Consider the following 72089-nt stretch of genomic DNA (forward strand, 5'->3'; position numbering starts at 1 on the left):
TTTATAAAATTGGTTAAATCATTGGGGTTTACTTTAGTTTAGAAAATTAAATGGAAAGTAATAATTAAGTATGCTGTTAATGTAAAGCGCCCTAAATATGTCTCTAGCTAATTTTAATATTATATTTAGAAACCTTGTGATATTTCTATACGATGTTTGTTCATAGAAATATGATTACTAAGAATAAAAATATGATTGTTTTTATGAACAGACAGCGTTTTTATGTCTCGAGAATATATTATGAAATTAATTGTAAGATCATTATAAAATAGGAAATATTATTTTAAAGCGATTACATTGAGACACCAACTGGGCACGAATATTTTAAAACATTGACAAAAGGTATAAATCCACGGGCTAGTCATAAAAGCCCAGTGTAACTGTATATCTCAAAATTACATAAATAAATGATGAAAAATAACCCGATTTCGTCTTTCAGGCAAAACAGACATTGCGCCTACTTTACTTTACTATTATTTATTGCCCAGGCTTTACCAGGTCCGTCGCACTCTCGTCGCACAGTCGCGACAGCAATATAATTACACGCGAGCGATAAGGATGGGTAGCTTGGGGTCATTGGACAAAATTCTACGTGCTCACGGACCTGGCTTTAAATGTATCTTCTCAATGTAAAAAGCTGTTGAATAGATTGTAATTAAAGTTAGAAACGTGATATTTTTATTATTCATTATTCTATTAGATCTAATTTTATTACTGTCTTATTGTTTTACAAATGTGTGGTACATAAAATAACAATTTTTGTTCTCCGCCAATATAAATTTTTGGGAATAATATTATGATTATGTAACGGATAATGATAATAGAGTATTATTATCCGTATTGTTATATTGTTAACAGAACATATTCGAAATTTTAAATAACGCTATTTGTACAGTTGACTTCAAAATTAGGCTGAGTTACTGATTTATTGAACAAAAAAATATTTTTCATTGTTTTGTAGCCGATTGTATAGCTGTCAGCTAGTGCACGTGTACATAGCCTAGTTTGCAAAGCATTTAGATTTTGGTTTGCCTGTGCCTTCACGAAGTCAATTTGACGGTAAGCATAGGTGTGAAAGATGATAAATGACTGGTAAAAATATCAAAAATATATCGCTAAATGTTCACTTTTTGTCTAGATTAGGAGATAAATATTAAAACATAGAATTGAAAGTCTTTTTATGACGCCACTTTGAAGTAGACAAACATGAATGTTTCAAATTCTGAATACATGACGTCTCCACTAATATTAGAAGTACAAGAGATAGGATCTCTTAAAACAGTTTTATTCTATGACTTTTGTTTGAATTCTAGAGTTTTGTATGAGACATGAAAAGAGCAACGCATCAAGTAGGTACGAATGGTTGATTATATCTAAAAATACCTAGTACGCTTAATAGGTAGGTAGGAACAAAAATGTACCTAAAATAAAATGTGTGTAATGCTACGGTCTAGGTAAATAGCGTATCAAATGTCTGGGTATCGGAATAGGTGTGGCTGTGCGCTAGTTTTAAATAGGTATAATGGATGCGTTCGCAAAGGGTCTGCAGTAGACATTAAAAGCCAATAAAGCAGTTTTCAGAATTGAAACCTTGTCAATGAGTTATATTTCTACGAATAAACATACTATCGTTCTAGTGATAATGAATGACAAGGCCTAAGTGTAATATTTTTTTCAGACTGACTGTACTTTTACAGTAGGAAATTACTTTTTATAATACTTCTAAAACTTTTTTATTTTACTAAATTAAAGTTGCCATTCTGTTGTGTTGTAATGTCACTGAAATATTATAAATATTTAATATGATAATTAAACAAAAACTGATATGTGAAGTAACTTTGTAGAGTTTACAAGATACTTACTTATGTATTTGATGTTACCGATATTATCGTTACTTAGCCCAGGCGCAGATCACCGACTTTTAGTTGGCCGATAGTTGGGCCCGATTCTAATTTGTATGAGGGATCGGCCGATATCAAATCGGTGTACTTAGTGTACGCACTTTCAAACATGTCCATACTGAGGTGGAATTGTGTAAACCAATCGTAATCATTTGACAGTTCATAACGTACGATAAAGTCAGTATAAACAAAGCGTTTGGCAGAATAATCGTACGTCGTACGTATTAACTGTCAAATGATAACGATTGCTTTACACAATTCCACCTCTGATACAGCCCGACCCAACTATAGGCCGATAAAAGGTCTGTAGTCTGCGGCTAGGCTTATCCATTTGATTTATTAATTATTATACTAACAAATATTTAAAACATCTCTCGCTATACCTCATAACAGATCTATTTTTAGAAATATTTTATAACTATACGAGGGTTTCCATTGTCATCTTCTAGGTGTACATAATAGTCCATTAACTCGATATTTTTATTTAGACGTCGAATTTTTATGAAATTGCAATTTTATTGAATGTGAAATATAATATTGTCGTTTTGAAGGTTTGAAATTTATTTAGAAGAAAAGTTTATACTCAGGATGACTATCATTTTTGAGTATGTTTTGTTCACATAATGTATAATACACAATTATTGATGTAAATAAAATTCAAGCATAGATGGTGGAATGCTTTGGTCTAGTACTTATATAAACCAAAATTATATGTACCATAATGTAAAGGCAGTAAGTACTGAGTGTTGTTTATTAATCTTGTGTAATAGAATTTGTAATAAAATTGAATTAAATTATTTATTTCTTTTATTTAAAATGTTAATTCATGAAGTTGGTGGTGGAAAGAAAAAATAAAATAAGCCGGTGGTCTTTTAAAGTTTTTATTAAAACGAATTTGATATTTCGTCAACAAATATATTTACAAATTAACGTGAATATTAATTAACGCGGTGACTAGATTCATTTTGTATGTCTGAGCACAACCATCAACATTGCCCGTACATTCCCCATAGAGTCCACAGGTTATAAGTTACTGCCTTTGTGTTAAATAAATAAAACTAGCTCGTCGAAAACCTACTGGTTTAGTTCGTTCGTTTATAAATTGAGATAATTATAATGATACCACTTGTAATAAAAAACGATAAGGGGGAATCAACATTCCAAAAGTCGCGAAAAACACAAAAATACATCACAATAATTGAACTCTTAAAAATAATAATATAATTAACATTCAGTAAATAACAATACAATAACAAATCGATTATAATAACATAAAGACTATAAGAATTAATAAGAATACTATTTCCGTATAATAACCTCTAGCAATTGTACTTAAAAATAGTTTTGTAAAAACGAATTACGAAACGGAACGCATCTTTGAGATTGTTTTATTTTTGTTTCGTATCGATGCGGTGTTGTATTTTTGGCGTCATTTTCCGAGGTGGCGTAAAGTTATTGTAAATTTAGAATGTGTCGTACATTCTGTGATGTAGGCCGATGTGGGAGGGTGTTGTGATCCCGGCCTTGCGGGAAGTCATTAACATGTTTTCAGATCGTCTGATGGTCAATGTCGATCCGTTAAGCAGTTCAATCTTGTGAGACGACGACGAATGATGAAGTTTTCGCAAAAAGTTGATAGTTCGACGATTTTGTAAGACGAGTGATGACGCTTTTCAACAATATTTGATATTATCCCCGCTTACCGGATCTGACCATCCTTCCCGAATTATTTGACGCCAAATTGTTTATAAAAAATAGGTGTGTCAGTCAAAAGCTTAGAGTTAGGGTGAGTTAAAGTTCTAACGGGCCGAAGAGGTGTTTCGCGGGAGAGTTGTCGCTGTTGTCGCCCAGGAACTGCGCGAAAAGCTCCTGGTACCTCGACAGCGTCAGACCACCCTTCCTCCTGTCGTCATCCTGGAAAAGACCGTTTATCATTAGTTAATCCTACTAAACGTCTGTCGTGGCAACTATGGAACGGTTTGCTATGTTTTTTACATTACTTAGGTATTAACGGACTGTTCGTCGCGTACTTTTCATTTCCGACAAAAAGGGGTTTTACATATCCCATAAAGATATAATAATATCATAAATCAATCATCTGACCAAGTTACACAACAGAAAGATGAGTCTATTATGAAAAGTTTTTGTAACATCTATTCTCAAATATGAATGAGAATTGTCAAACAGATGATGTCACGCAAAAAACAAAAAAAAACTATAACGTCATCTACATACTCGTATTAATATAGTAGTTATGCAGAGTTTAAAAGAAGTTTATCTAAATTAAAGTTGTAGTAATCACTCGACACCCACCGATTAGCGTAATCTTACAATCTGATATGAAATAGTTACCAACATTTTCCTGTATGAGAGGCGAAATGCGTATTGCAACAATACAGTGACTTGGAAGGATGCCAGGGAGAAAGCTATTAAAGTTTTCTTAATCTTATTGCATAGTTTAACTTCTTACTATGTAACCGTGATTTATATCAAGCATTTATAAAATAACAAGGTAATATGCTTCCTTTGCATATTTTGTATTTTATAACACTGGTTTATTTATGAATGAACATTATTGTTTTGAATGTTTCCGCATCTCAATTAGATAGGTAATAGCTAACAAATATTCATTATTATAATTCATAAGTTTAAATTTTTATTGTTTAATTACTAAGTTATCGATTATTTAAATGCATAATAATTCTGTGGTTGTTTGGAAGAAATTTTGAAACAAAAACTTACATTTTTATCTATCGATTAGAACAAATTTTAGGTAGGTACGTAATTTTACTCATGGTGTCGGTGACCGTCATTGACATAAATCTACATCGAGCGGTTTGCCAAACCCACCTACCCACAATATACAGGGTGGAAACGTTAAGTGATCTCACTCGATTATTTCTTAACTATACAAGATATTAAAAAACTGGTTACTGATCCTGAAAGTGCTTAATGAGCTCTTTCAAACGGTACCAATAATAAGTTACAGAATAAACTGGATCTATCTGAAAATTCAATGTTTCCAGCTTCCATACTAAATGTATGCCAGTTGCCAGACACACAATATTAGAAGTGTAATTTTTTTAATTTAATAATAAATACTTAAAATAAACTCGTAAATTGTATTCTTATTTTAAATTATTAATGAAAAACATTGGTTTTAGGCTTTACTTGCTATAATATTGTCAAGAGATGAGTGTCATCATGACTGTGGTAGTACTAAATGTATGGAAGCTGGAAACATTGAAGTTTCGGATAGATCCAGTTTATTCTGTAACCTATTATTAATACCGTTTGATAGAGCTCATGAAGCACTTTCAGGATCAATAACTAGTTTATTGATATCTTGTATAGTTTAGAAATAATCGAGTGAGATCACTTATCGTTTCCACCCTGTATTCAAGGAATCGCCTGTATGTGTACAAATCGGGGAAAACATGGTCCGGTACGCTTGCATATGACGCGATTTACCATTTATCTACTTATAGTCTAGTTTCACTCTAGTTTATATTGCAATCGTAATTTAGAAGAACTAATATTAATTGTCACTGTACAATAGAAAGACATAGTAATTTATTTTACGAGTGTCACAGAAAAATCTGTGTAATCAATTAATATTATAGCACTTCGAAACAATGATGCCACCACGTTGGGCGCCAAATCCGTGTCGCTTACCATCTCAAATTTTTGGCTCAGAATTCGTATCTCTTTGTTTCTCTTGCTAATAAAAAACATTCTAAGACAGTTAATTGATGTCAGTTATGATTAGCAATTGGGAAGCCAATTTTAATGCATTTGTTCGTGCCAGAAAGGGTCATCATCACTGTAAATAGTTTTTTGTTGTACTCAGCAGTATTAAATTTCTTTTGTTTTTCATATGCGGAACGAGCGAGGATGAGTTTACAACAAGCAGATTAGTATTTATGGAAGATTCTGATCTTGCTTATGAGTTCTTAACACTTATTAACAGGTCCTCAAGAAATGGCAGTGCAAGGACCTCATTTCCACAATGAAAAACAGGACTAAAATGTCGACTTACATTTAGTAGTGTGTCAAACGCGTCGTCTATGACTTTGATGTCCTCAAGAACCATCCTCTGGACGCAGTCGTATCTGTACTCCTCGACGCCGATCACTCCATCGGAGTTTATATCGATCATCCTGAAGTTAGATTCGATGAACGCCTTCATAGCTTGCGGGAACTCTTCGTATTTCCTCCCCACACAGCTGTTTTTGACAGCCTGTTTGAATTCCTCTACTGTGATCATCCCATCCTGAAAAGCAAACGCTGTGAGTTCTAGAACGTTATGGAGGAATTCGATTAAGAGCGTGTGCGGTAGCTGTGTGCCTACTGTTCTACTTATGTGAGTGTGTTATTTTCGTTAAGGTTGCCATTTGTTCTTAAATATAATGAGTTAAACCTTTTTGATAGGGATTTTAGCTGAAAATCATATAGAGACCGTGACTTATTTAATAAATTACGGCGATTAATAATAATGTTTGATTAATGGACGTAATAATTAAAAGAACTGGCAATCTTAACGTGATATTATACTTTAAACAACCAATTGCATTGCTGGTGCCATTGCTATTAATAATAAGCTGCATTTACGACTTGCTTTGAAAAAAGTGTGATGTGTACCTAACAATAAGTGTAAGTTTAAAATGTATTGCCACAAACATTGCAAGAAGTAATGTGAAGATTTTGGAATTTGAATCAAGTGACATAATTGTGGCATTTCATAGTGTTTGTGTGTGTGCTAATTCTTGTTGTTCATTTCGGGTTATCTAAACGGCGATTTCTTCGGCTGCGAACTTTTCTTGGGTAAGTGTGCTATATTTTAGTAATTAAGCAACATCCAATTATTATTTTTGCAAGCATTTTGTGTTTTGCATTTTACTAGTTTGTGTTGAACCCTAATTATATTTACTTTTTAGTTTAAGCCTCTATCTACTATGACAGACAAAACAAAGCCAATACCTACGTGCTATCGTGTAGTCGGATCCAGCTTTGAAATTTTGAATTTAATTATTTTCCCTGTTTTTTATCCCCCTATATACTTACGTAATTTTACTCTATTTTTGTTGGAAAGATGGCTTTCACAGACTCTACTTGGTCAAAAAACTCTAGCTTCATTTATTGAAAGGGTCAATCGCGTGACCAGCGCAACCAGTATCAGTCTACGCAAACCTTACATTTGCTGGATCCGTAATGCCTTCAGCCTCAGAAGCACATACCCAAGCCGGACTTACACCAAAAGCCTACGCAAGCCGGTGCGTGAATTAGTGTGTTGTAACCGACATAGTCCGGAACCTTGTCGAAGTCCGCGAGCTGCGTGATCTCTTCCCACAGACTCAGCATGATGTGCTGGTACTTCTGCAGGCGTGCGGCGCTGCAGTCACCTTTTCCTTCCAGCACGCACGACCGCAGCGCCAGGCACTGGAAGTCGTGGGAGTCTAGGTACCCATTGTTGTCGATGTCTGGAACAGATAAGTAATGTTTTGTTAGCATTATGCCCGTTTTCACCATCAATCCCTTATTTTTAAGTGACCCCTATGGCAATACATAACAGGAATTTTCAGATTTCAGATTTCATAGGGGTCACTCAAAAATTGGTATCCTTCCGTTTGGCCAAATTACTTTTCGCCAAATTTCACTTCGCAAACAACTTATCGCCAAAGTTTCATTTCCCAAATGAACTTTTAGCAACTGTACTTTTCGCAACTAATTCATTTGGTCAAATTATCATTTGGCCAAATTTTACTTGGCAAATGTTTATATAGCAAATGTTTTATGTTGCCAAATATTATATCCCAAATAATTTGTTTGGTCAAATTGACACTTCACATACTTACCCACCGTTACCCACAAATCAAAGCATAAGGCACATGATCATGGTTTTCAGAATAATTTTATGTAAAACATTGCAGAAAATAGTATGGTTGCAAAAAGTAGGTATTGCAGAAAATAGTAGGTTAGGTTAGGTTAGAACAGTGACCCTTAGTGCGCGAAGGCGAGCGAAGCGTGCCGCGGCAGCGGCCGCCGAGCGCTAGAATCACCTCTATTGTTAATGAATCATATGGAAATTTCGATACAAAGATTGAAATAAGGAAAATAATGTATAACAAATTTTATATTAACTACCCACTAAACAAAATAATAACCACAAACTAATTTGTATACCATTCTATGCACCAATCAAATTATTTTGTAAATAGTTTATCGTGAAATATTTTTGCCTAATGAAACATTTGGCAAACCATACTTTGCCAAACAATAATTTGCTAAACAATAATATGCCAAAAAAAACATTTGCGAATTAAAAGTTTGCAATAAGTTGCTTTGCCAAATGAGAATTTGCCAAATGAAAATTTGCGAAACGTTGTTTGCGATGTGATAATTTGGGAAACGTTTTTTGGCCAAACATTAGTAATCCCTCAAAAATTAGGGATTGATGGTGAAAACGGGCATGAACCTAGCGGAGTATTTGCTGGGTGGAATTCGTCTCAATATACCTACATTCAGTGCAGTCAATAAGACTATTGTTGCGTGCTTTTAGCAATTAATCTAACCTACGATTAATAAAAGTTTTAAGGTTAAAAGGGATAAGTAACCCCTTTTAAATATTTCTTCTCTTTCTAATAATTGTACAGGAAGAGTTGTTTTCCTACTATACATATTAGTAGAAAGAAAGAGCTAATCATCCCTATCAGTAAATAGCAGATTTCTAGGATTTGTATTTTTCAAATCTACCTATATCATCGTTCAGACTGACAAGTTGAGCCTCAGTCCCTATCCTGCCTTCCGCATCCAGCAAACTCTAGCAAACTACTTTAGATCGGTCGTCCTATATTTATTATTGGCAACAATTAGCGATTCAAGGACTCATTTGCTTTAACGACCATCAATCTTTGGTCTGGTATGGTTTGCCAACTGTCATTTGTAAAACCTGATGATAAGCTCTAGCTTAGAACTTTTCATAAGCTTTTAGCCACAGATCTATAACTCAAACAAAATTCGCTATATTTACCTATATCTATACTTAAATACTGACCGGCATTCTACCAATAAAATGTTTTAAACAGCTACTTTCTAAGGGTTAAGGAATCTTAAGTATTTAAGGCTTGGTATTTCTGCTAAAGTAGGTATTTCGCGCTGTCAAAATCTGCGCGCGCAATACTTCGCCGAAGACAGCGCGCCAAAGAGCTCTCGCGGCTACACAGTATAGAAATACGCAGTTTGGAAATACGCAGTTGGTTAGGTTAGGTTGACTTCCTTCCGTTCAAGCGTCACACTCACAGCACTTTCTAATACAAATCATATCCAAGTGATACAAATTAAAACAACTTTCAAAATTTTTGGGAATATATTTTAGAATCGAATAAATATAGAATATAACTGCCAAAGTAAACACGGTTCAAAGAGGCGTGGCGTCACCCGACCTTCCGGAAGTTCCGCGCCGGCTAAAAGAATTTCAAGATTACGTCACCCTACCTATCGGTAGATCCTCGGGAGCTTGAGCGATTGGAAAAACATTTTATGATCAGTTACTCGTAGTAGCGATTATTTAGAGCTTGGATAATAAATTATAGTTGTTGCAATTCACAAAGCTTTGCATGTGGTTAATTACATTAATCAGTACACGCATCAATTTTGTTCAGTCTTTTTGTTTATTAATAAATAACAATATCATGCTAAAATTGCATACATATTTGTTTGTATTGGTCTGGGTGTTTTCTTTCCATAATTTATGTATAACGTATGTACGGGGCTCTGTATCGAAAATCACTATGAGCAATAAGCATCACACACGGTTAACTGGAGTGCATTACCGCAGCAAAAAGCTTGCCATCTTAAATGAACGGTATAGTATCGGAGGTTTCGTCAGTACAGTTGCGAACAAAGGTGTTTGTGTAGTGTAGTTGAGTTGAGAGGTCAGATTATTGAAATAATAAAACGAACATTTTATTTTTTAAATACATTTTAAAAATAATTTACATTACAGATAACAATGAAAGGATGACATTGCAAGGTGGTGCCAGTCCAGTCTTAAATCCGTTGATATATGCTGCATCTGCCATGTTTTTGGCTAAAAGATTCTTCTATCTTGCAGTTTAGACTTTTATTACAGACCTCAGACAGTATTTTTGGAAAACTTTTACGCATGGTGGAGGAAGGGACGCTCTAGAGACTCAAGTCTAGAAGGAGTCACATGAACTCCAAGTTTTAAATCCGTTGACATCTGCTGCATCTGCCATCTTTTTGGCTAGAAGATTCTTCTATCTTGCAGCTTAGACCTTTAGCTACAGACCTTAGACAGTATTTTGAAACATTCTTACGCATGGTGGAGGAAGGGACGCTCTAGAGACTCAAGTCTACAAGGAGTCATATGAACGCCAGTTTTAAATCCGTTGACATCTGCTGCATCTGCCATCTTTTTGGTTAGAAGATTCTTCCATCTTGCAGCGTAGACCTTTAGCTACAGACCTTAGACAGTATTTTTGTGAAAATTCTTACGCATGGTGGAGGAAGGGACGCTCTAAACACTCAAGTCTACAAGGAGTCACATGAACTCCAGTTTTAAATCCGTTGACATCTGCTGCATCTGCCATCTTTTTGGCTAGAAGATTCTTCTATCTTGCAGCTTAGACCTTTAGCTACAGACCTTAGACAGTATTTTTGTGAAAATTCTTACGCATGGTGGAGGAAGGGACGCTCTAAACACTCAAGTCTACAAGGAGTCACATGAACTCCAGTTTTAAATCCGTTGACATCTGCTGCATCTGCCATCTTTTTGGCTAGAAGATTCTTCTATCTTACAGCTTAGACCTTTAGCTACAGACCTTAGACAGTATTTTTTATTATTTATTTGTGTCAGTGTGCTCTTCTAAAGAGTGTAAGACGATTGTATGTAGGTACTATTAAAATGTAATTTTAACTCATTGGTTTTGTCTCATATTTGAGGAATGTACTATGTATCATGAGTAGAGTTCGTTTAAAAGGATGCGAACGATTTAAATTTCAATAGGTAGACAAAATTGATAATTTTTAATTATCAAAAATTTAAGCTTTCTCCAGTAACACTGATATTATTATACTGTGACTCATCAAAGTCATCATTGTCAAAAATATTGACAAATCGCGAACTGTCACGGCCAAAAAACTGACACGCGTCCGTCCTCCGTAAGCGCCACCGCGCGACTGATTGAGATTGTCCAAGCCGTCATGGACGATTTTTTCCACATTTTTTAACATAGTAACTAAATAAGACGCAATATAAAAATTTCATCCGTTAAAAGCCCTCAAGTTATTTCTGAACTTTAGTTTAGTAAAAGATTTAGAATCTCAAATCGCTTATTTTAAAAATAAAACCATAAATAGAAAACGAATAGAGGTAACTTTGGGAATTTATTCTATCGAGTCAACTTCATCAAATCGTGTTTCCATCCGTTAATAGCCCTAGAAAATATCCTCAACTATGCCCAATAAAAATCTTAGCCTTTAATTTTACTGTTTAGTACCTCAAAAATGAAAAATGAAAACCTCATTTTCACCATTTTCTCTGCTACCCGGCCTTAAGACGAATTTCTCTAAGACCTGAGAATATATCTAAAAATAGAGCGAAGCACTATATTCCAGCTTCGTTTTGCGGCATGATTTATTCCTACCCGAAAGCAATTCCGCGTCTAAAATAGTACCCACCTATCTACTTCCTAAGACCTTGCAGTTCTCTAGTAATCGCTCAGTAACATTGTCAATCTTCAATCTTAGTCAATGTCGTAATTGTGCGTAAATTGGTCCGTGCCCATTTGGCGTGCTCAGCGTGTAAACAATAGTGTATTAAATTAATACGAGCAGGGTGCCAAGTCGGGTCCTGTCGCAACGGCCAGGGAGAGCCAGACTTTCCGATGACACTGTGAGTTATGCCTGATCGAAAGCCGGTTGCCAATCAGTCTCAATGCCGCGTTTCGGACCACTTCTAAACAGATTTATTTTTTAATTGGATTAATGTGGCTCACTAATGGTTTGGTGTAATTAAAGGTTTCGAAACGCGTGCTGGGGGACCTAGGTAACAGCTAATGTTAGTTCGTCAATATGACATGAGCTGTGGATATAGGTAATCTAGGATACATTTGTGAGATACCAGAGAAATAGACGCAGAAGAAAAACTCACGGAAAATGATTTTGTAGAGACGGAACACATATTAGTTACAATCGGTATCTTATTGGACATGACGAAAGCTTATGACAGAGTTCCCTATGATAAACTACTAGAAAAACTAATGGATTCAGGTATCCGCGGATTGGCATATGATTGGTTCAAATCTTATTTACACAACAGAAAGCAATTAGTACAAATAGAGCATTACGACCATACTACAAATGAAATATCAAAAATTAGATCTGAAGAAAAACAGTTAACTAGTTCAATACCGCAGGGCAGCATATTAGGATGCGCACTTTTTCTCATTTATATTAATGAGCTTCCGAAGCATTTACGTGGAGATTCAATTACACCTATTTTATTTGCCGATGACCTGTCCATACTAATCAAATGCGACAGCGACACTGATCCAAAAACTCTTATCCATAATACACTCCAAAATATCACGAATTGGCTGGAACATCATAATTTGGAAATTAACTTAGGAAAATCAAAACTTGTACAATTTCGATCATACAACAAACCACCCATAGATACAAATATCCACTTTAAAAACACCCAAATAGAAACAGTAGAATCATATAAATTGCTTGGACTTAATGTAGATACGCATCTGAATTGGAAATCCCACATAGAATATATAAAATCCAAACTTTCAAAATTCACCTATGCACTTTACAAAATCTACCAAAGTACAAACTTAAAAACCGCGCTCTCAACTTATTACGCCTACGCCTACTCTTGGCTAAAATATGGAGTTATTCTCTGGGGTAACAGTGTAAATGCAAACGATATATTTATGTTACAAAAAAAATGTGTTAGAATTCTAGCCCGAATTGACAATAGACAAAGCTGCCGACCTTATTTTGTAAAATTTAAATTATTAACATTAGTTTCAATTTATATTAGGGACATATGTATTTTTGTATTCAATAACAAGCATCTTTTCTCACAAATAAAAGAAACGCATAACGTTAATAGCAGACATAAAGATAGGCTATACTTACCACCTTCCAGAATCAAAATGCTCAATTGTAGTCCTTTTTATATGGCAGTAAAAATTTTTAATAAAATACCGAAACACATAAAATTGGAAAATAAATTAAGACCGTTTAGTAATAAACTTCAAGATTATTTGATCTCAAACTGCTTCTACTCACTTGATGAATTTTTTAGTTATCGCGACAATAATAATCTTTGAGATAGATCTGGATGACGTCTGTAATTTACAAATCACATATACCTCTGGGAGGTAGCAATGTAACATTTTTTTAACATCTGTCTTTAATATTTGTACATTGTGAAGTGAATAAAATGAATATGAATATGAATATGAATAGTTAATACTCATAAAGTACCTAATTGTCAAGTTTAATGTTTATTATTTAAATAATGCTGGAGAGTCAACAGAGAGAGAGGAGTTTATGTTATGCTGTAAAGTTTACAAATCGTAGATCATCCCTTCTGCTGCAGGAATGCATGGGTGCTTTCCCTTGCTCGATGCATGAGGAATTTGACGTAAATATTTAGCACAATTTGTCTGCCTAGTTGATTCGTTAATTAAATAATGCCAGTGTACAAAAGGGCAATCAATTAAAGCTACAATCAATCTTGCAAACATGTTGTAGTCACGGCAAATATTCCGCGCTTGTATGCACTTGTCTCTTCTGTCTCCGCGGCATCTGAGGCTATTAATCTTAAAGAGCTCATTTAGTATTTGCATTTATGACTGAAATACGCAGTAGCGTAGTAGTAGAAATGTTATCACAGCATAAAAGTCTACATAGTATAAAATAAAGTAACTTTCCGCGTCCGTCTGGTTTTCCACTATCTCCTAAAACCTAGATACTTTTTACACAAGTTCCTTCCTTCCTTTTCCACTGCTGAGAGTCGACCTTCCCCAAGTTTTTCCTACCAGCGCCTTATTTAGTTATGAATTTAATTTGCATGATAAAAAATAGCCAATTACGGCGTAGGTGGTACTTCCGGTGTCTGGACTCCTTAAAATCGTGGGTAATTTGGAAAGCCAGATTTTATCAGCTACCTCAAAATCAAGGATATCTGGATACTATTGTTAGATGTGTCTAACAAGCTTTTGTCACTGTAATCTTCATCGCATGCATCATAATTCATAAACTAACGTCTTCATAATAAGCTTGTAATATTACATTAGTCAACGCTAGCCAGACAAGCGCTGTGCGTCTGTCACTCGTACACCATAAGCGAATTCGATTTGCTTTGATCTTTAATGTATTTCAAGATCTGAAATGAAACGGTAACTGCTAGTTTTCACGCTAAATAAAATGTTCGGATCGTGACAGCAAAATTGGGTGATCGTTGATTTAAGGGCGCGTTTGGCCACAATCAATTACACGGCACGTGTCAGTCGCTCGTTAAACTACCTCTATTTCCAATCAAATTGTTTGTTTATTGCCTGCATGATGCGTACATAAATTAACATGGCGTTAAAACATCGTAATCTTCTAATAATAAAAATGAATTGCTGTTCGTTAGTTTCGCTAAAACTCGAGAATGACTGGACCTCATTGGCTCATTTTGGTTTTGAAACGATTGTTGTAGTCCACGGAAGCTTTAAACGGTGAGAAAAAATGTGGAAAGAAAGGTAGGAAAATTACGATTTGATTTCCACGCATACGAAGTCGCGGGCACAGCTAGATAATATAGTCGCTTTATATTTTTAGTGATGCGCTTTCCTTGTTGAAAGGACAATATTACGTTTCGTGTGTAAAAATGTCGGTTTAACAGATTAATTGAAGCACTTAAATCAGTTTTCAGTAGAGAGGACGCGCAATAATTTAGCGCACTGTGCGGTTGTGCTTTTGATTTGATAAGTAAGTATGAAAGCTCTACGAAATTACGATCCGAGGTCTTTTCCACTACTATAATTGGTACTTATTGTTTGAATGCGATCCATGTTAGTTAAAGTTAAGACGTTCTTAGATAGTGAACCGTCAAATTGTTTCATACTTTAATCTAATTTCAATAAAAGCTGAAAGCTTGGTAGGTCTTACTGGTATTAGCCATGTTACCTTATTCTTGGTAAGAAGTTATTACTCACATCGAGACACATAAGAATCACTCGGTCAGCTTTCAGTCATATTCAGGAAAATCACACCTCAGCTTTTATACTTTTAAGTATCGCTAGTTTAGGATCTTAGGTTTCAAATCAAGCTGGGTTAGGCAGAGAAGGACCTACATTAAAATTGAATTGGTATGTATAATGTAGTTCAAATCCTTGCTCAAATAATAAAAAAAAAATATCCAAACTAAACTAATGGATAAAGTCGACTCTACATACATTAGAGGTAGAGAATTGCACGAAAATACTGATACTTAGATGCTAGAATCATTCAATTATTCACAGGGGAGGGTCTTCTACTTCTATCTATCAGCTATCATCAATATGGTGTTCGACGATTTAGGTTACCAATCATTTCGCCTAATAGATAAGGCACCAACTAGGTACTTCAAATTAAGACTAAATGACCGAAATCACTTTACACGCTCACCAAGAATGCTTGAAAAAGTTGTTTTATTGTCGTCAAACTCATCAGAACGCGAGTTGTATTGCCGGGAGATTTATAGTTTTCCACAAAAATACTCTTTGGTTCCGATCCAATGGGACGCCAACAATGACACCGTTAACAATATCGGCACCTGCTTCATTAGAATCATCCCGCCTATTAAAATGCCGTTGATTCACTATCCTAAAGCTGTTTGCGAATCAGACGTTTATTAGGAACAATCCTTGAGTTATTATTTCTAGATTAATATCTGGCATAGGTTCACATTCTATCTGATTACAAAAACATGATCTTGTGTCTTCCAATACAATGTAGTTTTGAATCTGTGCCTACTTCCCGTCAAGCAACTACGAGACAAACCAACGCAAACCAAAAACAAAACATGCTGGAGACTCACCGTACAGGTACCGCACGACGAAGGCAACCCTGTTGTCCCAGGAGTACGCCATTTTGATTGATAACTGTTTAGTTAATTGAGGTGTTTTTTATTTTTTGCGAGGCAAGGAGCGCGGCGGCGGTCACTCGGCAACTGCCGGCCGCCGCCTGCGCCACCCCGCTCCGAATAAACGGAATAAAACAATATTACAGACCCGCCGCCACGTCACGGCGCGTGCGCGTCTCTAAAATATATCCCGACGCGAGATTCGGCGCTAAGCTTCAGTCTGGTTGGGCTGCGCTTGACCTGGTCTCCAAGGTCGGCTTGCATCAGCTTTGTGCAACGAGTTACTCATCACCAGCGCTGCGCCCCATTACGATAGCTAGGCAATCGTTCGCTGCCCACGACCGTAATAGTTTTCTAGAAAACTATCGATTTCAAATGAATCATCAGCTGGGAGAGGCACTTGAAAAGCTCTGCGCAGCGAAATAACTAATAGATAAGGCTGGACACGTAATTAGGATTTTGCTCTACCTACCAAAGATATAGTCAGTTAGAGACCCATTTCCATGGTTTTCGAGGGGAATTAGAAATACTTATACTCGTAAAGGTTGTTTGTTTAAAGAAAGTAAGTATCTATCTACATAATGATGACCTCATATTTTACTCTCGAGCACTAAGAAGTATTTCGCATAGCAGATTTAGTAGTCGGTTACCTGGAGTTGCTGAGATAGAATGTTAACAATTCCACTTAGGCTCTACTCAGTAGGTCTAATTAGGTAGGCTGTGTTTTTTAATCGAGTTTAACAAGTCTTACTTGATTGGTGCAAATCAGGAGTTTGTTCAATTGATTTTTTACTTTGCTGAAATAACTGTCGTCAGTAATGTACCTAGTCAAAATCAAAAATCAAAATCAAAAATATTTATTCAGTTTAGACCACAAGTGGCACTTATGAACGTTGTTTGTTGTTGTTGAGTCGTTATGGAAATCCTTGGGGGAGGCCTTTGTCCAACAGTGGACGTCATTTGGCTGAAACGAACGAACAAAGTACCTACTATTTTTAAGGCCCTGGCAGCCTGTAATTAAGATATCAACTAGTCCTAAGACAAAATATGTATGTAAACCCATGCTGCATGTACTAGTGTCTATCTTGTTGGTTGTCCTAAATAAATAAACTCACTGCGTCAAAATAAGTGCAAGCCTATTGAAAGCGTGCTTATCGGTGACCTGCCGTCAGTTTCGAGCCTGTGGCAGGCCTTTTTGGAATCAAATCCTATTGTTTATATCTTAGACGAACTGTCCACTTGCTAACAGCTATCCTACGAACATTTCTGAGCTCTTGCTGGACGTCGATACCAGTCAAATGACGATTTCGTAGAGAGGTTGACATGAAAAAACGGTCATCCCTCTGCGATGTGCACCGGCGCTGTTCAGAACTTGGTCTCTGGATAAAGCCACCAGTCTCCCGAAAGCATCTTAAAACTTTCGAAACCCAGCTGGCTTATGTGGAGCTGACGTGCGACAGCCCGCTGGCTGAGCCCTTCTTGCAATAGTGCAACGATTTGTGCTGCTTCTGAAGGTGTAGAATCCCAGGTAAAGTGTCAAAAGAAGCGGATATGTGTATGGATCAACGTGTGAAAGCTAAAATCCGAAAATACATGCTTTTATAGGGAATAAATAGGCCGCAACTTGCGACGTATCAAACAGTTGATACGTCTTTTTCCTTACTTCTTCACATCAGCCGGGATATCTTTTTAAATACTGGTGTGATTTAAATGAATTTGGTATTAATTTAAAGATAAAAGTTTAATCTTTAAAATGGGGCCACTTTTTTTGTTACTTACAAATTCGTTAGTACACAAGATCGCGTGGAAACAACATCACGCCTCTTCAAGGCGAGAGTGAATAAGCACTTACAGGGCAGATATGTACCATCCTAGACTGCATCCCACTTAACATCAGGTGCGATTGTGGTCAAATACCTGCCTTGTTATGCATAAAAAAAAAAGATTCCATACTTTTGCTCGCGAGTGTAGTCATTACGGAATTAATCTAGACATCCTGTATAATTTTAATCAAATATTTTCTGCAAAATGATATCTGCTTGGAATGGAACGTTTAAGTATTTGTTAGTCCGAAACAAATGCTTAAGATGTTTTCCTTACAAATTTCACTTGCATGGACACAGAATATCCTCGTAGCGCCCACGGATTTTTTGGATCCTCTTTAACTACGACCCGACCGTCCTTCTTATAGGACTTATAGTTATAGTCCTGTCAGCCCAAGATTTTGAGTTGAAATTCGTATATGTTAGACTTACCGGTTTGAAGTGAAACTTTCAGGGTATAATTATGATTATATTAGCATGTGTTTTTAAATTCAATTATTTGTCTACCTTTTGTTCTTTACAAAGGCCATCGGGCCACAAATTCTAGATTAAAAGGAAGTATTAAGTGATGTAAAATTAAATAATACAAAAAATTTGTAGTGTAAAGAGTATTAAATTAATAATAATAATAAATATAATAAATATTTTTGAACAATTTCACACATAACGCTATCTAGCCCCATAGTAAGCAATTAATATGCTTGTGTTATGGGTGCTCGCTTAACGGATATACTACATTATATACGTTTTAAATACATACATATTATACTAGTAACACCCAGATCCATCACAGAAATTAAAATTCATCATTTCAATTTCTGCCCGGCTGGGAATCGAACCCGGGACCTCTCGGCATAGTAGTCCCTTTTAGAACTACTACACCAAACGGCCGACAAATAATTAATTAATTAAATTAATTATTAGTGAAAGATAAGTTGCATTTTTATATTAGTAATATTCCATAAACCAATATAACACAAAGCCACAAACTAAAAATATTATGATATTTTTAGTACTAGCTTCGACCCAACCGCCTTCACAAAGTACATATTATTTCAAACCAAGATTTCGCAGAATTTCTGCCCTAAAAATGCAAAGTAATTATCTCTATTTAAGTAATACCTATTCGTTAGCAACTTTTTGCATAAAAACATACTCGACAACCACGGATTATCATAAAAAAATGCGATTTACTAACTACGTGTTAGTGAGCCGTCCATACCGCCGGCCATTTTTCAAAAAATCCCATCTGTCAATTTGTGACAGCCAATGGTAGCATACCGGAAACTGTTCCCGAATATTTCGTTCAGAAATCGAATTAAATTATTTCTTTAAGCCGCGAAATTTCAAAAATCTAGACAAAGTTTAATAATATGGCCTTCTGAAAGGCGCATGGGCGGTAATTGAAAGTTAGTTGAAAAAAGTTCTGGGCTGTAGTCGCCATGTTTATTTTGGGTTATCAAAAGGCGCGTGGGCGCTACGAGGCTATTGTGTAATTTAATTAAAATCAAAGTCCTCTTGATTTTCATTAAATATTTTTTAACTTTTGCATACTAAAATAACCTTGGTTTTTCATTTATAGCCTGACCAGGAACATAAAAACCCTGGCATAGAGGCGCGTCAATTGCATTTGATAGTGCAACACTGAGTACAGTCGTACCTGTGTTAAATTAATAGGCTAACTTTATGTATCAGGATTCAGGATTACGGGCTAATTTGATATTTTCATAAATTAACGAAAAACTATTATTATACGTAACCTGGTTTAAATAAATTAAATGAAACCATCAATCGAGCTAGACGGATTTACTTTATTATTCATCAATAATCAAATTCAGAACTTGAATATTCAATTGCAATGTCTGCTCATGAACGCTTCAAACTCGGTACTTCTTTCCCAATTCCATAAAATTCAACACTTAGAAAGTGACAAAAACTTTAAAATAGGTAGTTGAAACAAACCACAGCTAATTTTCATAGTGGACTGTACTATACGATAAACATGTCAGTCAATTTGACAACCTTTGTTGGAAACATTATTCAATGAAAATATTGTCCGAACCCTTGGTATTTCTCTTCGACAAATACTTTAACACATTGTGAACCACTTTTCTTTCACGACTATAAAAAGATTTTAGCAATTTCATTCACAAAATCAATTGCGCACATTTAAAATAAAGTTTGTTTACACTTTGACAGCAATAGACTGACATGCAAGGTGACATGTCAATGAAGTTTTCAGTTACTGTTGCCATTAAAAGAAATTAGTACCATTAGTTTTCCGCAACATGGCGAGGGTTTTTATGTTCCTGGTCAGGCTATAAACTCAAAAGTCATAATTTATGATGACTAGTTTTGGAATGGTTCGGAACACAAAGTTTATCGATCAGTTGTCAAAAGAAGAAGTTGTCAAAAAAATGACATGCATTTTTATTCTGTCAAATACATTCTCATGGATTTCAAAACATTCTATTTTTTAAAGATTTTGAAGTAAATAGAGTTATTAATTCAGTTACGTTGATTAATAACATTGTAAACATGCATTTCCGAAAAGCTCTAAACCATTCCATTGCAATACTTTTAGTAATAGGTAAATATCTTTGTCCTAAAAGTTTCTTCATACATCCGCTATCAGTCAGTGTTTTCTACTTTAAATATAATATTAATTAGTCTTTTTAACCTATTTGGTAGGTGTTTGAACCCAAAATTACTGTTTGCTATATAATTGTGGTAATTTTTGCAGGGTTTGCGGCAAATACGTTCCAGTTTGATATGGAAGAGGATTCTGCAGTCGAAACACCAGAGGATACGAATCTCGATGTACCTAACGTTGACGAGTCTGAGTCGCTGCTTTCAAACGTGGTTTCCGACGTCAACAAGACTCTGACGAACCTCTATAACCATGTAACATCAGCGAATGTGACTGTTGAGAACAGTACAAGCTCGCGCAATGAAACTCGCAAACACGTGCGGTGCAAGGAAATAATATACGACCCCAGTGAGGAGTTCGAACCGTCAGTTGAAATTATCAATGGCAGCCACTTGGCCAAAATGCTTCAAATCAAGCCAGATATCACCAGCAGGGATATGGAAGCAGAATGTCTTCTAGTGCTATTCTTCGCAAGAGCCTGCCCTTTCAGTGCTCACGCCGCTCCTCATTTTAATGCTCTGGCTAGATCATATCCTAGTGTCAAAATGGTGGCCCTAGATGCTTTGAAATATCATGGCATAAACGCACAATATGGTATTGTTGGAGTGCCTACTTTGAAAATGTTCCACAATGGGCGGCCTGTTGGTAAATTCAATGGCACCGAGTACAACATTCAGTCGTTCAGCAAGTTTGTGCATGCCATAACTGGACAGTATCCTCAGGGTCTGTTGGTGACTTCTAAGGACTTCCAAGGCCCAGTCTCAAGTGTTGTTGAGAAAGACACAGACTATTTCTTAGTTTTGTCATGGCTATTTATTATTATTTGCTCAATATACTACTTCACACAGTCAAAATGGTGGAAAATGATTGTGGAGATGGTTCAGAACAACTGGAGGGAATCTGAGGCTCAGCATGAGCATAATGATTGATAAACAGTAAAATTGTGACTTAGTTTAAGCTATTTATTGTTATTTCTTTTGCTGTACATATTAAATATGTTTGATAATACATGTTGTAATTTAATTACAACAATAAAATAATTTAAATACACATTATAATACATTAGCTAGAAAACATGTTAAACTTCAAAGTTAATTCAATTCAGCTGGCATTTCTTTGCTTTCCAAAGCAGATAAGATATTCTGAGCTGTCAGCTCACTCATGGTATTTCTGGCTTCAATAGCGGCACTGCCAATGTGGGGTAGAACTACACAATTCTTCAACTTGAACAATGGGTTATCTAACGGGAGTGGTTCTGGAGTGGTGACATCCAAACCAGCTGCTCTTATTTGGTTGGTTTTCAGGGCCTCTATAAGTGCATCTTGATCTACAGTGCCTCCTCGACTGGTATTTACAAATATGGCAGTTTTCTTCATCTTCTCAAAAGCAGTTTTGTTGAACATTTCTTTTGTTTCTGGTGTAAGAGCTGCACAGCAGATGATAAAGTCACTTTCACTTAGCAGCTTATCAAAATCAACCTTTTCGGCTCCTATTTCCTTAGCTTCTGATCTCTCACTACGGTTGAAGTATAGAATTTTAGAAGTGTTAAACGCTTTGACTCTTCTTGCAACAGCTTGACCTATGCGTCCAAATCCGACGATTCCTACAACTGCTCCAGCAAGGCCTGGGCCTGTCATCCAGGTGGGTGCCCAAGAGACCCAGCCTCCTGTTCTGGCTTCATGCTGGGCTTCAGGAAGGCGCCTTGATGTTGAGAGGAGTAGAGCTAGCTGTAAAAACAAAATAGTTTTCTTAATGCTGAATGATGGCAAAATTTTTATTCTAAAATTTACAAAGAATGGATGTGATTGTGTTGACAACACAAAAAATAAAATCAAAACTACTTCATACTTACTGTAAGTTCAGCTGTAGCATCAGTCAGTACATCTGGTGTGTACCCAACCTTGATGCCTCTCTTGCGGCACTCCTGAACGTCAATGTGATCGTATCCCACTGATATCGTGGCCACCACTTTGAGCCCTGGGCCGGCAGCATCCAGCAACTCCTTGTCAATCTTATCGGTTAAAGAGCAGTAGATTCCGTTTGTTCCTGCTACGGATTTTAAGAATTCTGCTCTTGGAACCGGTGATGGTTTCTCCCAGAGTTTTACATTGCACCTGGAAATGTAAAATAGTAATTTTGCTATAATTAGTATTGAGTCACAGTAGTTAGCCAAGTCGAAGGGCAGCACAGGCTTAGGTTATATTCAAAGAAACTTATTTGAACTAAAACTACTAAGTAGCAGCTTTTTTGTAAAGCTATTTAGTTCAACCACAGAATAAGAGTGTTGTTCAACTCAGAATATAATAAGAACTACTAACAGAGTTAAAGTTGATGTGGCATATTTCAACAAAGTACATGCACATGGCATTCAAAGAACTTCATTATAGATATAATAATCAACTTACTCTTTCTTTAGCAGATCCACACCAACTTGTGGCATGTCAGAGCGTGTAATATACACATTATATCTTCCCGACTCGCTCATGTTTCTCACAAAATGACCCCGACAGACTAAACTACTTGATAGTGTCGCTATTCTTTTATAATTCATGAATCTATAAAGTAAATTATTCCGCGTTTCTTGTGCTAACGAGCGTCAAGGCCACGTTATTTGTCTGGCAAGTATTTGGGTGGCGTAGACGTAGGTAAAACGTTTTTTTCACTCTTGAAAAACGAAGGTTTAGCCACTAATATCGTAATGTGAAGCGCGGCCACAGTCGCCAGTATAACCTTGCCCTTGGTAGACTTCAGGAATGATAAGGCAGTCATACTATTACTACTGAATCTAGATAAACTAAATAATTAAGTTACATAAATCTGCAAAAATGATAACCCAATGTTTTTTTAACCTTTTTCGCTTCGAGAAATAGCATTTTCCTGATTTTCAACTTAATTGTCAAATTTGACAATGAGGATCATTTCGATTTTTAGCTGTGAATGCAGATTTATAGGTCTAAGAAATCCTTAATATACAGTCCAAAAATTTTTGTTCTACGACAAAAATTGACGAAGTTATGGCCAAATTACTAAAAAAGTTCACTGACCGCCCGGCGCGGGGACGATGACGTCACTATATCCGATCCGAACGCTGCCGGCGTACTGCGTGGATAGAAAATATTTTTTTCTAGCCAAACTATCAGTTTTAGAGAAAAACTTGTAATGACATTTATTCATCAGAATAAAGTAAGCTATCGATAGGTAATTTTTAAAAATAGAAATTGTGAAAAATATCGCAAAAAATCCATACGCTCATACGATTCAATGGAACGCGGAGACGCGATTGGGGTCTCCGCGGTGATATATTTGGCGATTTATTCAAATAAAGTGTTCATAAGTGTTGTTAGTCATATCTTTTTCCAAGTAAAATATAAAAATGTATAAGTATTAATTTATTTACTTCTAACAATAAGGTATGGCTGAGGCAGATACACTGCCTAGGCTACAAGCAAGACATTGCTATGAAGATCATTTCTATGTACACACAATACCTACCTGTTATTTAGTTTTTCTGAGTTTAACCTACGTACCTACCTATCTATGACTCCCCCGCCCCCCTCCCCCTCCTTTCCCCAGGTCATAAACTGGGCATGACTTCCCCCTCGGCCAGAAGTTGGGTATGATTTACCCCCCCTCCCAGGCCAGAAACTGGGTATGACTTGACCCCCCCCCCCTCCCCCCCAGCGCATAAGCTGGGTATGATTTACCCCCCCTCCCCCCCCCCCTAGGCCAGAACCAGAAACTGGTTATGACTTGATCCCCCCCTCCCCTCAGGCCAAAAGCTGGGTAAGGCTAGCCCCTCCCCCCAGTCCATAAGCATAAGCTAGGTATGACTCCCCCTCGGCCAGAAGCTGGGTATGACTTGCCTCTCCCCCCCTCCCACCAAGGCCAGAAGCTGGGTAAGGCTTGCCCCTCCCCCAGGCTAAAAGCTGGGTATTACTTATCCCCCCCCTAGCCCCCCCCTAGTAGGCCAGAAACTCGTTATTAGCACTCATATTATGTATTATTATGTTCAATACAAACAATCATAAAGTTACACTCACCCCAACCGCGTCTCCGCATTCCATCGAATCCTATGAAAATGTGGTCTTTGGACATAGCGATACTTATTTTTCAAAATTTTTACTTTTAAAAATTACTGGTCGATGGGTTACTTTATTTTGATGAATAAATGTTATTAAAAGTTTTTTTCTAAAACTGATAGTTTAGCTGGAAAAAAATATTTTCCATCCCAATAGTACGCCGGCTGCGCTCGATTCGGATATAGTGACGTCACGCGGCCCTGCGTACGTTGACTTTTAGCGGCAAAAACGGCCTATGTTTATTACTTAATATCTTCGTAAGTAATGGTCCGATTTGGATAATTCAAAAAGATATATCTTTCTTATGTCTTAAAGATTAACGTAGATACTAGTTTTATTGCATTTTCTACAACAGTACTGATCCTCATTGACACAAAACGTGACTGACGTTTCTGCTTCGTTTAGAAACATAAAAAAACTATCACGGTTTTATTTTTCTAGAAAGGAAAAAGCATAGGGAAAAAGGGAGTATTTTAAGAAAATAATATTATTTTTATTGGTCCATTTACCTACATGATTACAATGTGATCGTTTAGGTTCCAGACATGATCCCAAGAAAATGTTTATGGCATGTATTTAAATGATCTTTTTAAATTAGCAAAAACGGCAAATAAAAAAATCTAAATGGTCATCTATTTTAATGATTGATCCTCTTTCTTTGAGACATAAAATAAATGAAACCGATCGATATTTTAAACTCTTTTGAACTACGCAAAAAAAAATTGAGATGTAAAAATTATATCTGATCGTTACTTGTTGGTCCTCACAAATAAAAGAAATGAGCACCAAATATTCAATATTGTGATACTTTTTTAAATAATTCGATTTGTATAAATTATTTTTTGTCTATATCAAATAATCTGCAAAATAATTATGTTATGGTACTTATTTTTATTAAGTTGTAGTCAAAGGATGGAAACTATTTAAAGGCACTTGATGTTCAAAGATTTTTTTTAATTAAAAAAGCATACTTAACACGTTCACACTGCGTTATCGGGTCGAATTGACCTTAGGTGCTGGATGCGTTGGTGCGGGATGGATACATTCGGTCTTTTCAGTAGTACGAAAGATAAATATTGTTTTGCAATTGTTTCGTCAAACACAGTAAATATTTGGAAAAAAAAACTTATCAGGTCCTTACGACCCGATGTCGCACTAAAAGTAAACAAATATCGTTTAGTGCTTTTATCGTGTCTAATCGACCCGTTGACAGATGACTTTATGGTCACTGATCACGGTCGAGATCGGTATACTAAGAGAAAATCAACCTTGCGATTTGAAAAAAATAAATAGGTAAAAATTATGATCGGGTTCAGGGATGTCAGAAGTAAGAAATTATTTTACATAGCGCCTCTAGTCCCAAACTTAGCAAAGCTTGTAATTTAAACAAACATGGCAATGTACCTACCATTCTGCTTGCTTATTGGCCGCTAAGCCCTTGGCCAACTCAGTAACCAAAGACGGACGATTGTCACTCAAACACAAAGTACCGCGTAAATTAAAAGATATTTTTTAATTAAAAATATTAACCAATAATATTTTTTGTTAGATCAAATATATTTTAAAGTTAAGTTATACATAGATCGAAATGTATTTATTAGGTGATCAATATTAAAAGGCAAACTTGATATAAAAATCATCAAATTAACAAAATTAAAGATCAATAACTAAAAAAGAGGATCAAATATTATTTTTGTTTACCAAATATTAAAAGAGTATGTTAAACATAAATATTATGTTACCTTTAATGAAGATCATTTATAATTTATCCGTAGATCAACTAATATAGACCCAATAATTAATATAAAGATAAAATATAATAAAAAACATCATTTATTTTTAAAAGTGCACATGCAAAAAAGATCCATTAGTTTTTAGAGGATCAAATAATATTGTCCCAATGTTTATTAACCAATGGATGGCGTATGGCGTAGTGGTGTCGTGTATCGTTTGGAGTTGTGTCCTAAGTTCGATCAAAGTCGAAAGATTATAACTGGGTGTGCTGAAAGACACCACCGCTAAACATCCATTATCTCTGCACATAAGTAATCCGTCACCGCTAAGATATCTAGTAATTCTCGTACTTAGATGTTAGGTGTAGTCGGTTTCAAATTTTTCATTGACTTGGTAACAGTAGGACGCTAAAGTATAGATTTACAAAGCATAGATAGATGAATACCTATTTTTTATGCAGCTTTATTTATAAAGTGCGCACTCTTGCACCGCCTTACTCTACCTATTATTATTGTAGATATAAATATCTTTACCTAATGTACTCAATTATGTTACGAAGACTAAACTAATTTCCGCTTCTACATAGCTTAGACGTGAAATAAAATGTAATTGCAATTATTAATTGAATTAGGTACGTACATCACACCTTTAGTAAATAAGTCAATTAACGGTTAAAAAACCTACCAAAAAGAAAAGTAGTTAAAAACATAAACATAAGTTAACATTAACTGCTAAATTACTTAGATCATGTAACATTACGTTTTCGTGTTGGACATGATGCTTAAATAATAGATTTTATATTAAGTACTTATGTGAAAATTAAGGCTAATTTAGATTAATAATAAAAAATATGTTTTCAGACATAAAAAAAAAGCATCTACTCTAAATATCTGAATCATTTCATTACAAAGATAACGTGTTTGTTTCATCATCATCCATTGCAGGAGCTGACAGTCTATAATTTACAGGCTAAAATGGAGGATTTATTCTAAAGTAGACTCTCCACGCTGGCCACACGGGTTGGGAAGGCCCTCTGATCATAGAAAGGGAATTCTCTTCTATGATCTGAGGGGAGGCCTGATGTTTGCGTATTTGCTCCGACATCCAAGGGAAGATTAGGAGTGCTCTAAGAGTAGAAGTAGTAACGTAGTGACATACAGCTCGTGTCCTTAGCTTTAAGACAGATTAAATGATAGGAAACTGGTAGACGTACACACTACGATGGATGCTCGCAAGTAAATAATAAAATAAACTATACTTTTATTACGCAGCAGTGAAAGTCGCGTCGTTGCATTCAAACCGAAAACGCGTGCAACGTGGCTAATTAGCCGGTTGCCAAGGCTGGACATTATGAAACATGAGCCACTGGTTCCCAAATCTGGGGACTGGGAACCCACTTTACTAGTCTATGACTTTCCACAAAGTTATCTCTGCCTGAAACCACTGTAAGAATATTATCCGCAATGTTGTCTCCATGTGATTTGATTAACTTCTCATGTTCGGTATTGTAATGAGAATGAGAATTATTTTTGTTGTATTTTTCAATAAAACATTTTCAAGTTACCTGATGGTTCTAAAATTGGCTTGACGAGTAAATCTGTACTAATATTATAAATGCGAAAGTAACTCTGTCTGTCTGTCTGTCTTGCTTTCATGCCTAAACCACTGAAACGATTTTGATGAGGCATAGAGATAGTTTGAGTCCCGGGAAAGGATAGTTTTTAATTCCGTTTTTTGAAACAGGGACGTGCGCGTTAAAGTTTTTCTGTGACAGACAAAAATCCACGCGGGCGGAAAGCTAGTAATTTAATAAGCAACAATCTGAGATCCAAGCTAAAGTTAAAGTTACACACGCCTGAAGGAAGCATCTTTGCTTCTAACGAGGGGCACGAAGATATGTTGAAAACCTCTGTTCGAGAGTAACAAACGGAATGATATTAATATAATAACTCTAATTGAAATACACTAAATATATGCACATTTTAATTGCTGGGGAAATTAGACTGTTGAAGTTTGTCTGCAAAATATACCATTCCGACTCGGTAATAGATTGTAAGTGCATATTATGAAATTTGTCTGTAATTAGTTTTTGTTATTTGCTGTATTGAATTAGATAATAGTTTTTTGCTGTGTAACCATGATACGTTATAAATGACCATGTTTAGCAAATGCACATAACATGTTAACGGATGTAGAGTTCGTTTTGCGATAGTGAGTTAAGTAGGTATAATTGGCCATCACATAATACATACATAACATACAAAGAACCAACAACACACCAGGCTGCTCTGTGCTTTTCTAATTAGGTGCTACATACATACTTTTCAACAAATATATAAGGAGATAGAGTCTAGATGCTGGTTGTATATATGTTGTATACCTAGGTTTTGTATTGTACCTAGGTTTTGTACTGCATTACTCGGATAAAAATATTATGAAATGAAATATAATGAAATTGTTGATAAGTGGTTAAATATAGGCTTTAATCGTTATATAAAGTAGGCAGTTAGTTACATCATGTGATGGATGGATCTTATTATTGAAAAAAGTTTTGCGGAAACTTTCAATCATATCAAATATAGTCATGTTGATCATAAATACATTACATTATAATAAATGTTTCATTATAACCACACTTTCTATCTGTTTCACCAATTACCACTTATCTGGCTGTTATTAAAAATAAAATACAAATTAACTGAATGCTTAGAAGGAAGATTTTCACATTCGAGACTGTATTGCGTGATCTCAAAGGCAATTTTAGCAAATAGATTTCGTGCTCCGCCAAGTTTATCCGATGAAGGTGGCTGTCCACATAAATAATTACAATTAGAGACGCAGACTCGACCGTTAATCAAAAAACTGATACAACTTTCTTTCGGTGGCACATAACTCAGTTTCCGAGATTCCTTCGCCTGTAAAATGCATTGGAATTTATTAAAAGTGTGATCGAGTTTCATCTTGTTAGCGAGGAATCTAGACGTTACAATAATAAAGTGACGCACAAATTTCGAGCGTGGCTCGGAAGCGAGACATTTTTGATGAAAAAACGCGCGCGCTTTCTCGCGGGCGCAATTAGAAGATTCGCACACGAAATGCAGCGGAGATATTCGATCGGTGCGCTGCGGATGCGGTGACCACCTGGTTATCTTCAGTGCTGATAAAATCTCTAGGGCCACCCATTACGAGCATGCTAGCAAAGCTGTCTACTTTTGGCAACCCATAAGGACGTATGTCAATTGTCAAGTGACAGCGTTTCACTTGCTGAAATATTTACCTAATTGAACACCTTAAAAGTGGCACAGTAAATGCATAAATCAGTCGGCTTCGATGTAAGTCAATTGCTTCCTACCTGATCTGAAATATATTAGAAATTTAGTAAAGTATAGGTCGGTAATCACTGTAAGGAAGCGGCTGAAGCCGACACTTAAAGTAATGGCAATATGATGAAAGAGTTAATTAACAAGAAATGTTTTTAAAAGATCTTTAAATAAGAAGGCGGGATACCTTTTAAATTTTATAACATGTTTATTGTGTGGTCACTCCGCAAACTGCATATTAAACGAATATGAACGGAACGTTAACTTTTTAATTTACAGCGCAGAGACACAGCACACGACGTTGTGAAATCAAATTATTTAAATAACACTTAGAATTTAATAAAAATTTAACAACTGTGCGTGTTTATTTCTCTTTATTCTATTTATAATTAGAGTCGTTACATTTTCTGAGACTGACTTTCACAGATTTATGACTTTTAAAACTTATCTACACGAAAATATAAGGAATTTTCATCTCCAATTTTAACTAGCTCCATTTTTTTATTAAAAGTAGGCGTTTTACGTAATATTGACAGAATTATCATAATTATAGGTACCTAATTAATTAGGTATTGTAGAGATCTACTTTTTTATCACAAATTCCCAGCGCATTTGATAACAATTACTTTTTTGATGACATGAAATAAGATTGTTAGATTCCAAACGTCGCAATTAACTATCGCAACTCAATTTGAGTTTTAACTATTGTTTTTCTTAATACTTAAGTATTCTGTTTAGTTTAAAGCGCAGTTGAACCTACTGCGCGTAAAGAATCACTGAAATCTTTTAATTAAGAAACATATTTGATGCATACCGTTAGTAACATTAACGACTGTATGTTGAAAACCGTCCATCGTGGCTCGAGCAATAACTGCTCTAATCTTGTCTGCAATCTGGTTTAGTGCATCTTTACGGAGTTGATAACAGAATACAGATGTTTTATTAGTAAGTGAAAACGAAAAGTACTTTCGTTATGAGCTTGGTGTTTTACAATAGGAACCTATCTTGTTTTGTGTTGCAAAAAGTTACCTAATCCAAAATTAACCTTGCGATGTGTCACACACAAGCAAGCCAATTAGTCCAGTCAATGAATGCCTTAACGACGGTGTAGAGAGAAATCCGTGGAACACAATTTCTGACCTCGGGACTTTATTTAGCCTAGTTAGGTGGTGAACATAGCAAAAGTCCCCGCCCTTAGCCCTTGAGCCGGCGGGGAGAGGGGGGTTTAAAGGTACCACTTTTCGGTTTTTCGCTTAATCCTCGGAAACTATGCGTCCTAGTGACATGACTACTATGAACCAAATAAAGCTTATTTAATTTGCTACAGGTGAGACCGTCAAGTTTTTCTATATCTTGTATAGTTTTTACGGCATCTGCTCTAGAAGGTCTGTAAAATTGGAAATTTTATTGTTGTCTTACATGTTCCTTTCAGGAGAAAATCGACTAAATCAACATTGAGCAAACACTATAGGCATGCGGGAGCATGTTAAGCCTAGTTCCAGGGAGGGGACTGCACCGTGCGTATATTTAGACGAACCAATTAGAGCCACTTTTGAATCCTCATCATTCAAAAACTGCTGTGCATTAACACTTCAAATTTGGCTCATGTATTGAGACTTGCAAGATATACATCAGCTTCAAATTTCATAAATATACCTCAAACGGTTATTTAGGTATTGACGTTCAAAAATCGATATTTAGAGCACTAAAATCTATCTATCACATGTGAAATGTTAAAATTTACTGGTTTTTTATTTGTTCCTATGTATTTACATAACTACCTTTCTGGATGCCAAATTTGAACCTTCGAAGTCATCTGGAAGTGGTTAGAATTTGGTCTGTAGGTCAGACATGTAGATTTTTGGACGTCAATATCTAAAGAACCGTTTGAGGTATATTTATGAAATTTGAAACTGATGTATATCTTGCAAGTCTCAACACATGAGCCAAATTTGAAGTGTTAATGCACAGTAGTTTTTGAGTGATGAGGAGTCAAAAGTGGCTCAAAGTGGTTCGTCTAAATATACGCACGGTGCAGTCCCCTCCCTGGAACTAGGCTTAACATGCTCCCGCATGTCTAGAATGATTGCTCAATGTTGATTTAGTCGATTTTCTCCTGATGGAAACATGTAAGACAAAAATAAAATTTCCAATATTACAGACCTTCTAGAGCAGATGCCGCGAAAACTATACAATTTATAGAAAAACTTGTCTACCTCACCTGTAGCAAATTGAATAAGCTTTTTTTGGTTCATAGTAGTCATGTCACTAGGACGCATAGTTTCCGAGGATTAAGCGAAAAACCGAAAAGTGGTACCTTTAAACCCCCCTCTCCCCGCCGGCTCAAGGGCTAAGGGCGGGGACTTTTGCTATGTTCACCTCCTAACTAGTCTAAATAAAGTCCTGAAGTCAGAAATTGTGTTCTACAGTTTTCCATCTATAATGCTTTATTGACTGGACTAAATGAAGGACCAATATCTATCAAGTAGCATTATTGAAAGATTAATATTATACAGGTTGATTTAATTTGCAATGTCAGAACCAAAGAGTTTTGTTTATCGTCAATCGAACTATACAGTCGCTAAATGGCATTAAAAAGGTTGCTGGTCTCCATTTGTATTTTGTACCTACCCAAGACAAGTTTTTGAGAACGGATCACCTGCTCGTTTGAGTTTGATCTTTTCCATGCAGGTGTAGGTGCCAAAACATACTTAAAGCGCGTTTTTTGACGGCACCCATCGATATTGGGAACATACAGTAGTATGTTTTATTTATTTTATGCACACTCAAATGCGGTTTGCAGACCAAGAGCTAAGCTAAGTTAGAATAGCTTCCCTCGTATAGCTAGCACAGTTTTCCATAGTGTTTGTAGTTTGCAGTTTGCATACAACTATACGTATAGTTGGAAAAACACAGAAGGAAAAATAAATGTAACTTTAGTATAATTGGTCTCTCCCAGTCACGCTGCTGTAGTTCATTCAAATGAATACACCTTGTAAAGGCCTACTTAGTGCCTTGAATGACAAAACCAGCGGGCTACAAAGGCATTCCTCAAGACTTGCCTAACCAGCCGTTGTAGGATTTGTACAAATGGCGATTGGAGTTAGCGAAACTGATATTTATGCTCTCACGTATTAAGAACTATGAGGTCTACTTAAGTTCACTGTAAGCTCGGCAAAAATGTGGGTGTGTCTAACCGTCGCGATCGTTAGCAGTCAGCGTTGTTTGACCTTTGAGAAGTGTGAGGTTTTGAAGTATGTATTTAGCTAGATTCCTAATAGATTTTGCCGAAAAATCCAGTACCTTGCTCAAACGCTTTATTCGAATAGAATAAGGCTTCAAAGTCAGCACTGAAAAAATGGATAGCTTTACAAACTTAAAGTTTTTATTATTTGAGCTTGTGCAATCAGTTCCAAACTGTAAGCTCGTTTAATTTCTTCTGTTGTGTCGGTCTAATATTTTGATACATCTTTGCTATAAAAATAGGAACACTTTTAGGAGGAAACTTGCTAAGTTATGTACCTTATACCTTACTTAAGTTCGAAAGATTTATAAAGTAGAATTTTAACATTTTTCATTATTTTTTCCAAACTTTTCACAAAATTAAACCTTTCTTTGGTTCATTTTCCACCACAGTTTGCAAACATGGATCCCTTATATTTTCTTTTGTGTTTGCACAGCAGTCGAAATATACATAGTTAGGTACTTTGATCTTGAATGACCCTGGAGTTACAGCAGTTCCCATGGAAACGAGAGAGAGAACTCCGTTTCTAGACTGAAATTGATCGATGTAATTTACTGTAAAATAAATAATCAATATAACTTTGATTTAAGCCCCAATTACTAGGCCTGTCAGACTTGTCAGGTTTATTTATATTCAAGCGATTAAGTAACATTGGTTTTTATAAAGCAGCTACGGTTTAATCGATTTGTGTGAACTCTAACAGGATTTGCACCGAGTCTAATGTTTATAGATTAAAATTACCATTGTGACAGGACCTGATTGTAACCTTTCACGTGCAGCCTTGGGACTTGTTGCCAGTTGTACCTATGTACATTGTACATTATGTACCTATAGGTAGGTATAACAACAACATTGTATGTTCTATTCGAAGGCAGGTACAGATCACGAACTTTGATCGCTCACGACTACGATTTCAAGACGAAGTAGAACTCTTAAACTTAATTAGGATCAAGTTGTTTGTATTCTGTTGTGTTTGTAAGATTTAGCACTGAATAAACGGGTTTTTAAGCTGTTGACAAGTGCAAAAGCTTCGGTTTTTTTATTCGGCAATCCTCAACCACTCGTTATGTTGTAAAGTCCTTTATTTTTTCTGATTGCTGGAAGATATTGATTTTACCAATGAGACTATAGGTATAGTATCGTTTTTTACCATAGTAAAATGGTTCCGAGGTGATATGAGGAAAAATAATCCTACCTTGATAGCTGAATTTGGGGTAGCTGATGCTACCCCAAATTGAGAACAAAATGTCTTCTCTCTTTTTGCTTTGAAGTCTAACGATGTTCTTCTTGTGTCGCTTTCTTTATAACATGGAAACCGATCAGTATAGCCAAAGCCTTATGGCAGTAGCCATGGATAATGACATAAGTGGCAGTGAAAAAAACCTTTAAAGGTTATAAAAATAAAATGAAACACGTAAATAGACGGAAGTTTCGGGTTAGAGGGGCCTTGGCAAATGGCAAGCACATCAGCAGGATAACTTTGCACAAAAACGTATAATTTGTCAAAAAACTGTATCGACTGCACGTTGGCAGCCTTGATGAGACCTTCCTGTATGGAAGCACGCGCCGCACAGTGGTCCCGATTTAATAAAACATGGACATTGATGCTAGAGGCACGAAAATTTTTTTGATGGTTACTGCTATGATAACTAATAAGGCAAAAAAATATTACAATCCTACGACGTCTATTTCGTAGTAAAAAAAAATATATACATATTTTTTGTATGAAAGAAATTACGTTTCTGTAAATTTTTCGAAATTCTTTAACGATGTCAAGATGCCGATCACACATGTTATAAAACAAGTGATTCTGAGTATTTCATGCGAAGATACTTGTCACTTATCTCTGCGTACTTTTGAGTTATCGAGGGTTGAAAAATCGATTTTTTTATATTAAATATTTCCACGAAAAATTGCCAGAATTACAATATGGTGTATAAGGGACACTTTTGATGACACATAACAACGACTCGCACTCGCGCGCGCACGTATGCATCAATTTTTACTAAAATAAAAAATAAAATTAAGGGAAACACTTAATATAACGTTGTATGTATAGGTCCGCTGGCCGTCAAAAAGTAGCTACGAGAGGTTGCCCAATTTACAATATGCCCATCATTGATAACTCACACAAATATCGTCTCTCTCTGAAGGATAACAAGTTTTTTTTGTTTCCAGAAGCTCTTGATAGGATGGAAGCCCATAAATACTCTCTGAAGCGAGAATGAATCTCAAATTGCGATATTGCCATTTTGACAAATTACATGATGTAACTAGCGCTAACGTTTATCTTCAGGTAGACACAGTTTTAAGTTAAAAGATTCTTCTGCAGAAGAAGAATTTTGCATAAATCTTCAAAAGGTTTTTTATTTATACTAAAAGTCGATGGTTGCACATCTACTTCCGCAGTCTCATCAACTGGAGCGTCTTCCTCAGTATTAACGTTGTCTATGCGTTGTGTTAACTCTGTAAAAAACATTGTTTAAATCTATATTTTTACAATTCGGCCAGACAATTTCAGAGTCTAGCCAATGCGAATTCTGGTGCAAAAATGTCTTTTGGGCTCTGCTAGAAGCAGACCATATCTTCTTTGATATATTTCTTGTAAAATTACGACTTAATGATTTGATAATTACTCAAATCTTCGGAAGACAATTCAATGCCAATACGTTCGTCATTTTAGTCTGAAATGGTTTGCGCATAGAACTTTACCAAAACAAAAAATGAAGTTGTTGCCCTTAATTCGACTTTACTGCTGTTGGTATAGAACACAAATTGCATTGTTTAGTGTGGTTTTATGCTGCATGTATGCTGTCCTTTGTATTAGCTCGCTAATTTACTATGGAGATGAAGCGATTGTATGATAAATTCTCTATTACCGCCTTCAATGACAGGGTCCTCCCTATAATTGTTTTTAAAATTGGAGATTCGAATTGCTAATGATGCAATATTGTTTATGACCTTCGATGCATGTAGACAGTGTAATATTCATTATCTACCTTTTTCGATTCGATAAAATTGGATAGGAAATATAAATGTTCGCAAAAAATCTTACAAAATGTTAATAAAATGCTAGAGATGAAAACGACACGTAGCCGTGAAAATTGTTTTTCCAATTCATTTTATATTTTCTTCATAACATTTTCAAATCAATTCAAATGATTTATTTCGCTTGAAGTGGTTTTATTCTGTTGTTCGGGTGGAGACGAATTCAACAAATCAGGGATAATGAAAATCGGTTCAGTCATAGTTGAGTTATAAATGGTGTTACTAACCCGACTTTGTTTTATGTCGGTAACTTGTAAGATTAAGATTATACAGGGTGTCCCAAAAAGTAGTGTCAAGCCGAAGCCCAGAGGTAGAGCATCACTAGGGCTACCCAAATCACCGAGACTTTTGATAGTTTTCGAGTTATGTTTTTTTTTACATGATGCCCTAGTTATGCTCTACCTCTGGGTTTTGGCTTGACACTACTTTTTGGGACACCCTGTATAAACATAAACCATTTTAAAACATTGTTTTATCCATAGAGTTACACAAAAAGCTCGCTTATTAGTATTATTACTGAGTTTACAATAAAACAATCCGAGACTACTATATCTCATTCGCTGATTTAATTGACTGACGAGAAGTTAAAAAAGCTTTAATTGATTGTTCGATTACAGTAGAGATATTTTATAATATGTGCTCTATTTCTGGCACATTTAATAGAGCGGTAAAAGTAGAAAATGGTTGTTCCATCTCTCTACATACCTACTTTTTAACATGACCTATTTAAATTATCATAGGAAAAACTTAAGGTTGACAATGAGAGTCAAGTCAACCCATTCAATATAAAAAACAAAAGCTAAATTAAATCGCCGACATGCGACAAAGGGGATTCAAGGCTAGGGCGACGCACATAAAGGTGAACTCGCAGTTCGCACCTAGGTGTAAAGTTGTTTGTATGCCATGCCAATAGACCATGTAGGATCAAGTTGCTATGTTAGTTCCATATTTGCATGGCGGAATTTCTTTGAGCTAATCAGCCTATTATTGGTGGTTTCAGTCTAGGAGTTTTATTTCAGGATAATCTTTACTTTTAACTCGTTAACTTTAATTAATAAAACTCCGTTAGCAGATAGCATCATTGCTTAATACGCTTCGCACGTTTCCGTCACATACCTACAGATGTTAATGGTGTTCTATCAGCACTAATTTCGTAGCTATTAATCGTATAGGTACATAAATAGTTTTCAGACACAGCTAGCTTGCAGTCTACACCCTGTATTTAAATTTCAGCGTGTATCAAATGTGTTACGTTGAGACCTAGTACATGTTACCACACAGTTCGCGGTAAAAGACGGTTTGATCGATTCCACTCACGCTGCACGCGTGACATGGCTATTTGCCCATTATGCCCGCACTAGGCTGCTAGTGATGTGTGTAATGTGGTGAATGTGGGACATTTAACGAATGTGGAACATCTATCTAACCATGGGTTTCACATCTTACATCAAAAGTCTGTCTATCTCTTTACAAAAACACCGGTTATACCTAGTAATAGTCCGTTAATGTTAAGGTAGTGCAATAGAGGAAACGCATATTTTTCTTATAGAGTAAAATTGTTAATGGTAGCTTAGCATGTGAAAGATCGAGAATACAAGATTTTTCCGAGTGAAAAATCACATTTAACAGCCAAAATATGTATGTATCTTTGAATTAATACTCAGCAACGAATGGTCGACGGGTCTACGATTCCCTCTCAGCATTTGAGATACCTGAAAAAAGGTCGACGCGCTCAGATTCCTCCCCCTCCAACCCAATATACTCGCGTAGTGTAGGTAAGACACATTATTATGTCGCATAAATATTCACCTGTGGGACTATGGGACGTCCCATTAACTACCACTAGCTGGGCCTACCGTTGCGAGGCACCGTTACCGCGCCCAACTGGATCGGAACGAATAATCGGCACGTGGGAATTAGCTGCTCGAAAGCGATTTGCATCGATAAGGCTGCGCACCACACTAGTGTCTGCATGCGAGTTAAGGTTAACGATTAATGGTATCCTATTTGCTGCTTAATAATATTATTAAAAATAATATTAAGTACAAGTGGCACTGATTTTTCGAAATTCTAATATTGCATCTCGATGACCAGGAACCAGAGGCAGATTTACCAATAGGCGTCAGATTTTAAGGGAGGCTTTGGATACAAAATGTCTGTGTTACAAAAACATTTAACACCTTAATCGAGCTAAGTCTATCAGTTTACTGGAAAAAAAGTGTAAATCCGCCACTGCTAGGAAGGAACACTGGTTTTCTCAAGCTTTTTATAGCATTAAAGCAAAACGTCGAATTAAATATGTTTCAGACTCAATCTCTTGAAGCTGATTGCCTTTAATTGAACATCTAGTTTTAAGCATCCTTGGTTCAGTGGTCAGAGAGTTGAGCTCTTATGATTTCCAGTTTGAACACACAAAGCATTGGATTTTAGTGCAATATTAGCAAAATTTGCATAAAATTGCTGATTTGATGATAAAAACATACCCCTCCTTCTGGCGTAGTCGTTAAAACCATCAGCGCGGGCACATATCGTAATGGATTATATTTACACCCATATTCACAAACGATACTTGCTTAAGTGAAGCAGAAAATCGAACGCACCGCATTGAATAGAGCTCTGTGATTGGTTCGTGTGGGACCCTGTGCATCCACGCGCACTGTGAGACAAATTCGTTTCGTATATCACAATTTGTTCTTAGGTAAATATAATTGTTAATTTATCAATACGAGTTGCATTATTTTGTCTTTCATTTTAATTTCTTTCAAATAAATAAATAATGAACTGAAAAAAGAAAACAATCTAAACTGAAGATGTGTGAGTGTCCGCGTTGCGGGGAAAATGCCTATTTTCTTCTGTTTACAGGAGTTTTATCTAATCCTCTAATTAAATAAATAGAGATGAATGGATACACTTAAACTAACCAAAAGAATTCTGAGACGATGGTGGGTGTGTTGTATTTTTGTTTGTCATAAGAAATTAAGTTTAGTGTGTAGGTAGAACCTGTATTTTTACTATGCAAAATACGTTGACACGTGCTTGCGAAATATTATAGCAAGTTCATGGACCGGTCGGTTACATCTTAATCCTGTCTTAGATACCTCATCTCATATTCTGCGTAACAAAAACAATGGCTAACCTGAAACAGGTTTTAGACGATGTAACGTGAGGTTTTGAGATATAAATCCATGCATACTTGGACTAGTGTATATTTTAAGTAGGGCAAGAGTTTTGTGAAAAGGGTGGGCTGAATATTTAATTTTATAATGATACTAGCTTTCCGCCCGCGGCTTCGCCCGCGTGGAATTTTGTCTGTCACAGAAAAACTTTATCGCGCGCGTCCCTGTTTCAAAAACCGGGATAAAAACTATCCTATGTTCTTTCCCGGGACTCAAACTATCTCTATGCCAAATTTCATCAAAATCGGTTGCGAGGTTTAAGCGGGAAAGCGTAACAGACAGACAGACAGACAGACAGAGTTACTTTCGCATTTATAATATTAGTTGGGATCATATTATTTCACCATGACTGTGTATTTGTTATAAATAAACAAAAAATAGGTGTAGTGTCTTGTATAGTATTCTATGAAATTAATGGAAACATGTCTACTAGCAACTAGAAGAAGTGCATTGATGCTCAATTTAGTACCTTAACTTTTTGTTTTGAACAAGGAGGTATACGTACAGCCCAGGACAGACTGTCCTGGTGCCGCAGAATGAGGAGACCCGACCCCAAATAATGGGAAATGGCTAGAACAACATTAAATTTAAAAAAAATCATTAATTGACCGATCAGCTGACAACTTTCGCTGAACCGTCGCGTTGCAGATAGATCGGACACCTGCAAGTACAGAAAATACATCTGCCCCCTAGACAAGTGGCACTTCTTGAACGAATCAAAAATCCGTCAAAACTCCATACAAAAAGGGCTTTTCGACCATCTTTCGTCTGGTTTTACGATTTTAAAATGCATTTTGTCTAGACCCACTGCAGTAAGTAGGTTTAAAACTGATGATCTATGCTCTAGATTCTAGGATTCTATCTAGGCTTATTGAGTGATCACGGATGTCTGTAATTTGTACGCAGAACATAGACATAGACTTGGTGATCCATAGACAACCAAGACCGGTACGACACTCGTTGACATTCGCTCGGCATTCGTCGTTACATAAAGCAAGCAGTCTCGCCGGTTCCCGCGCTTTCTTCGGTCAAACATGTTTGACATGTTCTGTGCTAGTTCTGTGGACTGCAGAGTGATGTCAGGCTATCGATTTTTATAAATCGACCTTGATATTTGAGGTCGATGAAATAGCTGCTGATTGAGTCTCCCTTGCTTCCTTCGTCTCATGAATTGTAACGCCTAGAAACCGAGTAAGCGCAAGAAAAGCTAGGCACTTCATTATTTTATTACTAAAGTACCTAAACGAAATAACGAATCTTTCAGTCTCTACAATTTATGGTTTCATGTTATTACTTTAACCATCAAACCATATTACTTAACCCAGAAAGATAAATTATGAGATATTTCTGTTCGTGAATACGAGTATGTTTTACGTTCGGATATTTCGTAGATTAGCTAATACTTAGTCGTGATATAGATTATGTATCGATAACCCGACATCACTATAAAGAGATGTGTATCGCCAATAACATTAAATAAGCATATTACATAACTCTGAATACGTTTGAACTGGTTTGAGTGTGAATTAGGTGATTGTATTCATGATTATGTATTAAATGTTTATTATGTAGTTTACAATAAATACTATCTATCTTATCGGATATTGGAACAAGTTATAACATTTGTCAAAAACCAACTGCATTTAATTATGATTTAACAACCTACCAAGGTTTCGCTGATATAATATTCGCGATAAAAAATGGAATATTCTTGACATGTTACTACTTAAAAGTTTAAAAACTGACCTACTTAATGCTTGACAACAAAACAACGTATTTACGACAAAATATAGACAAAAAAATGTAAATATTTATTGCCAACCTGTCAGCCTATAGAACCAGGTGGAATGTAGAGACACCAACAGAAGTAAACGATTTACCTGTAATATTAGACTTTATTTTACATATTATCTCAATTAATATTAATTTCCCAATTTAAGAAAACTGTTTATATTGTAAACCTACGTACTCGATTATGCCAATGATGCTGTAAGTTTAACATTCCAATACCATCTCCCTAGAAAGTCAACAACTACATTTCGTTCGTTCGTTCGTTTCAGCCAAATGACGTCCACTGCTGGACAAAGGCCTCCCCCAAGGTTTTCCACAATGAACGGTCCTACAACTACATTTATCTCTAATTATCTGGTAATAAACTACCAGCCTAAAAAAACAAAAAAAAATACCATCTCCCTCGGCACCTCATCAATACATACGGAGTCAGTTTGGCTTAACTCAAAGTTTATTATATTATGTAAAAAAACCTAAGTAAATGTCCGTTTCCCTTCGCAATTATTACGGCGACATAGGGCCACGTTATTGTCTGCCAGCATAGATGAAGGGGATTGATTTAGTTCTGATATGTTTAGTGGCAGAAAGGCATTTTTTCTAGTTACATCCTTGATAACACAAGATTCGTCTGTGCAATTTTCTATAATGACACTATAAATTGCATCTATCATTATTTCATCAAAAAATTACACGCTACATTTACAGCTTATTTCAGTGATCCCTTTTCAAATAGTCTTTTTGAAATAAAGTTCTGCAATCAGAGCACGATTTCTGTATAGGTCTTGTTCCGTCTTTTTGTCCTCCAGCATATTTTTTATGAATGCACAGAATTCATTCGTTGTATTTGCTTATACGGTTGTGTTGACAGCAAAACCGTCAGCACAAGCAGTGGTAATTATTTGAGCTGCAGCATTAAATGAGCAACTATTTTTAATATGACATTCTCCACGCCAGATCGGGTTTTGAGTCCGTTTGAAAGCAGAGGAATGTAGGTACTTACGAGTAATTTCTTTTTGGCAAATTTTTCAGTCCCTCTCCAATTTTCAATTAGTATCTGATTATCTTCAAAATTGAAATCGTCTGAGTATTCTGTTGTTTTTGTCTTTTGTGATTTCTGTTATCTTTCCTTTTTAGGCTGGAACTATTTCTTGAGTGAGTGAGAGAGAGTTCTTTGTTGGTTGTTATTCTCATTATTTTCTCTTGTAATGAATTCTGAATGCTTAATCAGCAATTCATCGATCCTTAGGATGTGTTAGCCTTTGTTGAAACATTAAATAATATAAATCTTTTTAAAATTACTTTCTACGTTTGATGAAGATGGGTTTTTATGTTATTGTTATAGATTGGGATCATGATGTTACTCCACAATGGTAAATTTTTAATCAACCTGGTCAATTATGATATTAGCGACGGCATTTAAAATAAATTTCATGTAACATCTCGTCGCCCTCGTCTCCTTCTGTTAGTGAAATTATCAACATTTCCCGATCAAGTTGATTACTATAACATTTAGGTACAATAGAAGTTTCTTTATTTGTACATTCCACCATGCCTTCATTCACGTTAAAAAAACTATCTTTTACGTCTTCGCCAGACTTCTGGCAATCTTCATTGATATTGTAGGTATGCCTTTCAAATCCAGCAGACGTTTTTTTTAGTCGGGATATTGCTTTTGATATTTTATTCATGTCCATGTTTAGTGGCAGAAAGGCAATTTTTCTAGTTACCCTTGATAACACAAGATTCGTCTGTACAATTTTCTATAATGATAGCACTATAAATTGTATCTATCATTATTTCATCAGAATTTTTTGTAACGCTACATTCACAGCTTATTTCAGTGATCCTTTTTGAAATAGTCTTTAGGTTTATTTTTTAATATGACATTCTCCACGCCAGATCGGGTTTGAGTCCGTTTGAAAGCAGAGGAATGTACTTACTTAATAGATTTTTTCTTTGGAAATTTTTTCTGTCCATAACCTCTCAAATTTTCAATTAGCATCTGATTATCTGCAAAAATGGAATCGTCTGAGTATTCCGTTGTTTTTGTCTTTTGTGGTTTCTGTCTTCTTTCCTTTTTTACTGTAACTATTTCTCGATGTTCTTTGTTGGTTGCTATTTTCATTTCTCCTACAATGAATTCTGAATGCTTAATAAGCAATTCATCAACCCTTACGGCCGAATACTGAAACGCCATTTAAATATTTGACGGCTTCTCAAATAGTTAAGCAGCTCCTAAACTTACATTTCGCATACTCAAAACAATATCTGAGCAGTTCTCAATTTTTAAGCACCTCTCAAATTAAGTTGCACTCAAACGCCACTTAAATGAATTTTCGCATACTGAAACGCCATTCAACGCTAAGCATTACTCAAACAACTGTCAAATCGTCTTAGTCTCTTAGCCTTTGTTAAAACATTGACTATGTATCTTTTTAATGTTTTTAAATGGCTTTCTTTGTTTGATGAGGATGGTTTTTTTTATGTCAGAGTATTATTGGGATCATGATGTTACTCCACAATATTTAATCAACCTGGTCAATTTTGATTTTAGCGACAATATTTTATAAAATACATTTTCATGTAACATCTCATCGCCCTAGTCTCCTTCTGTTAATGAAATTATCAACATTTCCCGAGCAAGTTGATTACTATACCACTTAGGTACATTAGAAGTTTCTTTATTTGTACCTTCCATGCCTTCATTCTCGTTAAAAGAACTATCTTTTACGTCTTCGTCAGACTTCTGGCAATCTTCATTGATATTGTATGTCTTCCAAATCCAGCAGACGTTTTTTTTAGTCAGGATATTGCTTCTGATATGTTCATATTTAGTGGCAGAAAGACAATTTTTCTAGTTACATCCTTGATAACACAAGATTCGTCTGTACAATTTTCTATAGTGTCAGCACTATAAATTTCATCAAAAATGTTTGTAACGCTACATTCACAGCTTATTTCAGTGATCCATTTTAAATTAGTCTTTTTGAAATAAAGTTCTGCAATCAGAGCACGGTTTCTGCATAGGTCTTGTTTTTTTGTCGTCCAGCGTATTTTTTATGAATGCACAAAACTCGTTCGCCGTATTTGCATATACGGTTGTGTTGACAGCAAAATCGTCAGCACAAGCTTCTATAATGTCAGCACTACAAATTGCAACTATCATGATTTCATCAAACATTTTTGTAACGCTACATTCACACCTTTTTCAGTGATCCCTTTTAAAGAAGTCTTTTTTAAATAAAGTTCTGCACTCAGAGCACGGTTTCTGCATAGGTCTTTTTGTCGTTTTTGTATTTTGTTGTTTTTGTCTTTTGTGGTTTCTGTTATTTTTCCTTTTTTACTGGAACTATTTCTTGATGTTCTTTGTTGGTTGCTATTTTCATTTCTCTTGAAATGAATTCTGAATGCTTAATTAGCAACTCATCGATCCTTAGTCTGTTATCCTTTGTTGAAACATTGATTATGTATCTTTTTAATGTTTTTAAATGGTTCTTTTGTTTGGTGAGGATGGGTTTTTTATATCAGAGTTATAATTATATTGGGATCATTATGTTACTCCACAATGGTAAATTTTTAATCAACCTGGTCAATTATGATATTAGCGACGGCATTTAAAATAAATTTTCATGTAACATCTCGTCGCCCTCGTGTCCTTCTGTTAATGAAATTATCAACATTTTCCGATCAAGTTGATTACTATACCACTTAGGTACATTAGAAGTTTCTTTATTTGTACCTTTCAAATCCAGCAGACGGTTCTTTTTAGTCGAGATTTTGCTTCTGATATTTTCTTAACGTTCATGTTTAGTGGCAGAAAGACAATTTTTCTAGTTACATCCTTGATAACACAAGATTCGTCTGTACAATTTTCCATGCCTTCATTCACGTTAAAAAACTATCTTTTAATCTTCGTCAGACTTCTGACAATCTTCATTGATATATTGTATGTCTTTCAAATCCAGCAGACGTTTTTTAGTCGAGATTTTGTTTCTGAACATCTTGTTTCAACTGCATCATACTTGTTGAGACTAACAGGCATATCAGAAACTACTTCTTTCAAAAATATTGTTGTCCTCTAGAGTTCTAGACATCTGATGAGCAAAAAGCAACGAAAATAAAACGGAATTTTAAATAAACAACTTGAAAATAAAACGACTTAATCTTCTTGTCAACATTTTTAAAACAAGACAAATTAGGCAATATTTTTATTACCTAAATGGTTCATCTATTCGAATATAGGTCTCATTAGGCATTACGACATGTTCTTCAAGTTTCTTAAAAGAATTCGTGATGTAGTCTTTAGTGGATTCGAAATTGGTAAAAGCTTTTACCGCTGCTCCTATAAGAGCTAGCGATTGATCCAAAATCACTTCATTGGGAGAGTTTTTATTGTAAATCCAAGTTTTTAACCATTTATATTGTGTTCATATTGTGAGTAGCTGCCAACATTTGAGATGTAGGTACGCTACTTCCATTATTTTTGTCATACATAACAGCTGAATACAAAAATATGTGATTTGTGGTAATCATTTCTTTTGAAGGTCCAAGTTCTTTCACCAAACTTCCAGTTGCATCTAAACTCAACACGAGTCCGTTATCTTTAATATATTGACTATAATGTCCATCTTGAGCTGAAGACCAATAGTAAATGTAAAATGGATGCAAAGATATGTGTTTATTTCGTCATCGTATGTTAGTGTATTTGTAAATCCAAAGTGATAGAACAGGGTTTTTATGGTAATACTCAGTACATCTATCTTCATATTTTATTTACCTTAAGCATCCTACAGTAGGCAGGTGTGGTGGTTCTGAGTCAGCAATATCCATTGTAGCATCAACCAACTTGTTACGAACCTTAATAGATGATTCATGTTTCAAGATTTTACAGCTGCTCCTATAAGAGCTGGTGATTGATCCAAAATCACTTCATTGGGAGTTTTGTTGTAAATCCAAGTTTTAACCATTTTGATATTGTGTTCATATTATAAGTCGCTGACAAAATTTGAGATATAGGTCATACGTAACAGCTGAATACAAAAATATGTGATTTGTGGTAATCATTTCTTTTGAAGGTCCAAGTTCTTTCACCAAACTTCCAGTTGCATCTAAACTCAACACGAGTCCGTTATCTTTAATATATTGACTATAATGTCCATCTTGAGCTGAAGACCAATAGTAAATGTAAAATGGATGCAAAGATATGTGTTTAACGTCATCGTATGTTAGTGTATTTGTATATCCAAAGTGATAGAACAGGGTTTTTATGGTAATACTCAGTACATCTATCTTCATATTTTATTTACCTTAAGCATCCTACAGTAGGCACGAGTGGTGGTTCTTAGTCAGCAATATCCATTGTAGCATCAACCAACTTGTTACGAACCGTAACAGATGATTCATGTTTCAAACTTTTACAGCTGCTCCTATAAGAGCTGGTGATTCATCCAAAATCACTTCATTGGGAGAGTTTTTGTTGTAAATCCAAGTTTTAACCATTTTGATATTGTGTTCATATTATAAGTCGCTGACTAAATTTGAGATATAGGTACGCTTCTTCCATTATTTTTGTCATAGCAGCTGAATACAAAAATATGTGATCTGTGGTAATCATTTCTTTTATAGGTCCAAGTTCTTTCACCACAGTTCCAGTTGCATCTAAACTCAACAAAAGTCCGTTATCTTTAATTATTGATTATAATGTCCATCTTGAGCTGAAGACCAATGGTAAATGTAAAATGGATGCAAAGATAATAATATGTGTTTTATTTCGTCAACGTATGGTTGTGTATTTGTATATCCAAAGTGATAGAACAGGGTTTTTATGGTAATACTCAGTACATCTATCTTCATATTTTATTTACCTTAAGCATCCTACAGTAGGCAGGTGTGGTGGTTCTGAGTCAGCAATATCCATTGTAGCATCAACCAACTTGTTACGAATCGTAATAGATGATTCATGTTTCAAGCTTTTACAGCTGCTCCTATAAGAGCTGGTGATTGATCCAAAATCACTTCATTGGGAGAGTTTTTGTTGTAAATCCAAGTTTTAACCATTTTGATATTGTGTTCATATTATAAAGTCGCTGACAAAATTTGAGATATTATAGGTCATACGTAACAGCTGAATACAAAAATATGTGATTTGTGGTAAACATTTCCTTTGTAGTTCCAAGTTCTTTCACCATAGTTCCAGTTGCATCTAAACACAACAAAAGTCCGTTATCTTTAATTATTGATTATAGTGTCCATCTTGAGCTGAAGACCAACAGTAAATGTAAAATGGATGCAAAGATATGTGTTTTATTTCGTCATCGTATGGTTGTGTATTTGTCATATCCAAAGTGATAGAACAGGGTTTTTATGGTAATGCTCACTACATCTATCTTCATATTTTATTTGCCTTAAGCATCCTACAGTAGGCAGGAGTGGTGGTTCTGAGTCAGCAACATTCATTGCAGCATCAACCAACTTTTTACGAACCGTACTAATAGATGATTCATGTTTCAAGCTTTTACAGCTGCTCCTATAAGAGCTGGTGATTGATCCAAAATCACTTCCCTGGGAGAGTTTTGTAGTAACTCCAAGTTTTAACCATTTTGATATTGTGTTCATATCATGAGTTGCTGACAACATTTTAGATATAGGTACGCTTCTTCCATTATTTTTGTCATAACAGCTGAATACCTACAAAAATATGTGATTTGTATTAATTTATTTTGTAAGTCCAAGTTCTTTCATCAAAAGAATTCGTGATGTAGTCTTTAGTGGATTCGAAATTGGTAAAAGCTGTTACAGCTGCTCCTATAAGAGCTGGTGATTGATCCAAAATCACTTCGTTGGGAGAGTTTTTGTTTTAAATCCAAGTTCTTAACCATTTTTATTATATTATGTTCATATCATGAGTTGCTTACAACATTTGAGATATAAGTACGCTTCTTCCATTATTTTTGTCATACATAATAGCTGAATACAAAAATATGTGATATTTTGTGGTAATGATTTCATAATTTGCTTTGAAGGTCCATGTTATTTCACCAAACTTCCAGTTGCATCTAAACTCAACGAAAGTCCGTTATTTTTAATTATTGATTATAATGTCCATCTTGAGCTGAAGACCAATGGTAAATGTAAAATGGATGCAAAGATATGTGTTTTATTTCGTCATCGTATGGTTGTGTATTTGTCATATCCAAAGTGATAGAACAGGGTTTTTATGGTAATGCTCACTACATCTATCTTCATATTTTATTTGCCTTATGCATCCTACAGTAGGCAGGTGTAGTGGTTCTGAGTCAGCAATATCCATTGTAGCATCAACCAACTTGTTACGAACCGTAATAGATGATTCATGTTTCAAGCTTTTACAGCTGCTCCTATAAGAGCTGGTGATTCATCCAAAATCACTTCATTGGGAGAGTTTTTGTTGTAAATCCAAGTTTTAACCATTTTGATATTGTGTTCATATTATAAGTCGCTGACAATATTTGAGATATAGGTACGCTTCTTCCATTATTTTTGTCATAGCAGCTGAATACAAAAATATGTGATCTGTGGTAATCATTTCTTTTATAGGTCCAAGTTCTTTCATCAAACTTCCAGTTGCATCTAAACTCAACACAAGTCTGTTGTCTTTAAGTTATTGATTATAATGTCCATCTTGAGCTGAAGACCAATAGTAAATGTAAAATGGATGCAAAGATAATGTGTTTTATTTCGTCATCGTATGGTTGTGTATTTGTCATATCCAAAGTGATAGAACAGGGTTTTTATGGTAATGCTCACTACATCTATCTCCATATTTTATTTGCCTTAAGCATCCTACAGTAGGCAGGTGTGGCGGTTCTGAGTCAGCAATATCCATTGTAGCATCAACCAACTTGTTACGAACCGTAACAGATGATTAATGTTTCAAGATTTTACAGCTGCTCCTATAAGAGCTGGTTATTGATCCAAAATCACTTCGTTGGGAGTTTTGTTGTAAATCCAAGTATTTAATTATTTTGATATTGTGTTCATATCATGAGTTGCTGTCAACATTTGAGATATAGGTACGGTTCTTACAGCTTGTTCCATTATTTTTGTCATACATAACAGCTGAATACAAAAATATGTGATTTGTGGTAGCCATTTCCTTTGCCAAGTTCTTTCACCAAACTTTCAGTTGCATCTAAACTCAACGAAAGTCCGTTATCTTATATATTGATATAATGTCCATCTTGAGCTGAAGACCAATAGTAAATGTAAAATGGATGCAAAGATATTATGTGTTTTATTTCGTCATCGTATGGTTGTGTATTTGTCATATCCAAAGTGATAGAACAGGGTTTTTATGGTAATACTCAGTACATCTATCTTCATATTTTATTTACCTTAAGCATCCTACAGTAGGCAGGAGTGGTGGTTCTTAGTCAGCAACATTCATTGCAGCATCAACCAACTTGTTGCGAACCGTAACAGATGATTCATGTTTCAATTGCTGGCTATATTCTTTTCTTTGCAGTGAAACCAACTTATTTTTTTTATTGGGTTTGTGTCGAATATTTTTATCATAATCCATACAAACAGCAATTTTACATGCCAACTACAACAACATTTTTGTTTTATTCTAAATCTCATCTCGTAATGATGAGCTCATTCGTGTTTTCGCAATACAAACTTTTGATATTTTCACTGGATGCTATTTGGTTTCTAACAGTTTTCGCTGTATTTTTTGTCATGTGTGAAAGTCTAATTTGAAAGGAAAATATTATGTACCTTGGTGTCGTTGAATAATTCCTCGATTTCTTCTTCGGAATATTGCGAATCATTAACTGCTTCCCACTTTGATATTCTTCTTGTTCTGTATTTTTATTACCAAAAAATAGTAATAAATTCCTTAGAAACGAAGGAGGTACCTATATAATCTTACTTATTCTATGTACGGATTATAATGTAGTACGTATGTATGTTAGAGAAGTAACTTTGCCACTTTGTATAGTTCCCACACTAGGCGAGCCTACAACCATACATCCTTAAAAACTTTCGGATTTCTAATATTAGTAGGATTATCACTATTATAATAAATAAACATTTAGATGTAGAGACTCCATTTGGACAGTGCATCTCAGTGATGCCTGCTACATTATTTACATTTAACCTCGTAATCAAAATAATATGTTAAAATATACCATGTTAAAATGCTGTTAGGCTAAACTAGTTGTGTTAGCCACATTGTATACGAGCATAGATTATGTCATTGTTAATTGCCTTATTTAGATCACTAAGGTCCAAAGACGTAAAATAAATCATCGACACCAATACTACTGGATCTTCCGATAGTAGAGTTCTTGGAGAAAAAATAAAATTTTCTGTCTAAGAGATTTGAATATTCGACTCAGTTCTGCTATTTTCTATTTCTTGATAATTCAGAAAGCCCCGTCACTCCGTGTAGACTCATTTCACCTCATTCCAGGTCCAGACAGATCGTCCTGTCAGTCAGTATGTCAGTCACGCTATCTCGTTTTATGTAGATAGATCGTGGATATAAAATACCGGCGTGATTTGCCGACGGTACCGGTCGCGTGCGTACGCGCCGCTAAATAAATCCGGGCAGAAAGCAACAAAAGTCATTTGTAAAGTTTTTTGGCGCGATCGGTTTCGAATATGGTTCGATGCTCGTGATCGAGCAAATGGGGAAAATGCTTCCCATTCATTTGTTTTCCGCTGGTAGTTCCACGTTCGAGGCCTGGTCGAATCAGTGGACTTTTCTTAATCGATTGCTGTTCTAGGAGTCCCAGAGAAGTCTTGGAGACTAGACAATAGTGTTTGACGTATCGTTTGTTGGTTTCAGTCAAGTGACGTCCACTGTTGGACAAAGGCCTCCCCTAAAGATTTGTTGGTTTTGCGCTGTCCGCATCCAGCTACTTCTCTCGACGCTCTCCAGATCGTCGGTGCACCTATTCTGACGGATAAGTAGGTAATATACAACAGCTGTTTTTCTATTTCAATTCGTCGTTAGTTAATGCAGCTATTGAAAATTCAGTTGATTGGTTTGGCCTCGAATTTGTGACAAGATTGATTGATAATGTATCATTTGTGCTCTCCGAGTCAATAACTTTGTTGACATGTTTATCTGTTATAGAGACAGATGTTTATTGCTGAAAACATGCTGTCATCATGACTCAAAAGTACTTGAGATTTACCTGGAATTACCTAATATTCTGGAGGATTCTCTATAGATTTGATAATCAAATATTGGATTTTTATTCTTGATTTCGATTTAGTCTTGATGTTGTCTCTGCACCCTAACGCTCTACATTTTGGCATCAAGCCTACCTAAAACTAAACGGAGTAGTGTCTACAGGTACACGCATATCTGCCTGTATCTGTACCTGTTGTAGGTTGTTAACAGGATTGTTTACAGCATCGTCATCATCAGGTCATTTAGTCTACACTGCAGGAGGAGGTTTTAGATAGCTAAATTATCAGAGGAAAATGGAGAGGAATGAACTACTCTCCATGCTAGCTAGATGGGTTGGCAATTCCTGCTGTTTCTCCACTAGCATAGCTCACGTAATTTTCCATAGTATGTGCAGACTGCAAACTATGCAAACATATTGAAAAACTGCGTCAGCTATATCCAGCTAAGCAACTAAATTAGCTTAGCTATTGGTCTGCCACCAGCATTAGCGCTTCTACTTTTTGCTTATTCTCAACTGGCATCCGCGGAATACCAGTAGTTGTGACGCGCTCTCTGTCGTCATGGCTTATAATGAGCAGGTGTCATTTTGGTGCTTGTACCTGTTTGGTTTTATTATACTTAGTTGTTATTTTGTACTTGCATCGAATAAATGCTTTTTCTTTCTTTTACGCAAGTCCTTTTCTAAAAGCACATCAATCTGCTTCGTCGGTAACCCTAGCAGCATGCGCCGGCGCAGTGAGCCGTGGCCATCTAATTGAGACTAGACCATTAGCCATTGTGCCACTGCTTCCGGGTGCCCTGGATTCTGACAGGTCCATCACAAAACTATAGTTAAAGCTGAAAGAGTAGGTCCTAGGCAATAAAAAAATTGAATTTGAATTTGAAAGCGGTTTGTCAATGAAAAGGTAGCGCGAAAGGTACAACTCTATGGTTTCAACGTATCCTGTGGTGAATCCTATCATGAAAACTGAAAGTAGGTGCCTAGCCTACTTAAAGCACAAATGAACATTAGTCAGGAATAAGGTGTGATACCTTATAAAAAGCTGTATCTTAGATCTTAATCAATAGGGATTCTATGTTAGTAGGTAAAGTACCTACTGAAGTAGCTATCTTTATAGTAGTTTTTAAGAAACTACTGAATATCAGTTGATTGTACCTACAGAAGCAAAATTCATAATTGTGTTCAAACAAAGAATCGTTCCACTAAAGTGACACGAGTGACGTCAAATGATAAATTACCCTCATTGAGATAAAATCGGAAGAACTTTTGGGTTATTTTGTAATAATATGCAATTTTGTTCATTACCAAACAAAAGCCTATTTATTTTCTATATTTTTCTGTTTGCTGAAAGAATGACAGCTTTTACCAGTGCCGTTTTCGGAACAAATATGTTGCCGGGAATGTTCTGTATAGCTACGAACTTTACCATATACATTTTAAATAAACAACTTGAAAAAATCGAACTAAGCCGGGAATCCTTTCGCATGCTTGGCGACTGCTCTTCCAACTGAGCTACTTAGACACTGGATGAACCCGTCGACCCGTTTACCATATAGGTTCGAATCTAAACTAATTATAAGCATTTTTCTTATTCATTAACAGGTCGTTTGTTGTTATATTTTGTCGATTGCTGCTGCTTGTTGATGACAGTGACAGGTATTTAGTATATTTCAAGGTTTCACTCTAACTTTCAAGACACTGATTTTCATCATTAAAACATTCGTTAGGAAGGCACTCTAATTTATTTATGCACGCCCGTGACGCCTTTTATTGAAATCGATCCTTAACAGACAACAGCTCAAGCCAAAACAGTGGCATCTGAATTTGTTAAAATACAGGCTATATTAGAACAAAAATGTGTAGTTTGACTCTACCTATATTGTTTTGCGTCAATAGATCGTTTTGTCGTAGGTATAGCATTCAATACAAGACCGGAGGAGGAATTAATTCATAGGCATTTGCCTAGACGTCATTGACTGCATATAAGTAAAACGCATGTTGTTCTTCCACTTGATCTGTACAGGATAATGAGCTTATTGATGAAATGACTAAGGTTGAGTTTCCTTTTGATGCGTTTCGGTATCTGCATACAATGCACCGGGGAAGTCGTGTTGCCACGACGCTTATAAACGACCTAATTATAAAACGTTGTCAATGTATGCAAGAATTATATCAAAATGCCCTAGTGTAGGTCAAATTCAATACAATTAATTTTCGCCCGATATACAGTTCGATTCGCTTCATCATCGCCAGCATCACTTGTTTATAATCTTTTGCTGGAAATTGGCACCTATTATAAACAACATAAAATCCAGAGGTATTCCTCGAAGCGCACCCATTTTAGAGACGCACCTAAACTATTCCTTGGAGTGCACTTATGTTTACTAATAAAAAGATTGTGAAATCTATACTAAGATGAATAAAAAGTACCAGGGTAGGTGCGCTTCATTGGCATATGGGGCCGATCATAACACAAAAAAAACATCAATTAAAACAGATTTAAATGCATACCTACTTCATATACGTCCCTATCTATCTGAATGATGATGACATAAACTATCATAAAAATATGGCAACGAAAACAACCAACAATTCCTTCAATGACTATCTCAATTTACGAACGCCTCGATGTTTCTTTGCAATAACAGGGCCGCATTTATACGTCTGGAGGCCTCTAGGCAAGAAAGGACCCCCCCTAGCCCAATTTTCCAAATAAAATGGACAATAATCATGTTTATACAAAGTACTATAAAAAAAGTAAAACGAAAAAAATATCAAAGGAAAGTGGTTTTCTAATCAGAATTTGATTTTTTCCCGAAGTCTATTGTGGGAGGGGGCTCTTTCGTGGAGGCCCCAGTTGGCCTGCCTAAAGTCCGGCCCTGGGCCAATACAGTCTTAGATTTATCGGACTCGTGACTTTAATAAACGTGTCCAATCGAGTGATTGCCCGCGGACTCATGTGGGGACCTTAAGGTTACTTTAATAATTGCTATTCTGCTATTCAATTTAGATCCTTATGATATTCAACATAAGAATGTGGCAATATTGTCGTGATGTTTACTGCAGTACACATTAATAGACGGACGCATTAATTTAATGGCTAGATAATGTTCTAAAGTTGTCGAATAGGTAGGTATAAAATTTTAGCAACATTAATGTCATAAAAACTTTTTTGAAGCTATCCAGTTTGACAAATTGTAAAAAAAGTTTTTTGAGGTTGCTTAAGACCAAACTCCTTGGGCACATGACTGGCCATGCAGAATTTTTGTTTTTCTATCCAATTAAAACGATTTTCATTTGTTTTCTCAGTACCATTTTATGTGCTATGATTTCCACTATAAGAATTTGTAATTAGAACTGTTTTAACTCAGTATAATTAATATGATTATTTTATTTTAAAATTTATTAAAGGTAGGTACCCCGTAAATCTACGAATGTACTATGATAAATAATTTCTAAAAAAAATAATTTGGTAGAGTTACTGAAGATCGCGGTATAAAAGTGTGGTTTGTTTTATTTGAAGACAAAAATCTGTGACTTAAAATGTGCTAACATTTAATTGAGTGCATTGTTCGTAGGTACCAGTTAGTCTTCATTCCAATTTCCTACAATTCAATGTGTATGAACATCAAACCACTTTATCGGTCGTTAAGTGACGTTATGTCAAAGTGCATTATAACGGAAATGCAGTGAGGAAGGCACGCATTGTTACTGCGAAAGTGCATTACGTCAATGCAGGCCTCCGCTCTAATTGATAAGTGCAGTCCGCGCCAGAAACTGGCAATTCTTACAAATATAGCAAAATAAATTGAAATATTTTAAGTTTACTTCTGTGATTTCTTGTGTTGGCATTTCTTGTATGGGGCATCGATATCGAGCGTGAAAGCGCTCTATTTTTAGGTTGCTTACAGAAAATCGTATGAATTTAATTTTTGAGTGATTGATAAATGAAAGCTGAATTGCACCACCTAACTTTAACCGTAACTATAACGTTAACCGGTATTTTTTGTATGGGATTTGACACATTTTTGAGGCTTGTTATAGTTAAGTAAGATCCACCCAGAACCCAGTCTAAATCTAAGATCATTATTACTCAGGTGTACTTACTTACAAAATTGAGAGATGCTATGGTTTGAATGAACAGTGTTCAAAATTATTTTCGGTAAATTCTACATTCAGAAATAAAAGTACGTTTACATGATATTTTTCTGACTGACTGTACAGAGTCAGATGGTGTAACCGAAAGATCTTTAATAGTTACAGGATTGAGTAATTTATGTAATTGTAATTTCATGATAATTTCTGTGTGGGACTCACTATTGTATTGTCGATGGTGAATCGAAAACGAATTAGCGAACGAACATTACGTTCGCTATATTTGTTTTCGATATTGCTCACTAATTTATTACAGAGAGAAATGAATAAAAGAACTATTTTTTACTGCATTTTGGTTGTGGTGTGGAGCTGAAAACCTGTTTAAAACCAGTACGCATGTAAGTTTTTGCGTAAAAAGTAAATGTTGATTTATAAAGCATCAAACATTGTTTTTAGCATAAATTAGATACATAATCGTAGATGTAAGCGACTTGCCCTACTTGCACTAGTTCACAGCCCAAGGGAGACAACACACACACCCCGGTCCGCAACATAGTTGCTAACATCCCCGGAGAGCACGCAGATGGCAGAGATAATGTCAACACACTTTCAAGAGGCTCAAAAAGCGGAAAATCCACAAACCAGGGTTTGGACAGCCCTGTAAATTTAAGTGAAATCTTACTTGAAATCAAGAGGCTCAGAGAAGAAGTAAGTGGGATTCCGGCCCTACGGAGAGAGATCGGCGACTTAAGTGCCCAGGTTCTGTCCATCTCCACTACATTGAACGAGACTCTGTTCGACTACAAAAGAAAGTTGGATGACGCCAATCGCGAGATATCAAGTCTTAAATGTTTAGCGCTACAGTCCCAGAGAGATCTTGAGATACAAGAGCAAAATGCGATCAGTAATGAGATCGAACTCGTTGGCATCCCGGAGAGGAATGATGAGGGCCTTATTGACATAGTTAAAGCTACAACAAAGAAACTGGGGGTTGAACTAAACGAGTCGGACCTCTGCTATGTAACACGTGTTGGACCTAGGCCAGTCTCAAGATCAAATACCGATCGGCAAAACAAACCACGCCCTATCCTAGTTAAATTAGTGCGCCGCCTCAAGAAACACGAAATCATTACAACCTGTAAAGCACAACGAAAACTCACTACAGAGGGAATTACGGCTGGCCCAGCAACAGCAGTCTATATTAACGAGCGCCTTACACGGAGAAACTGGCAGTTATTTCGGGAAGCCAGACTTCGTGCTAAGCATCACAACTTTAAATACTGCTGGACTCGACATGGCTCCGTGTTCGTCCGACAGGCCGACAACAGCCAAAATTGGCCCCACAAATGCGACCGGCGAGTCGTGTTTATAGTGACTCAAATCCCAGTGAACTCCGGTACATAAAATCTGTATTGGCATGGCAAACTGTTATCTTGTATTTAACTTCACAACACTACACTACACATAACTCAACACACAACCACATAGTATACTCAAACTTAGATCAGCATTACTACTCTCTGTTATTACACTTCAGGCAATTGACAGTTAAGCATATCATGTTTCTTTTCAGGACGTCTAGTGCGGACTTCCCCTTACGTAAATTTAAGTATAAATTAAATGGAAGCTCTAACGGATATAGATAATATTTTACAAACTAAATGTCTCGCACTTGACAGTCCTGAGAATTGTTTACCTTATTTAACTACAAACTTAAACCTGAAGGTCCTTACTTTGAATATTAGAAGTATCCAACATAATTTTGACGAATTCCTAGTGACTCTAAATAGACTTACTGTAGATCTTGACATAATAATATTGACCGAGTGCTGGCTCCATGAACACTCCATCATCCCTCAAATTCCGGGCTACTGTGCGTACCGCACTAGAAATTCTATCAACAAGAGTAGTGGAATAACTGCTTATGTTAAAGATAAATGGAACCCTACTGTTGACGAACCACTCTGCGATGAATGCAACTTCCTAACCATCACTATAAATGATATCCTCATTTTGAGAGTGTACCAATCCCCATCCTTTAGCAATGTAGACAAATTTTTATACTCCTTAAACAATATTCCAGTGAATTATAAATCCATGAAAACTATAGTCGTCATAGGCGACACAAATCTAGACTTACTTAACGATACCCCTAGCGAGAAACTAGCCGACTACACATGCCTTATGGCCGAACATCAGTTGATACCTGCAATAACCGAACCAACACGCAAAACAGCATGTCTGGACCACATTTACATTAAAAATCCAACTGGAAACGCAATTGGTCTGGTGTGCAGCAGCAACATTACAGATCACGACATTTGTATTGCCGGTCTCTCCACTGCTCATCTATCAAAACGTCCTCCCAATAGAACTAGACATAAAATTGATTTACAAGGACTGACCTTGGAGCTGTCTGAAGCAGATTGGTCGGATGTCTTGAATAGTGATGACGCCTCGATTGCTGCAGATAGATTTTCTGACTTACTAAACGCGGCATTAGTCAATAATTGCAAACTTGTAACTATCAGACGGTCCCAAGATAACATCAAACCCTGGATCACCCCTGGATTAATGCGATGTCAAAAAACTCGTGATAAACTACACCTACAGGCAAAGCGAAATCCATCTGATCACATAATTCAAATTAGCTATAAACGTTACAGAAATTTTCTCACTGAACTATTACATAGGATCAAAACTAAGTATTATAATGAACAAATCATAAACAATAGAAATAACCTTAAAAAACTGTGGTCAAACATTAAGGATATCTGCAATATCACCAGTCATAATAACAACTCAAACGATCTAACCAAGACTAAGTCTGATCCATACGAAGCACTTAACCTAGTAAATGCGTTTTTTACATCTGTTGGTAAAAACTTGTCCGACAAAATCCTTACAAAACTCTCTGCTACTGAAACTGAACTGGCTACTGAAGTTAAGATCCCAGATTCACCGCTAGAATCTTTCTACATGTCACCGACAGATAAATATGAAGTAGACTTATTTATTCGAAAGCTGAAGGATGAGAGTGCACCTGGCTTAGACGGGTATACTTCTAAATTAATTAAACAAATACGTCATGTTATATTAGAACCATTAGTTTACATTTTTAATCTCAGCATCAGCACGGGCGTATTTCCCGAGCGCTGGAAACAAGCTATAGTCTCACCCATCCACAAGGATGGAAACAAAAGCTCCCCGTCAAACTATAGGCCCATATCACTGCTCAGTATATTTGCGAAACTACTCGAAAAAGTCATCAATAAGCGCTTGGTTAAATATCTAGAGAAAAACAAACTTATCTCTAATTCTCAATTTGGATTTAGAAGGGGGGTATCTACGGAAGATGCTATCTCTCTGCTTATTAATACAATTTCCTCTTCCTTGGACCGGAAGGAGTGCTGCATTGGGGTTTTCATAGATCTGGCGAAGGCATTCGACACAGTGTCTTCGTCGATCCTTTTGAGAAAACTGGAATGCTTCGGTATAAGAGGAACTCCTCTCAACTGGTTCGAAAGTTACCTCACCAACCGACAACAATCCGTCCGAGTCGGTAATTACACCAGCAACGCGCTACCAGTGAGATTTGGGGTACCCCAGGGAAGCATCCTTGGCCCCACTTTATTCATAATGTACGTGAATGATCTCCTAAATATGTCCTTGGACAATGCACAAACTATATGTTACGCCGATGACACGGTGGTGCTTTTCCAGGCCTCATCTTGGGAGAGCACTCTTAAGACTACCGAAGAAGGCATGTCACATGTAGCCAACTGAATGGATCGCAACCTTTTAACCCTAAACGCATCTAAAACAAAATACTTAGCCTTTCATAAAACCAGCGCTTCCTCCCCCAACACACTGCTAAAGCTAGTAATACATAAATGCAAACCCACAACTACAATAGCAGGTAATAGCGATACCGCGACAACTACAAACTGTAACTGTGATATTGTAGAAAGGACCAGCCAAATCAAATACCTGGGAGTGCAGATAGATGACAAACTTTCTTTCAAGAAACAAGTGTCAGCGGTGTCTGCCCGCCTTAGAAAACTTCTATACATCTTTAAATCACTTCGACGATCTGCTCCTAGAGATGTCCTAAATATGGTCTACACCTCACTTTGTCAATCCATTTTGATTTATTGTATAAGTGTATGGGGTGGGGCGATCAAATCTAGTTTTATTGAAATCGAAAGAGCTCAACGCGCTGTCCTGAAAGTCATGCTTAAGAAACCATATCGCTTCCCCACAGAGTTACTCTTCAAAGAAGCTGAAATTCTTAGCGTACGGCAATTATATGTGTGGTGGGTTACTTGTTCACTACATAAAAAGACTCTTAACTCTCCAATTTACGAATCCCTGCTAAAACATCGCATTTTTAAAATTCCCGTACCTTCAGTCCATTCAAAATTTGCTCAACGTTTACCTCTCTATTCCCACCCTTTCATCTACAACACTGTGGTCAAAAAATGTCCCATAAAAAATCTAACTTCACGACATGCTAAACAGGTAATTAAAACCTGGCTACTGGACCTTTCATATAAGGTAACAGAACAGATTCTTCCCAATAACATCTAGTTTCTGATAATTATGCTGCCCTTACCTGTTAACAACTGCGCTTACATACACTCAATCACACTCACTAATACACACTACACATCACACTCACTAATGCACACTACACAACACTCTCACTAATACACACTACTCAACACACTCACACTTTTGTTTTTTGCTTTTTTTTATATTTTGTTAATTTAACCTTTTTATTTTGTCTCAAAGTCGCTCTTATTCTAAATTCATTAGTATGAACCGGAGCTACAGTACTTAAAATAATATTTCAAAAATTGTAAACCCACTTATAGTTTTTGCGACACAGGTCTGCGAGCCTAGTGCAATAACTACTGTTGCCTTGTATTGTACCTAGCTTTTTATGAAAATAAATATTTATTATTTATTATTATTATTCTCTTTATTAACTTTGGTTCTTAATTTATTATTATTATGTTTGTACGCTTTGGAGCTCACGGGTCAGAAGTGGCCCGGTCCTTTATAAGGCTTGCGTGGGGATACAGATCCAACACGTAGAGGCCGTTTTAAGCGCAAAATAATCGACAAAAGTGAAAGTGGTGCACATGCTGGATCTAGTCTCTGACTATATCATGGGATGTAGCCAGAGACCATCCCCAGCCTGTGCACAGGAGCTATTGCAGTTATTGGACAATGGACTAGGGTTATGGATGAAGGATGGATGGACTGGTTACTGGGCTATGGAAGGAGACTACGGGTCACCTGCCTGGTTCATAGTCTCGGACTGAAAAAATGGCAGGCGGTGACTAGCCAGCGACTAAATGGGCCCCCCCTGGCGTCATGGGTCGTATAGACCGGACTGAGGGGCAACATTGGCGTCTGCCAGCTCAGGGGTGTAGAGAGGTGTGCTGCGCTTTCTCCGAAGTTACTCGCGGCGTTATGCCCTTTAACACTTCCACCCCTGGAGCATATAGCTCTAGCGACTCCACTCTGGCCAGCCAGTTAAGGCAAGCCAGAGGTGAAAGTCCTGCAGACCCTCTCGGTTTCCACTTCGGCAAGCCGAAGACGAGGGTCTTGACCGACTCTCGGGAGCACTCGGATTAACAACTGGCCCCGTGGTGTCGCTACTCACCAACAGCTCGCCACAAAGCTGCCCTGCGGGGCTTATTATTATTATTATTACTTTATCGAATGGAAATCTTTACCGAAATTGGAAAAAGCGTGCTAATTTGCATCGAAATCAATACAGTAAAAACAATTTAAGTCAGTCAAAATTAGTTTGTTTAATATCGCTGTAAAAACTAATGTTTTTCCAAATGATTATTTTATTTATCAAAGGAAAATTTTCTGTTTAAGTATTTTTTCACAGCAAATAAGAAATTATCCCATACTAGATGTGATGAATTTATGTCAATGATAATGCTATTCCTAATATGCTTAGTTCTTATTTGCAATAATTATGCTATGTTTAATGAAAGTACATAACAATTTTACATTTACCAAATTCAGAAGGATTCAGAAGGTCCGGGTCTGATTCCCAGATGTGACATGCAAATTAAAAAAACATTGAGTATTAAATGTTGCCAGTTTGGTATGGACATTTGACATTGCAGGCTTCAATCAAGCTGATTGACGTGTCGAAAAGAAGACAGTTGCAACTACATACGACACAAAAGAAGTAATTAAAATATTTAATAAAAACTCTCTTAAACAAGTACTCTACTGAATAATTCACATCACTTGAGTTAACACTTGACCATAATTGTTTTGTAAGTGTGTATTTACTTTTGCTTTCTCCCTGTCAATGCGATTCTCACAGTCATCGGTGATGCTAAAAACACAACGTTCCGTTTGGCCATGAAAATGGCGGAGCGAATTTTAAGATATAATAAACGGAAGAAATCTCTAAAGACAACCTTCGAGATAACGAACTATTCTTGGCATTGAAAGGCGACTGGACAGATACGATATTGTTATCTTTGTTTTGTTGAAAAAGAAATTAATTAATATAAGAAGCCATCAAAACTACTCGTACCTAAGCAAAAAATCTATTACGGAGTTTTATAGTTACTTAATATGAATAACTATTAAGTTTCATAAGATTCCTAAACGTCAAAAATAGAATAAAATTTTAATGTTGTAATTGGAATTTCTTAATTGTCTTATATTCTTCTTCTTTGATTATAATATCTTGTGCAATAATAAAATAAATAAAAATGTTTAACAGTAGAGGAATAAAACCACCATGATTTTTTTATCTCTTTATGTTGATAGTGTCATAAATGCATGAACATACTGTGGCTGTCCTCAGTCAAAGTGCTGGAAAATGGAACCAAACGGTAAATATTTACAGTCTGAAAATGTAAATCTAGGTCACCTGTCATCGCGGTGACACATCACTTCCGCTTGTTTCGTGGCCCCACTATAAAATGATGGATAGCAAGCGGGTTTGGGTCGAGCCACTAGTCTTTTAATAATCCGATGATAAGGTGAATTTTAAGCCGTGTGGTGACGGCAGAGTAGAATACATTTGTCACCAACCCCTACTCTTCCCGCGGGTGTCGTAAGAGGCGACTTAGGGACTACACATCAAACAGAGAATGGGCAGCAGCGCTCTCTGAAAAACATCAATCTTTTAAACTGCGATCTCCAACCCGCCTGCCTAGCGTGGAGATTATGGCAAAACCCTCCACTATAGTGGAGGAGGCTCATAGTCCAGCAGTGGACTGTAAAGGGCTGTTGATGATGAAGGTGAATTTTAATGAATACGTTCAGTCAGTTATTTATTCGTGTTACGAAATTTATGATCAATTTCAGGTACGCCGCTTTGTGTTAACATATTAATTGAAAATACGTTACCTAATATTGAAGTGGCTTAGGTATAATGAAGTTTCATAACCGAATATAATAATATTCTATCGGAACATGTAATGTATTTGAAATAATCATACGCAAATATCTACTAAAATCAGCTAGCTCTACATTAGGATTGTTTAGGTTTTGTTCGATTTGGTATCACAGACAGAAGACATTTTATTAAGGCTGGGTTGCACCATCTTACTTTAACTTTGACAAATGTCATAAATCTGTCAAACTCCATACAAAAACACCGGTTATCGTTAAGTTGAACGCAACTCAGCCTGACTTTTAGACCAAGATGTAACTTAATATCTAAACAATGGTGTCTATGTTTTATTCATTATATGTACTTACGTAGTTTACTATATACATATTATTGTTTTCAAGTTTTAAAGGCCCAAATCAGTTGGCAAACATCAGCTACACTAAACGACTGAAGCGCCACGATATACTCGGTGACAGATGGTGAATAAGAAGTATCCTGCTGGTAAGCTCCTTGAACATGACTGTTAAAACTGCATGGAACAAATCTCTTATAGTTTGGGACTGATTGCAGATGAGCGCAAAAATAAAGTTTTATAGGTACTTACTCTTTCTACAAACAAAGACGCGTTACGCGCATTGTCTACGAATAGTAACGTCTACAATCCCACATGCACTGTCACCGCCTGCATAATTATTATGTTTCCACGTTTTGTTATCTATGTAAAAATATCACTAAAGCATACATGACGTAGTCGATAGAGTCACACCGATAGAAAGTCATTACACATGGGGGTGATTTCTCCTAGTCTCATAGGAACGAGTACCTACTTACCTACTTTTGAATTTATTGTAGAGTTCGAAGCCCCATGAAATAAATATTGGTAGAATGGTAGAGCTATTTACATGAACACAAAACATAAATTTTTATTCTAGCTTAAAATTATTTGCATTTTACCATAACAATTATTACTGAAAATGTAACTGAATCATTACGTTACGTTATTTTTGAGTAAATGCAATGTAGAGCCAAGGATCCGTTTCTTGATCTCTGTTTAGGATTTTTTGACTCTACACTGTGTGTATCATAAGTGCCACTTGTGGTCTAAACTGAATAAATATATTTGATTATGATTTTGATTTTTTTTGATTTTGTAACAAAGACATCAAAATAATACGGAGCAAAATTTTTAGACTTTTAAATTCAATTATTTTTTTTGCCCGTACAAATCGAATACATGTGACAAAAGTAATCATAGTGTTAAGTTAACCAAGTAAGTAAATAAAATTATTAAAATTAACACTTGCCAAAAATCTCCAAGGTTTCGCTTTGTTTAATCATTTAATGCCAATGTTTACTTTACTATTCTTTACTGCAGCTGAGTTGATAAATATGCTAAACGGCGAAAGTACCCAAAAGCGGGGGATTCTGCTACATTTTGTAAGCATTCAATGTACATTGCCTACTTTTTCTTTAACCAAGCGACAATTCTACGCCTATTTTCTCTATTAACTTATTATTTTGTGGATTATTTATGTAGAGTTATCTCTAAATGTGTATAAACTTTGTGATAGACTTGTACAATAAGCATCGAAGTACAGAATAACTCAGTTCCCATACGCAAATGTCGCATTCCACCGACACAAACGCGAGCAGTCGACGTAGAGCGCGTTAGCGGACGCACGCGTCGCGCGCCCATGCCCCGCGGAGAAAATTAAAAAGTTTACAAAGTTTTTGTCTCTGCTCGCATCGCTTGTACAACCTGTGGTAACGTGCAGTGCCCGAGTGGATTTTGACACTTTTCTGCTGGTGCAGAAAAGGACTGTTACATTCCTGTTTCGTGAGTACACTTTTTGTCTTCAAAAATGCACCCGGAGATCACAACGTACTTTTTAATCTTGCTTTAAACACATGACCCATCTGTTGAGTCTTATCTGTTTGAAATCTCAAGTGGATCCCCACCTCTTTCTTGATAAAGATCGTTATTTTTCGTGAAAAGTGAATATTTTCGGTTTTCTTTTCAAAAAAACTGATGAGACTCTACCGTAACTATTTTACTATTTTTTTTATTCTGGAAAGTATTTTAAACCATTTATTGCACAAAGACGTAGCGTTAATGATTGATTCGCACTGAATCAGCATTTTAATGCGGTTTGCAGTTTATTAAACGGTGAAGTTTGCCCCAGTAACTAGACCGTTTAAATCTTTTGTATGGAAAAGTAGATCAAAATAAATTAATTATGTCTTGTACTTTTTTCTGTGAAATTAGAGAAATTGGTGGTTAAATAATAAAATCGGTATAAATATGAAAGTTTTTAAAAATAATTGTGCTTTTGAAAGTAGAGTCTTGGTAGTAGAAAAAACCTATTTATTTATGTAATTATCACGAGATTTTATACTGGTTTTTGTATAGGACATAGTAATTAACTAAAACTTCTATGATGATTCAAACAAAAGATGCAAAACATAGATATTGTGCTCGTACTTAGCTCTGTTCTTGGCTCTACTTTTTATCAAAGCAACGTGACATTTATTTTTTATGTAATAGAAACGGCTATAAGTCCCTGAATAAAATATAATGAAAGCTGAATGATCAATTTCAAGTTTAGCCAACGATTTTCTAGAGTTCGGACAATAATAACTTTCGTAACAGATTACAATGATCATAAGAAACGTAGAGTAAGAACTATGGACAATAAAGATTATTTACAATTTTTGTCTGTTTGTTTGTATTGTAACCTGTCGTCATCGGCTAGACAATGGCAATTGCCTACTTCGTGGTGCGTATACAGGGTGATGTGGAAGTTCCCAGAAAGTTAATATGAAAAAATGTGTTGGGAAAAATTTAAATACGGACATGACAAGAGGGCAGAGGTATAGCAATTACTGAAACAACATACATCTGAGGATATATTTCTATACCTATTCATCAAGACTTTTACTATGAAATCATATGTAAAAAGTACACAATACCTTTCTATGCTCTATAATATGATGGCGGTAAGGCAATCTAACACTGATGGAATCTTATCTTCTTGTATTAGATGTTATTTTGCACCAAAAATATGTAGACTGATTGGTAAAATTAAGGCAAAATCAGTCAGTTTGATGAGTGATGAGTTTAAAATCCTTAGAACCACTATTGTTCTGTTTCCTCTCTTTCCACCACGTTTATTTATAAATGGTATTCAAAAACTTCTACTTAGGCTTATCGCATCACCCTGTATTAGTACACTTGAACGCACATAGTATAGCTTCCAGGAACGATAATGCCGGTTTTGTTCCGGCTGCTCTACCTATGTACGGTTTAGTTTTTCTCGATTTACCGTTTCAATCGAGTGAGAGTTTTCCGTGGGTGTTATCGATTACTGTTACTCGAATGGTTTTATGGAAATGTAAAAAAATATAAACAACAAACGTTTCAGTTTTTGAAATGTATTTATTAATTTTGATATTTTTCAGAAAATTAAATATAACTTACAGTTGTTAATGTACTTGTGAAAAGATAGAATAGGTATGCTAAAAATGTCAGACAACAGATTTTACTTTTCAAAATTACAATAATTTTGGCAGAGACGACGTTTATATTCAAGAAATTATGCAAAAATTCAATGAGTCTCATTGTACTTTCAAAGTACTTTTTAATTTCAACAGCCAATTTGGAAGGCTTATTAATGCTTTTTTGTATATTTTTGGCATTGAAATATGTTTTTATTACAATTACCTATTGAAAAAGTTATTGGAGGTAGAGTTTTCTTTTTTTGAAAATATTATGCTCTATATCAATAAATCAATACTCGTATATCATTAAAGTCACTTGTAACTTATCATTACGAGTATTGAACATCATATTCTATTTTAGAAAAATGCTAGACACAAGGCTAAATCTGTAAAACGACGTAGAAATGATGATGGACTATAGGGGACGCCTAAATCATCTAACTTAAGTTACACAAGGTTAGACAAACATAAAACACCTTTTTCAAATTATTTCAACCATACTGAGTATGAGTTAGTAATACAAAAGCAATTCAACGTAGGTAGGTATGTCTCGTTATATTAAATTAAAAAAAATACAACGTGTCTATTTATTAAAACTAATATTAAGTAAGGCAGCTTTACGAGTATTTAGAACAAGGTCGTGTGAATCTACGGTTTTATTTCATAGAACAGACTTGATGCATAGGTAGTACTAAGTATAGTAAGTACCTACTAAGTATAGAAACACTGTGATACCTACATAGAGTGGGAGCGGGATGGGTGGGACCAATCAACCTAATGTTCATATCCAGACCTGCCAACGTCATAGTCATGGTGACGCCATTGACTTCTAGGTAGTACTAATAGTTGAGGCTAACTAAAAGAAATGTGTCACAGGGCGTGTACCAGTTACCTAAATTCGTTTTAAAACATTGAATAAGCACCTGAATAATGACAACCTTAGTGGTCTCATCTCATTAAAAGATGTGTTTGTTTGTACACTAAGTACAATATCCGTGGGTCTTGTGGTTTTCTTACACCCTCGACTGTTGTTACCGTAAATTCAGGATAGCCTATCCAGTAGTAGGTACATCTATTTGAATAAAAGCGAAATACCACTCACTGATTAATCACGAAATCTCAGAATTTATAACATATACAATCTTGAAATTTGGTGTAGGTTCCTTATAGGGTGTAGATATCCGCTGAAAACGGATTTTAAGAAACTCTACCCCTAAGGGGATGAAACGGGGTCCACGCATACGAAGTTGCAGGCGGCCACTCGTATCTTCTTCTTCTTGTCGTATCGACGACAAACCTACACAGTGTCAGCCCAAAACTCCGCCACAAGAGTGGCTTCGTCAGGAGCCTTCATTAAATCTTCCTGCGTGTAGTTGTTTGGGCACGCAGGGCACGATATCATGCGCTTCGTCGATTGGGGAACAAAACCACACATGCACTCCAAGTTTGAGCTATCCAAGAATCCCCACGGCCGGCCGCTAGTAATATGTGAAATGCTTTAAAGAAAAAACATCATTTAACTAATTGAATATTAATTGACTCTATGTTTAATGAAACAAAGAGCGTTGTATGAATGATTCATTGTAACGGTTCCCCAAGGTTTTTGTCCGCCATGTCGAATCCAAGGACGAAATAATACGGAATCGTATAAAAGAAGTACGTAGTTATGTGCAATTTCACAATACGTAGTAATGACAATAAAAATTATACTCGTAATCATTGTCATTACTTTTTTATAAATTCGGATAATTAACCTACCTACAAACTTACGAGTTTTAGTTGTAAGGACAATGTTCGTTCTCCATACATTGTTCGCCGTTAGATCAACAGTGCCGAAAAAATACTTTCTAGGTTCTAAATGACACAAATCTTTATGTAAGAACAATTATTCCTGGCGGACCAATTCTATAAACTTATTGATAGCAATATTGTTATCATAACCTCTTACTTACTAGTATTGTATTATATTATTTTATGCACTTCGATTTGGGAGATGTTCTGTATTGTAGTTGTCGCAGCCAAATTGTATTATAATATTAGACGGGTTTTGGAAATAGCTCGGCGTTCCACTTTTATGATTTACTTACTTACATTTTACTTTCCACTCTTGACATTTAACACGTGACTTACCAAACTAACTATCTCCATGGTTACCGTCTTAGTCTATGCATGACTAGGGATTGAACAACTTTTAATTGAATATTATTAACAATTCTCGATAATTTTTATCGATTGAAAAATATTCGGTATTTGAATCGAAAGGTATATTCAATTTTATCAATATCAAAATATTCAATTTTAATAATAAAATAAATATTATTTACTACCACCTATGAAATGTTCTGAAAATTGCCTGGAGCGCTCCCCCAATCCTGGGTTTCCCTTTCCAAGCTGAGAGGACATCATTTTGGTTCTATCGATACATTATAAAGGTACTTAATATTTGAAATGTATTACCAATTATTGTTATAAGCATTTTGAGCGAATAAAACTTTCAATTCTATTAGAACTTTAGACATTTCTCTCACTTTAAGCGGCATTGGATTTTTCATCGGATTTTGAAACTGTTACAGATATATTAAAGATGATCCCATATTGTTGTCATTGTCTATATCAGTGTTATGATCACAATTCTTTTTATTTTATTCATGACCTTCGACCAGTTGGACACATTAGATAGCTTCTTGTAGTATCGTGCAATATATTTTTAACTTTTAATTAAAATCTAGTCATACTGTAGCAATTTGGACGATTTAATTTATTTACAAGATCGGTATCTTATTGTCTATGATGACCGCAGTCAACATCACTATTACATGGATTCCTAACAATGAAGTACGGCATTGCCTTGTGCCGATTTTACATAGATTTTATCGACACAAATTATGGAACTTCATAGGATATGGAGCAGGCCACGCCCTAAAATGTCCGGATGTCGTCATAGTATTATGGAATACATATAAAAGACTTTTATTATTTCATTTTCTAATCCTCAAGTGTCCGTTACAATCTAATTAATATTTAAGTATTCAAAAAGTAAGAGATTAATTTTGATACTTTACTGATGTGCCCAGGAATCTAAGGCGGTTTCTGACAATGTCCTTTAAGTTTTAAATCCGCTGTAAAAGTGGAGTGGAGTTTGACAGACTTTTGACGTTTGTTATTATTCAAGTAAGATGGTGCAACCCAGGGTGTCGTAAAAAACATGTTTGATTACTATTTCTATGAAGAAATTGTCTATTTTTTCATTACATAAAACGGTTCTTTTAATTTCTTTTCTTTATGAAACAAAGTTTTAATAGTCCTCTTCAAACAAATTAACGCTGGTGACCTCAATTGTAGACAGTAGACCGCAATCCTAAGTAAACAGTCGAAAGTGACACGAGACAGGTAGTTGGACACATTAACGCTTCGTAGAATGACTCACGGTTAGAGTAACGGATCTTCAAGGCTTGAGCACGTCTGGTGTAGGGTTTCTACAAGATACTCATAGTTAAAGTAAATAGTAAGGCTGAGTTCCACCACCTAAATTTGACCGTAATTATAACGATAACCGGCGTGTTTTGTATGGAATTTTAAGATTTTTGACATTTGTTAGTCAAAGTAAGATGGTGCAACCCAGCCTTAAAGTATTAAAGTAAATAATATACTTTAATACTTTAATAGGTAATATTTAATCTTAGGCTGAGTTGCATCACCTTAACTTTAATAGTAACTGTAACTGGTGTTTTGTATGGAATTTGAAGTAATATGGTGCAAGCGAGGGTTAATGAAGGCAAGAAACCCGATTGTATGCGAAAAGGGTCAACAGAGTCACTAAACGAATGTGTCGTCTACCTTACTAATTCTTTAAAGTTAATTCTTTAATTTGTTGTAAACAGACTGGCTTTATATCTTTGTAAAACTACATATTAAAGCTATTTACTAAACATATTAGTTGTTAAACCCAACATACACTCATTGATTACTATTATAATTAAGAAGTAAATATCCAATAGTTATACTGGAATATAAAACAAAGTAAATAAACGTTATTTACGAGGCAGTTAAAGCAAGCCACTTAACAGACAATATTATCTTTAGTTGTAAAGTTCCTGTAAATCTTCTTATTTCAATATTGTATTAACATCATAGTAGTTAGCGACGATCACTGATGATTTCTAACGATCGCAAATCATATGTGAGTAGAGACCAACTGAAGTGTTCAAAAGATATTTCATGAACAAAAGTAATCCTATAAATATATTTGAATACAAAGACGAGTTTTAAGTTGGTTATGAAATAGATTTTAGTAGCTTTGTAATAAATTAATTGACAGTAAATTGAGATGACGTCATTATACAACATTAACAAAAATGGGAGAGTCGCTTTTTGACAGCTCATAAAATATGTCAATTGTTTAGCTGGGGTGTCCACCGCCCTATTTCTATTGTAGGGTTAAGTATTACCATGATTTTAGGTGTTAACCCTGTATGTGACAGAGTATACCTGACGTAGCGTGACGTATGTCGACAATAGACAAGTACACTTCCATAGCTGTGATAAATCGTGAATGAAACGACTTTACGTAGTATGTGAAACCATAAACGTCACACTACTGTTTTCTTATTGCCGTAAGAATACTACATGCCTGTTCGCTATTTACTTAAGCGTAGTAAACTAGTATGACACTCGCATAATAAAGAAACACGTATAACTACAAAGAAAAACAGTAAATTTTCCGAGATTTATACAGGCTTTTATATTAGTCATAATGTTAGCGTTTTATCTTTTTTAAACAAATATATCTGTCAGCAACTGAAAATCAAAAAACAGTATGTTAACTGTAATAATATTAGTCATTGCTTATACCTACAATCATGGGTGGATAGGACTTTTTTGGCAATATAAGTAAATGAAGTATGAAGGAAGAACGAATTTTATTCGAAAAAGCCACCTCATTATTAAACGAGTACCATGAAGAGGTAGGAGTATAATAAGATACCTAATTTTATACCTCTTTAGCAACTTTTGAACGCCATCCATAACACAATCTTAAACAAACTTTGGTTAACACATTCTCAAGAAGGGAAAGGCCAGTGCTACAGGCTAGATAAGATAGTATATCACCAAGATATACCTTGATCCTTCAGTGCAAGTAATGACAGATCGCGATGATGATTTGCGGATTATTGGATCAGTCGGATTACGAATGAATCAGCGTTGCAATAAATAATTTATTATGTTTTGCAAAATTGTACAGTAAAAAAATAATTAAGTTTCGGCTTTTGGGGCGATACAAAAACATCGATGAGATTTTTTATGACAACAGTTCGATCCCTGTTGATCGCTGGGTTACTCTTATATCTAAAAGATAAAGCTATTTGAAAGTAAAATATTTCTTTTAAGTAATTAGTAACGTAACTACTTATATTGGTAATTTTTGTTGTAGGTATCTATGTAATTGGTGTAAGCTGTTTGTTTTCTGGATGTCAATAAAATACAATTAATTTAGATGATAAGAATAACAATAAGAAAATCTTTATTCAGCGTAACAACGTGATAATAAGCTTTATTTATTATGTCAACATTAACCCTCGCTGTACGAGGTGTGACACACCCCAGGCCTTTAAAAATCGCCATAATTTTAAAAATTTGCAAGTACTGAATTTGAAATTCTCAGTAGCTGGAATTATGGCGCTGCTGCTTCGATCAGCGTTACTAAATCAGTCCAGCGGCGAATACCAACTGAGTTACATGCCTTTAAAGTGCGTGTGGGTGTCACACACCCCACCTGGTACGGGACGTTGTTAAAAAAGTTAAAAAATAATATAACAGTTTTGGTATAATTTATATATTTTTAGCTTTATTAATTGAATAAAATTCAATACAAATAATATTTTTCGTGATTTTCACGGAATCTGAAATTTTCAAGCAATTTTAGTCAAATGAGATGACTTTTAGTGCGAATCTGGAAGTTTAGTACTGAGATCCGAAGATGTATGTGAACATACACTTATGGGCTACA

The 72089-nt window shown here is 35.7% G+C and overlaps 3 protein-coding genes across 4 annotated transcripts; 1 reads left to right on the forward strand and 2 right to left on the reverse strand.

The window, feature by feature from the left end:
* Positions 1–2766: 2766 nt before the first annotated feature.
* On the reverse strand, positions 2767–16183 carry LOC135078979 (sarcoplasmic calcium-binding protein, alpha chain). Of its 2 annotated transcripts, none has more exons than XM_063973586.1 (4): positions 16009–16183; positions 7215–7381; positions 5941–6174; positions 2767–3815 (listed from the first exon to the last, which is right to left on the reverse strand). In XM_063973586.1, the coding sequence occupies exons 1-4, from the start codon at positions 16058–16060 to the stop codon at positions 3693–3695; spliced, it is 576 nt and encodes a 191-aa protein (XP_063829656.1). In that variant the 5' UTR covers positions 16061–16183; the 3' UTR covers positions 2767–3692. The 2 variants fall into 2 exon arrangements, with proteins under 2 accessions (XP_063829656.1, XP_063829655.1); XM_063973585.1 differs by having other exon boundaries at positions 7203–7381.
* Positions 16184–20295: 4112 nt separating this feature from the next.
* Positions 20296–21534, forward strand: LOC135078981 (thioredoxin domain-containing protein 15). Its single transcript, XM_063973589.1, has 2 exons — positions 20296–20466; positions 20620–21534. The coding sequence occupies exons 1-2, from the start codon at positions 20415–20417 to the stop codon at positions 21453–21455; spliced, it is 888 nt and encodes a 295-aa protein (XP_063829659.1). The 5' UTR covers positions 20296–20414; the 3' UTR covers positions 21456–21534.
* On the reverse strand, positions 21468–23593 carry LOC135078980 (glyoxylate reductase/hydroxypyruvate reductase). Its single transcript, XM_063973588.1, has 3 exons — positions 22932–23593; positions 22379–22640; positions 21468–22253 (listed from the first exon to the last, which is right to left on the reverse strand). Exons 1-3 carry the CDS (start codon positions 23075–23077, stop codon positions 21618–21620), a joined length of 1044 nt encoding a protein of 347 aa, XP_063829658.1. The 5' UTR covers positions 23078–23593; the 3' UTR covers positions 21468–21617.
* Positions 23594–72089: the final 48496 nt, after the last annotated feature.

The sequence above is a fragment of the Ostrinia nubilalis genome, chromosome 15 (genome assembly GCF_963855985.1).
Source record: "Ostrinia nubilalis chromosome 15, ilOstNubi1.1, whole genome shotgun sequence".
Classification (NCBI taxonomy): Eukaryota; Metazoa; Arthropoda; class Insecta; order Lepidoptera; family Crambidae; genus Ostrinia; species Ostrinia nubilalis.

Coding starts and splice junctions, on each gene's coding strand:
- LOC135078979 (XM_063973585.1), bottom strand. CDS start 16,060: ATGGCGTACTCCTGGGACAACAGGGTTGCCTTCGTCGTGCGGTACCTG. Junction 7,382..16,008: donor CGTCGTGCGGTACCTGTACG/GTGAGTCTCCAG, acceptor TATCTGTTCCAG/ACATCGACAACAATGGGTAC. Junction 6,175..7,202: donor TCGACAAGGTTCCGGACTAT/GTCGGTTACAAC, acceptor TTTGCTTTTCAG/GATGGGATGATCACAGTAGA.
- LOC135078981 (XM_063973589.1), top strand. CDS start 20,415: ATGCATTTCCGAAAAGCTCTAAACCATTCCATTGCAATACTTTTAGTA. Junction 20,467..20,619: donor TGCAATACTTTTAGTAATAG/GTAAATATCTTT, acceptor TAATTTTTGCAG/GGTTTGCGGCAAATACGTTC.
- LOC135078980 (XM_063973588.1), bottom strand. CDS start 23,077: ATGAATTATAAAAGAATAGCGACACTATCAAGTAGTTTAGTCTGTCGG. Junction 22,641..22,931: donor GTGGATCTGCTAAAGAAAGA/GTAAGTTGATTA, acceptor TTACATTTCCAG/GTGCAATGTAAAACTCTGGG. Junction 22,254..22,378: donor ATGCTACAGCTGAACTTACA/GTAAGTATGAAG, acceptor TTGTTTTTACAG/CTAGCTCTACTCCTCTCAAC.